The sequence below is a fragment of the Nicotiana sylvestris genome, chromosome 4 (assembly GCF_000393655.2).
Source record: "Nicotiana sylvestris chromosome 4, ASM39365v2, whole genome shotgun sequence".
Classification (NCBI taxonomy): domain Eukaryota; kingdom Viridiplantae; phylum Streptophyta; class Magnoliopsida; order Solanales; family Solanaceae; genus Nicotiana; species Nicotiana sylvestris.
In genome coordinates this window covers 114,982,830-115,049,748 of record NC_091060.1, presented here as the reverse complement: position 1 = coordinate 115,049,748, position 66,919 = coordinate 114,982,830, and the positions used below count along the sequence as shown (strand labels likewise).

General features: G+C 37.9%; 1 protein-coding gene and 1 non-coding gene across 3 annotated transcripts; one reads left to right on the top strand and one right to left on the bottom strand.

The window, feature by feature from the left end:
- Positions 1 to 7,485: 7,485 nt before the first annotated feature.
- On the bottom strand, positions 7,486 to 24,901 carry LOC104215382 (pyrophosphate-energized membrane proton pump 3). 2 transcript variants are annotated; one of them, XM_009765170.2, is made up of 15 exons: positions 24,614 to 24,901; positions 23,701 to 23,996; positions 19,757 to 19,960; positions 18,830 to 18,981; positions 18,597 to 18,744; positions 18,373 to 18,505; positions 18,092 to 18,264; positions 17,405 to 17,525; positions 10,550 to 10,737; positions 10,006 to 10,443; positions 9,740 to 9,904; positions 9,493 to 9,648; positions 9,289 to 9,400; positions 8,087 to 8,306; positions 7,486 to 7,747 (listed from the first exon to the last, which is right to left on the bottom strand). In XM_009765170.2, the coding sequence occupies exons 2-15, from the start codon at positions 23,791 to 23,793 to the stop codon at positions 7,648 to 7,650; spliced, it is 2,403 nt and encodes an 800-aa protein (XP_009763472.1). In that variant the 5' UTR covers positions 23,794 to 23,996; positions 24,614 to 24,901; the 3' UTR covers positions 7,486 to 7,647. The 2 variants fall into 2 exon arrangements, with proteins under 2 accessions (XP_009763472.1, XP_009763473.1); XM_009765171.2 differs by lacking the exons at positions 23,701 to 23,996; positions 24,614 to 24,901 and having other exon boundaries at positions 18,830 to 18,974; positions 19,757 to 19,847.
- A 5,198-nt stretch (positions 24,902 to 30,099) lies between these two features.
- Positions 30,100 to 30,218, top strand: LOC138890743 (5S ribosomal RNA). Its single transcript, XR_011407145.1, has one exon. It is a non-coding gene; the product is annotated as a 5S ribosomal RNA (ribosomal RNA).
- Positions 30,219 to 66,919: the final 36,701 nt, after the last annotated feature.

Here is a 66,919-nt window from a genome sequence, read left to right as displayed (position 1 = left end):
ATTACTACTCCACCGGTCTGTTACTGGGTTGTTACTGTTGCTGGCTTATTGTTGCTGTGTTGTACTGATTTTACTGCTGTTGCTGATTCTCATATTCATTTTCTTTGCTTCCAATATCAGGTACACAACTGAAAAGCTGTTTATTGTAATCCGAAATATGAAGCGTGAATACATATGAAGAATGAAAATTTGAAGTTTTAATTTCGTTTTTATTTCTTTGTTCCTTTTGTTGATTGTATTTAAGCTATTTCATGAATTACTAAATAATAACTGGAATAAGAAAATAATATCATAAGTTAGTCTGTAATAAATCAGTTCGGCAAAATAGGTTAATTCACTAGTTATGAAGGCTTCAAGATTATAGGTTGATCATGAACAAGTAGCTAAATTTAGCTAAGACACGAATTTAAATTAAACATCGTAAATTAGGCATTAAGGCATGACTTGAGCTTAAGCAAGATTAAGAGAACGTTTAAGTCTAATAAACTTTCTAATAAGCTTTAGTAATTATGGTTAAATCTAGTTTCAAATGATTGTGAATAATTAATCTCAATAATTTTTTTTTTTAAAAAAAATAACAATGCTGAGTTTTAATCTAGCTATATTTGTTTATTTTGAATATTAGTTGTTGAATTTTTATTTTATTTATAATTTCGAAATTAAGAGTGAAATTTCTTTTTCATCAATATTTGTATTAATCAAGCAATTAGCATGTCATGTCTTCTTAAAATAATAAAAGCTAGTAATAAATTAGGATTTTCTTTCTTTATTTTAGAGACTCATTTTTATAGAAAAATGTAGTCGTTTTAAGATTTGTCCAAATAAATGAGATGAGCCTCGCTTAATGAAATGTATAGATTGCGGGGCCCTCAATAAATGTACATTTAATCGCTTAGAATTAGGGAGGAGCCGTTTTAGCAAATTTCACGGCCCTACCCAAAATAATGATACGCTAGACTCTTTAGGCGCGATTTAATTAATTTTACCTTCTTAAACTCGGATGCGCATTTCATGCGACCCAAATCTAAATCCTAAAACATTGAATAAAAATGTGTTCCGGATTGCGGGTGCATTTCATGTGACGTAATCCAAAGACATGTTTTAAACGATGTTCACAATTTTTTTTAAAAAAATAATAATAATAATAAAGTGGTAAAGAGTTAAAATTGGCACATCGGTTCATAATTGTATTAAAATCAGATAAATAAGCCAAATATGACAATTGAGCGACCGTGCTAGAACCACGGAACTCGGGAATGCCTAACACCTTCTCCCGGGTTAACAGAATTCCTTATCCGGATTTCTGGTTCGCGGACTGTAATATGGAGTCATTCTTTTCCTCGATTCGGGATTAAACTGGTGACTTGGGACACCCTAAATCTCCCAAGTGGCGACTCTGAAATAAATAAACAAATCCTGTTTCGACTGTCCTTTAATTGGAAAAAACTCCTTCGCCCTTCGCAGGGTCAGAAAAAGGAGGTGTGACACACACATTCTCAAATTATTTCCCTTTTTAGGCACTAACACTACGTTTGCTAACCAATCTGGGTATTTAACTTCCCGAATGGAGCATATTTTAAGAAGTTTGGATACCTCGTCTTTGATGAATGCATGCTTGATTTTGGACTGAGGCCTTCTCTTCTATTTAACCTAGTGAAACATCAGATCCAAGCTCAGCTTGGGAGTAGTTATTTCTAGCGGATCCGTGTCATGTCAAGATGGGACCAAGTGAAGCAATCTATGTTAGCTATAAGGAATTCAATGAGTTTTTTTCTTGAGCCCAGGAGTTAGTCGCGTGCCCAGGTATACCTTTCGATCGGGCGGGTGCTCGATCAACTTGACTTGCTCCAGCTCCCCAACCATTTATTTGGTCGCGTCGGAATTATCAGGGGCTATGAAAGACCTAGGGACTCCGTAGTTGTTCATTTTCGCCTATCTCCCGCTTTTCTGATTCTGTTGGGCCGGCATCGGTGATTGCTATTTGGATTCTCCCTTGGTAACTCAACTCAGGTACTTCGATATCGAAAGTGAGGATATCGTGACCACCTCGTCGACCACGAACATTTCTTTTGCAGTCGGTTGCTCCCCGTAAACTATTTTGATCCCTCCCAGTGTAGAAAATTTCAACACATGATGTAGTGTCGAGGGTACCTCCCTCATGTTATGAATCCATATTCTCCTGAATAAAGCATTGTACCTCATATCTCCTTCGATCACGTAGAACTTTGTATCCTGAATGGTCCTAGCGGTATTTACCGATAGGGTTATCTCCCCTTTAGTGGTCTCACATTCCATGTTGAATCCGTTTGAGATTCGGACTGCAGGCACTATTTGGTCTTGCAGACCCAGCTGTTCCACGACCCTCGATCTGATGATATTGGTCGAGCTACCTGGATCAAACATATGCTTAACTCGAGATTTATTTATGAGTATAGATATTACCGGTGCATCATCGTGTGGTTGCACGATGCCTTCAGTGTCCTCGTCATTGAAATATACGGTTCCTTCCGGTACATAGTCTCGAGTCCATTTTTCCCTTGTAATGGATACTTTAGTGCGTTTCAACATCGGCCCATAGAAGATGTCAACTCCACCAATGATCATGTTAATGACGTGCTGGGGTTCCTTTTCCTCGATCTATTTGTTGGTGTCCCTATTCGTGAAGTGATTTTTGGCTCGATCACTCAGAAATTCTCGGAGGTGCCCGTTGTTGAATAATCGGGCAACTTCTTCTCTCAGTTGTCGGCAGTCTTCGGTTTTGTGGCCGTAGGTGACATGATATTTACACATTAGAATAGGGTCCCTTTGGGCAGTATCGGACTGCAATGACCGAGGCCACTTAGTATTTTTGATGCATTCGATAGCTTATACGATACCGGTAGCGTTGACATTTAAGTTGTACTCCGATAATGTTGGTGCTTCCTTCAACCCGATGGGCCTATCAAAACTATTTCTGCTCATGAGTCCTTGATTATTATGACCTCGATCACTCCTTCTTTCACTCCTCGCGAGGTTACATTCGGACCCACTTCTCATTCGATCTCCATTGTATGATTGATATTGATCTCTATTCGATCTTGGTTCGTAGTCGATGGCTCTTTTGGATCTGTCACTAGTCATGACAGGGTAAATGGACCCGGAAGGGGTCCCGAGCTGATCATCTTCGACTCTGATTTTTTATTGGTACATGTTATGGACGTCGGTCCAAGTTAACACCGGGTATTCTATCAAATTTTGCCTCAACTACTGTGAAGCCAACGAGCTTTGGGGATTGAGTCCCTGGATGAATGCCTAAACGGCCCAGTGGTCTGCCACAGGAGGCAGATCCATCCGTTCCATTTGAAACCTCGACACGAATTCCCTGAGCATCTCGTTATCTCTTTGCTTTACCTTGAAAAGGTCTGACTTCCTGGTCTCGACCTTGATGGCATTGCTGTGTGCTTTTACAAAGGCATCTACAAGCATAGCAAACGAGTCAATAGAATTAGGGGGTAAGTTGTGATACCATATCATAGCTCCTTTTGACAAGGTCTCTCCGAACTTTTTCAGCAGAACAGATTCGATTTCATCGTCCTCCAAGTCATTCCCCTTGATGGAGCATATGTAAGAGCTCACATGTTCATTTGGATTTGTCGTTCCATTATACTTCGCGATTTCGGGCTTATAGAACTTCTTAGGGATCGGCTTCGGAGCTGCGCTCGGAGGGAAAGGTTTTTGGATAAACTTCTTGGAATCCAGTCCTTTCAATATCAGTGGTGCACCTGGATTTGATCGACCCTAGAGATATAGGTCTCCACCTTTTTGTTGTTAGCTTCGATTTTCTTTTCTCCCAATTCTACCCGTTTTGACAATTCCTCGAGCATCTTTATTATCTCGGGGTTGGTCCCGGATTCAGCTTCATCGGTCTTTCTGTGACTGGTTCATTTCTGTGAGTGTTTTTTCGGGATGGTTCGGGCTCAACTCTATTGGGGGTGTGGCTTTGGTTCTGCAACTGGACTATCACTGCCTGTTGAGCCTGTAACATTTCGAAAATCACCCGCAAGTTGATCTCATCGCCTTCACCGTCGTGTGTATCCCTGGCTACCGATCTGCCTCCCCCACGAATGTTGTTTTCTGGATCGATGGGCAAGTTAGCGTCGATGGCCGCATGGGAGTTGGAATCGATTGGATTTACGACTAGGACTCCGTTGGGGTCAGCAGGGTGAACCTCGTTGTTGGGCACTATATTGTTGTTCTCGCCGTGGTCGTCAGATTCAGCATCAACGTTTAGGTGAGCAGATTGAGAGTTTGACATCCTTAAGTTTTCCTGAAATTAAGATATCAAAGAACAAGAGTAAAGCAGATTGTGTTGTGGAAATTTAGATCAAATAGCCACTATTATCCTTATCCCCACGGTGTACGCCAAACTGATTACCCTCAAAAGAGTATAATAATTGAATTTATATGTGATTTTAAGGATATGTGAATTAATTCAATATAAATAGTAGATTGTGTTAGGTTAAACAAATAAAAGACGTAATAAAGTATCAAACCAATTATGGGGGGTGAAATCGAACTCGATAACAGCCTTGATGAAATGCATACCTTCGATCCCGGACTCACTACAACGAAGCACTTGGTGAACAAAAATAAGAACTTTCAATAACAGAGAAAAAGTAAAGTAGATTGTCTTGATGCGCGTGTTACAATGTATCTAATGAATAATTAGACCCTCCCCCTCCCTCCTTATATAGTAAGGGAATTTTACCCTAAGTACAATTCCATAAAAGGTAAAAATCTTTCATTTAAATAATCACTGGTTCTATGTCGATACGTGTCGTGATATCCGGCTTGTTGTGGATATTACGGTCTTTTGTTGGTCGTGCTCGGTTACCTGATAATGCTCTCCGGGGCCTTTGGGGTTCGAAACGGACATGGGGCCATGACCGCAATACTCTCGAGGGCAAGTGTTTTGCCCGGATCCCGGATCGAGGAGCTCCTTGCCTCGATTCGGGTTCCTTGCCTTCACGTCACTTGCTCTATTTACTTCATCGGAAATCAAGGCAGCCCATAGGCTCGGTTTTATCCGTACACAATGATTCTTACCGGTTAATGTTTTTACATGTTTGGAACATTCAAAGTATAATATAACATCACAAACAATTCTCCTTCGCCACAATAAAGTTTTTAAGCCAATTTACATGTATTTACTATTCCTTCGGATATTCGTTAAGATTCCACTAGTACATGTACGAAATAACTCACATTCTTCGTATTAATTACCCATAATTCTTCAAGTATTGCTATAACACATATTCTTCAGATTAATTACCCAACCAATTATTAGCCTAAGTAAATTTTTGAACGGGTTAAATCATGATTCGTGTATTGACTTAATTATCTGTTTTTAGTCGTTTAGAAATTCCAATTTCCTCATTGGCTTTACGTGTATCATGCCTTAGGGTTCAAGCGTGTTAGGTCGAGGCGATGAAATAACAGTGTACAAACATTCGTGTATATCTGTTTCTTTCAAAAGAGTTAAATTTTGGTAAAATTGCTATTTATGTTGTCTGTAGAATTTTCCGACCTTCTCTGCTCCCACTAATTAAACAACTCACCTAGTTTCCTAGTGCACGCAATTTTCTATTTTCCTATTATTGGCTTTTCTCCTTTCTTGTCCTAGCGATGTTCGACATACCAGGTCAAACAGACATGATGAAATGCATTATTCTTAATTAGCCTCCTAAATTGTAAAGTATCTCTTCTGTAGCTTTTTCTTTTTAAAAACAAAGAAAATGAAAAAGAAACAAAGACAAAATAACATAGCAAAATAATTTCAATAACACATGATCACTACATGTACACATAGGCGTACCCAAGATTTTTTGTAAGCTGTGATATTTATAAAAGATGGAGAATAAATAATACAGTATTAATCATACATTACGTTAGCTTTGTTTCACACTTTGTTTCCCTTTAATTAAAGATAACTCTAATTTGTTTGACTTGCTTTTTTAAGCAATCAAATAAAAAGAATTGTTTGATTGTGGGGATGTTTTCATTAACAGTTTAATAGTACTTTTGAAACGATAGTATTTATTCATGTAAATTTTATTCCAAAAGTATATTTATCACTATCTAAATACCAATAACAATGATAACACTTCAGTTACAAGTTGATGAAGTTATGAATCCAAGTATTATTAGTTATTATTTCTCTAAGATTAAGAAATTACAAAATAACGTAGTTATTTTACTTTGTCTTTAGTATCGTGCCGATCTATTTTTCGAACAACTTGCCTATTTGTCTAGATAAAAATTTAGGCCGCCCACGTGCAGTCCAGGATTGACAGTAAAAATATATACAATGAATGAGGCCAACCACCCCATAGTTTTTCCTCACCTAATCCCATATTCATATGCCACTTTTGTTACTTTTATAACTTTTTTTTGTTTATAAAACACTAATATGATTCCTTCAAATAGTTATTTTAGTGCATCCATAACTTTATTAATTATGAGCTCCACATTTAAATATGTTATTTAGTCATCATTAGACCCAAGTCTCTTTTAACTTTTGTAGTCATGTGAATCTTTCAAAAGGATATCTCCGCGTACTCCTTTATAATCTTGACGCATTTATGTTAAGGTTTTGTAATTTTACCATAGAATTTCTTATGATTATCACCATATTATATTTGGTTTAAATAATGATGGTTCCTCGCATGGGAAAGTGGGGCCTTAATTTAACCTTCGTTATTGGAAATACCTGCAAAGTTTTATGCTTCCCCAGAAACTTGAGGGTATAACCTAATAGTCCTATCGTATTCAAACTTAGCTCTTATTGCCATCACTTCTTGGAGATTCAAGTTTTTGGTTGAATAACACTTCTCTTTCTACTTTTTGTATATCTAAGCTAACAAAGCTCCTGAATTTCTTTTTTTTTTTTTTTTTTTTGTGGTACTCTCCACGATAAAAATTCACCTATACACTTATCAAAGTAGTATGTTGGAGGACCGCCCAGCGGTGATGTAAATTTTTTTATTTACAGGTATTGTGTAAAGTTCAATCTACTAGCGGTACTGCCAGATTAGCCTAAGACCTGCGCGGTGTTAAAACGTATCAATCTACTTTGTTGTCCGCCCAACATTTCTTGTATTTTGCCAATGGAAAATCTGCTTTAGAGCGTAACACTTGGCATCACAACAGAGAGACTTTTTTCTTTGAGACAACATGTAATACTACTATCCTGTTTGAACTATCAGTAATTTAAACTGCCCAAGTGAAGGCAGGGCCGGAAAACTAAGACGGAGTGCTTTCTAAACTGTGAATAATTAGCAATTAAATTAGCGATCAATATACTTAGATATGAACCTTGTTTAGTTTCATGTCTCGGAACAACATTATTAATGAAAAAGGAACTAAAAACAAACCATGAAAGGAAACAGCAACCAAGCAAACATTTGGGAAGCGAAAGAAACAGCTTTAACCGAGAATTCAGAGATCTAAAACTAAAAAAGAGTTGCCTATAGTTGGAATTCATGTGCCAAAAAATGTGGTATTCTCGTTTTATAACTAGGAAATTACATCTCTCGTCAATATCCAATGAACATAGAAAAGCTCCTAGAAATTCATGCCGTATAATTAAAAATCTATTAACTTTAACTCTCATAGAAAGATAGGTGCCATCACAAGGGTTATTGTCGCAAGCATTTTGATTAGTACATGCAGAGAAGGCCCGGCTGTATCTTTGAATGGGTCTCCTACCCTACAAACACAAAAGAAATTGTAAGTACTGTGCAGCACGGCCCGTATAATTTTGTTAACTTAAGAGAAGATCTATTGTCATGACTCATGAGAATTTAGAACAATAATGCAAGCAAAAGAACAAAATGAATGCATATAACAGAGCTGCATCAATGACCTGTGAGTAATACGACTCTACAAACACTTGAAACTACGTTGCTCGGATCCTTCAAAAATATTATCACACCCGTGTCGGATCTTCCAGAAATATTTGGAAGATCCGACATGGGCGCGGCCCGTCATTCTCGAAGAATCGAAACAACATAGCTTGAGAACATATGAATCATCTAACAACACTTACGTGTCTCCTGTAACTGCTGCTTTGTGGGTGTCGCTCCCCTTGCCTCCAAGAGCGCCAGTTTCTATGTACTTCTTTGCATTATCCCAGGCTCCGCCAGCAGTGTTGAGGAAAAGAGCCATAAGAATACCAGAAACCGTGGCAAACATCAACATGGACGCTACAACTTTAGCCCCAAGAAGAGGATGTCCTGTGTAGTAGCCCAAAATGCGGAAAAGAAAACCTGTACAGAGCCCAAGATGAACACAATAGGCTCAAAATTCTATACTGAGATCAAAGAAGATTATGAAAACACAAACTTGAAAGCACAATTAAGAATTAGAATTTGCAGGTATGTGTGCACAAAAGGAGAATAAACAGATTGCAAAGAATTCTCCCTCGGATTCTACTTATAATGTGGTGGAGGCACCAAAGATAAACTACAGAGTGCAGAGACAATAGACGTAACCTAACAGGAACGATGAGAAAATAATTGACATGTACTATATTCAGGTAACATATAGTACGGTCACTGCTGAGGAAAATAATCAACAGAGAATCACGCGATGTGGTGAACGCATAGAATTTGGACAAGTGTAGATGTTTCAGCAGAAAGACATGCAAGGTAAGATTTGTACAGATGTAGATGCTCACTGATATCACTTAATGATTAGCAAAACTCCCATTTCTCAGTGATACCTCACCTCACAACACCCCTTTTGCAATTCTAAGCTAGTTGTTACTTTGCAATATCAAGTGGCTAAGCTTCCACAAAATGAACAGGCGGGAATAATTGAAAACACAAACAAGTAATAAAAGGGAAAAAAAAAAGATAAAAACGACCTGATGATGTGATTCAAAGAGAGTTAAAGTAGCAGATAATTTACCCAGACACTCCACAGAAATTGCAAGCAGATGCATCTAAGAGCACATACATGAGAAGATTAACGAACTGATTGAATAAATCCATGACAGAGATTATATCAGAAGGCAAATTTAGACAAGACTTAAAAGTTTAAACAAAGAGTTCTAAAGGACCAAACACAGTTGACTAATAGCGATACATTTTATCAAAAAACAGTGATAACTACAAATCTAAAAGCTTGCAATAATTCTTAAGAAACCTTTGCTCAATTGGCTAGACAGAGATATGCAGTTTATGGGTTTTAGCAGGAAAACAGTTATCGTAAAGCATGAAGAAAATGATTAACGAGTGCAAGACTCACCAACAACCGTGGGGGATATGATAGCTAGGGCTCCAGGTTTAATCATCTCCCTCAAAGATGCAGATGCAACAATGGACACACATCGACCATAATCTGGCTTCTCCTTGTAGTCCTGCCACCAGTAAAAGTAACATCAATTAACTTCAGTCTCTCCATGAGTATTCTGCAATGCAAGTAAACCTTCTGAACGGTAACACTACTAACCATGATCCCTGGCCTCTCAATAAACTGTCTTCTTACTTCATTGACTACTTCTTGAGCAGTTCGACCAACAGCCGAACAGGCCCATGCACTGAACAGAAAGATGAGCATAGATCCCAGTAATCCCCCAACAAATACCTCAGGTATCGCTATGTCAACCTGCATATTAATTGAATATTATTAGTCCTGCACCAGAAAGTTAATGTAATTAAAGAAAAAGGCCAAAAAGAAAGTCAAAGCAATTTGGTACCTGCTTGAAGGGTTCCTGAGCAAATGCAGCTACCTCATCCATATAGGCACTGAACAGAAGAAAGGATGCAAGTGCTGCAGATCCAATTGCAAATCCCTTGGTTGTAGCTTTCGTAGTGTTCCCAACAGCATCAAGAACATCAGTGATCTCGCGAACACTCTCAGGCTGTACACAAAAAGGCTTAGTGAACTAACCAAGCCAATAAAAGATTAAGAGGGAAAAAAAAGTCATGACCTAATGCTTTAGCTCAGAAGCATTAAAATCACCTGTTGGCTCATCTCAACAATTCCACCAGCATTATCAGCTATTGGACCAAACATATCCATGGTGAGAACATATGCTGCTGTACTAAGCATTCCCATAGTTGCTACAGCAGTACCAAACAACCCCCCAGTTGGGTTTCCAGCCTCGTCTGTCAATCCCGAAGTGCGACCAAGCCAGAAAGCAGAAACGATAGCCAAGCTTATGACAAGGACAGGTAGAGCTGTGGATTCCAGACCTAAACTAATACCCGCAATTATGTTCGTTCCATGACCAGTGGAGCTAGCGAGGGCTAAGGTACGCACAGGCTCGTATTTGTAGTCAGTGTAGTACTTTGATATCCAAACAAAGGCATAAGCAGTTACAATTCCAACCAGACCGCATAAAGCAAAATTCAACCAAGCAGAAGGTGCCTGTTCAGTGTAAAGTAACCACCGTGTGGACTGCAAATGCAATGAAAACTATTAGCAGAGAAAACAGACACAGAAAGTCATATAACTAATAGGAGAATAAATGGTGGATAATGTTCCAAGGAAAATAAAACTTTACCAAACCAAATGTCAGAACAGCTAACAATATTGTCACTGAGTACCCTTTTTCAAGAGTTTTCATGGGGTCCTCTACAGTGCCAATTACTCCAGATTCCCTTTTGTTCCGGATAGAGAATATGCCAACAGATGATACAACCAGGTCGAAAGAATGAACAACTAGAGGAAACAGAATAAAGCCAGATGGATCTGCAGAAGAAATCAACATATATTAGATAAAACAGAAAACTGCAAGGAAACAGCAGATCACATAGGAGGCATCACATATAATGAGATCATTTCTAGGAACAGAAGTATTCAGCTACATCAAGAGGAAATATAGTCATCAATCATTTTATATACATATATTTCTACTAGTCGTTCCTGAAGCTCACAAAAGCTCAAGAGGGCACTTCATGTCGCTTAAGCTGCGCTTCGATGTAGGCAAGGCACTAAGGGCAGGCATCTCATTGTTCATGAGTTCTATCTTGAATCAAGCAGTACTAACAATAAATATAATTGGCAAAGAGATGCAGTAATTGTTGAGGAAAACATTAAGAATGAGTTTGTTACTTTTTCCTGCATTACAGATACATTTTAATTTTTTTTTCTTCATAATGCTTTTTTTTACTAAAGCCCATACTTTAACTGCACTTTGTGCTTAAAGCCCCAGTAGATATGGAGCGTTTTAAAGCTTTTCGCCTTTGAAACACTGCTAGTGAAACAAACATATAACAAGCATAACTAAGAATCAGGTTCTGGGTGAAGTTCTCTACTTTTTGTACACAAGTTGTATGCGGAGATTTTTCCTACCACGTCAATAAATCACCATCGAAAAAATTCTAAAAAATAAGCCTTTACGGGTGGGAAACTGTTATGGATGCATTTGTTGGCAGACAATTTACTAGACGCAAGAATTAATAGGATAGATAATGATTGATATTTTCTGAATTATTTTGTCAGCTTTGAATAAAACTTCTCTAAGTGATTTAGAACTCTTGTTATGTCTTTTAGTTAAGACTCTTTTCTGAGTTAGGATTCTTGCTATTTCTTATTTGTTAGGATTCTTGCTTTGTAACCTCTATTTAAGAGAGTTGACGCTTATGAATAAAAGTAGGTTGAATTTCTTCAAGTCACAGAGATTTGAAACTTTTGCAATTCCCTGATTGAATTGCAAATCCGGCAATCATAGGCAAGTCTAGGAACAAGAACAAGGGCTTAGACCTTCGTGTTGGGCCTGACTTTCCTGTTAATCGCCCAGCGACTCGAGCCAAAATTAGGGACCATAACAATTTGGTATCAGAGCTTGTCACGATGGACGAAAAATCTGTAGAAGCAAAGTTGCGAAATCTTTTCCGGGAAGCCCAAGCTGAAGCAAAAGTAGCAGCTTCAGAAGCGAGGACAGACGCCAAATTCCAGCAACTATCGCAATAGATTGAAGCCTTAATCCGCACCGCGACGTGTATGAAGGGAGTTGAAGTTGGAGATAATAGTGTTGTTGCTGCCCATCGAACCAGTAATGCAGGTGAACATTCAGATCTTCATCTAGGGAGAAGAAACAACATCAATTCTGGTATTGATGACAGCATCGGAGGAAGAGGTATAGTACCCAGATACACTAAATTAGACTTTCCTACTTATGATGGAACTGAAGATCTTATTTGGCTTCACCGTTGTGAGAAATTCTTTGCTAACCAGCGTACTGCCAACCAAGAAAAAGTAGGGTTAGCTTCTTTTCACATGGTTGGGGAGGCCCAATTATGGGTTTATCAACTAGAACTAGAGGAACCCAATTTGACGTGAGGTGTGTTCAAAGAATATTGTACCCTTCGGTTTGGCCCACCAATGAAAAGTAACCCATTAGGAGAGTTGATCAACTTGAAACAAACTAGTTATGTGAAAGAATATCAGAGAAACTTCCAAAACCGGTTGGCTCGTGCTTCATCTGTGCGTATAGACCAACAAGTTGATATGTTTACAGCAGGGTTAGTTGATTCAATTCGTCTTGATGTTGAAATGCATAATCCATCTAACTTAGTGCAAGCAATGAGTTTGGCAAGAGCATTTGAGAAGAAAATACAGATTTCTTCTGCAACACAAAGGGGCTATGGTTCAACCTCAAACGGCAGTGTTAAAGTTGCGGTACAGCAATGACCCCAACTGCTAAGACTACTGCTTCTTCTTATCCTTTTGTGAAAAGGTTGACTCGCACCGAGATGGCTGCCCGGCGTGCAAAAGGATTGTGCTACAACTGCGATGATCCTTATGTTGCAGGCGATCAATGCAAAAAGTTATTTTGGCTGGAAATAGAGGATGGAGAATCTGAGGATATAACAACGGAAAACAAAGAGCCTGCCATCTTACTGCATGCTATCACAAGCAAACATGCAAATACTATGCAATTGCAAGTTGTAGTTGATATGAAGTTGTTGCTTAGCTTAGTGGATTCAGGCAGCACACACAATTTTATTAGCTCTACTGCTACCCAGCGTTTAGGCTTGCCTATCCATCATCAGGCAAATCTCAATGTATCAGTAGAAAATGGCGAGAAAATCTCCAGTTTGGGCATTTGCAAGGGAGTGCAATTTTCTGTAATTACCCATTCTTTCATTGCTGATTTTTATGTGATTCCTTTGGATGGTTTTGATATTGTCCTAGGTGTCAAGTGGCTGCAAACACTCGGGCCTATCTTGTGGGATTTTACATCATTGACAATGATCTTTGAAGTAAATGGAAGGCAGATCACCTTACAGGGACAACAACAACTATTCCAGCCGCACCTACATCTTTCGATGGATTCCAAGCAAGGTGACCTCGAGAAGATATTGGCCGAATTTGATGACATATTCCAAGAACCTACAGATCTGCCTCCTATGCGGTCCTGTGACCATCGCATTTGTTTACTACCAGGAACTGATCCGGTGGTAGTTCGACCCTATCGCTACCCTCACTTCCAGAAAGATGAGATTGAGAAACAGTGTGATCAAATGCTTCATCAAGGTATCATCCGACCCAGTCGTTCTCCATTCTCATCACATGTACTGCTAGTTCGGAAACATGATGGAACATGGCGCTTTTGCGTGAACTATAGGGAGCTTAATTGCAAAACAATAAAAGACAAATTCCCTATTCCAGTAGTGGATGAATTACTTGAAGAATTGCACGGAGCACAATTTTCACCAAGCTTGATCTTCGCTCTGGTTACCATCAAGTCCGCATGGACTCTATGGATGTTGAGAAAACGGCTTTCAGAACGCACCATGGCCATTTTGAGTTCCTTGTCATGCCATTTGGATTGACCAATGCTCCCTCTACCTTTCAAGCACTGATGAATGAGGTATTCCGGAAATACCTACGTCAATTTGTACTTGTATTTTTTGATGACATCCTTGTGTATAGCAAGACTTGGAAGGATCATTTGTCGCACATGCGAATCATCTTTGAGTTGCTGCAAGCTCATCGCCTTTGTTTAAAAAAATCCAAATGTTCGTTTGGCGAAAAACAAGTAGCTTATCTGGGCCACATAGTTTCAAACACATGTGTTTTAGCTGATGCCAACAAGATCAAAGCCGTGGTGGACTGGCCTCAACCGGAATCAACAACAGCGTTGCGTGGATTCTTAGGCTTGGCAGGATATTACCGTAAATTCATCCAGAATTTTGGTCTAATTGTTGCTCCCTTAACAAGTATGCTTAAGCGACTTTCTTTCAAGTGGAATGATGATGCACTTGCTTCTTTTGAAGCTCTTAAAAAGGCATTAGTTGTTGCCCCAGTATTACAGTTGCCAAATTTTAAAGAAGAATTTGTTATTGAGTGTGATGCGTCAGGTGATGGAATAGGAGCAGTTCTTCAACAGCAGGGACATCCAATTGTTTTTTTTAGTCGTAAACTAGCTGATCGAAACCTAAAACTTCCGGCTTATGAACGTGAATTGATTGGCTTGACAAAGGCAGTTCAACATTGGAGACCTTATCTTTTGGGTCGAGCATTTCTAATTCGAACTGATCATTACAGTCTTAAATACTTGTTAGATCAGCGTCTTACTACTTCTCCTCAACAACATTGGCTTAGCAAGTTGATTGGTATGATTTTCGAGTGGAATACAAGGTCGAGCGCTTGAATACTGTTGCAGATGCATTGTCACGACGAGAAGGAACTGAAGATATGTTATTTGCTATTTCCCAGCCTCAGGTTTTGATATTTGATGAAGTCCGGGCAGAAGTCGAGCAGTCACCAATACTTCAAGAACTTCAAGCTAAAATTGAACAGGGAGAGATGGATGTGGATTGGGTATTTCGAGATGGATTGTTGTTCTTTAGAGACAAGGTTTATCTCTTGCCAAATTCACCATTGGTAGCTTCTGTCTTGTCTAGGTTTCATGATAGCACACATGAAGGTGTTCAGAAGACCATGCAACGTATTCGCAAGGATTTTTATTGGCCAACTATGAAGACAGCTATCAAGGATTATATTGCTGCTTGTTCAGTTTGCCAATGTAATAAGGCTGTTAACTTGAGTCCAGCAGGACTGTTACAACCTTTACAACTACCTAATCAAATCTGGTCGGATATCTCCATGGATTTTATTGCTGGGCTGCCAAAATCATTAGGTAAAACAGTGTTATTGGTGGTTTGTGGACAGGTTCTCTAAATATGCACATTTTATTCCTCTTGCTCATCCATATAATGCGTCTTCTGTAGCAAGAATTTTCTTTGAGAATATTGTTCGTTTGCATGGTATCCCAGAATCAATTGTTAGTGATCGAGATCCCCTCTTCACTAGTACGTTCGGGAAAGAATTATTTCATTTATGTGGGACTAAATTAAAATTTTCATCTGCTTATCATCCACAATCGGACGGCCAAACTGAGGTTGTTAATCGCACAATCGAGATTTATTTGCGATGCTTGGTGGATGATCATCCTACAAAATGGGTAGAATGGATTCCATGGGCTGAATTTTGCTATAACACTTCTTTCCATTCAGCACTTCACACATCTCCATTTCAAGTTGTTTATGGCCGCGAACCTCCCAGATTGCAATCCTACATGGTTGGTTCTTCTCGAGTTGATGTTGTTGACCGAGCATTAATAGACCGAGATGTTGTCTTACAGGATATTCGAGCCAAGCTCCAACAAGCGCAGCATAAGATTAAGACTGTTTATGATAAAGGACATCATGATGTGGAATTCTGTTCGGGATCGTATGTTTGGTTACGTTTACATCCATATCGCCAAAAAACTCGGGCTAGCCATGTCTATCATAAACTTGCACCAAAATTTTATGGCCCTTTTGCAGTTTTGAGGCGCATAGGATCTGTAGCTTATCAACTTGATCTACCTGCACGTTGCAAGCTTCATGATGTGTTTCATGTGTCACTTCTTAAGCCATTCAAGGGTGAGCTACCTGCAACTCTACCTACTCTTCCACCAATTGAAGCAGGACGCATTGTTCCTACCCCTTGCTCTGTGCTTCGCTCCCATCTGAATCGTGGTAATTGGGAACTTTTGGTTCAGTGGTGTGGTTTCTCTGTTGAGGATTCCACTTGGGAGATTGTAGATCATTTTGAATCTGCCTTTCCAGACTTCAAGCTTGAGGACAAGCTTTTTCTCCAGGAAGGGAGTAATGTTATGGATGCATTTGTTGGCAGACAATTTACTAGACGCAAGAATTAATAGGATAGATAATGATTGATATTTTCTGAATTATTTTGTCAGCTTTGAATAAAACTTCCCTTAGTGATTTAGAACTCTTGTTATCTCTTTTAGTTAGAACTCTTTTCTGAGTTAGGATTCTTGCTATTTCTTATTTGTTAGGACTCTTGCTTTGTTACCTCTATTTAAGAGAGTTGACGCTTATGAATAAAAGTAGATTGAATTTCTTCAAGTCACAGAGATTTGGAACTTTTCTCAAACAAGTTCCCAGGTGTGCAATTCCCTGATTGAATTGCAAATCCGGCAATCATAGGCAAGTCTAGGAACAAGAACAAGGGCTTAGACCTTCGTGTTGGGCCTGACTTTCCTGTTAATCGTCCAGCGACTCGATCCAAAATTAGGGACCATAACAGAAACTGATGCACTTTCATTATGTCTAGTGACTACCATACAACTACAACAACTATGCCTCAACCCCAAGCTGGTTCATGTCAGCTTCATGAATACTCACCCTCCTTCCCAACTCCATTTGGATGCAAAATCCTCACTCTCTACTCTCTACTATAGGTAAAAAAAAATACTAAGAGCTCATTTATGGTACCTGGAGTCCGCAGTTTCAATCGACAACACAGTGGGGTAATAATAGCCAATTAAGCTAAGTTGGAGTTGTCATCCAATTTAAGATGAAAAAACTTAACCGTGGGAGAAACAACACAGTAAGACAATTATTGTTACAAGTTCTTTTCTCCCCCGTGCTATAATTGGCAGCATCTCCAACAGTTTTATCAAAGGCACATTTTCGTGCAGCATAGCAGTGCTTCGGTGAAGGCACTAAGTTGATGACATGTGCATCTTACCCAAAACAACCAACCAACAGCTTTGTGCTCTCACTAAATCACGTGTTTTAATTGCATTTGCTCTCAAACACCTATAACTTCACTGACTTCAGCGCTTTTGGGGCTTTTTGGGTTGTACAGCACTGATCTACAAACACTTGATGTCTCTCATTTGCAAACATAAGCAGTTTCATCCTCACAGTACCCACGCCTATGTTACAAAATTCCCTGTTTCATAATATTTGGATTCAAGTGCAAGGGTCGGCATATTACATTCGTCTTTTTGATACATTCCCACCAAGATTACCACTCACCTTCAGAACCAAATTTCTGTAGCAACTTAAGTTAAATTAAATCAACTCAAGTGTGAGTGTGAGTGTCAAGCTACCTTCAATTTTGCAGTGTTTAGCCATGGTTCCTCCAAGTATCATTGCACTAATAATCTCCGCGGCAATACTTTCGAAAAGATCTGCACCTCGAGCAGCACAGTCACCAACATTGTCTCCTACCTTACAATCGGAAATTTATAAGGTTAGCATTAGACAAATCAATTTGAAACCAAAAAAACAACATTATAGGTAGCGACAATCTCCAGTTAATGAATTGACGGAGCAGATACCAATACTCCATAATTCCTTTTATATGTTTAATATTTCGCAATAGCAAACTTTTCTCTTTTTCGTATATTTCTTTTTATTTGGTGCTACCATAGCAAGCACAAAGCTAGGATGTGAAACAATTGATAATAGGGGCCTCAAAGAAGACAAAGACATTCTTCTTTAAACTCCAAGAAATTTCTCTAAGAGATAACTTTCATGTAGAAAAATGATAATCACTTGTTCTACTCAAGCACCAAGAGATGTTTGTATCTCACAGTTTAAGTGCTGTTTAAACTTAAACTTGGGATTCCACTGCATTAACTAGGTGCATGGTGCGTAAAGTAGAACTTAATGAGATCGTTCATACAACTTCCAGCTAGAATACATGACAGAAATGCCTAATGGTAATGCATGATAAACATAGAAGTTCATAGAAGAAAATGAAAAAAGACATTAAAAAGAGAGCAGATTAATACCAGATCTGCAATTACAGCAGGATTGCGTGGGTCATCTTCCGGTATACCCTGCTCTACTTTTCCGACAAGATCAGCTCCAACATCAGCAGCCTTTGTGAATATTCCACCACCCAACTGAGCAAAAAGGGCAACAAATGAAGCTCCAAAACCATACCCAACAAGTAGTAGAGGCACTGCATAAAGATGAGAAGTCATAATGTGAACTAGAAAACAGACATTCAAAGTCAAATGTACATCTTAGTGAAACAAAACAATGTGAAATGTTAGCAGATTTTACTCACAATCAGTTGACTTCATTGCGCCAGGTGAATCCACCCCCAACCACACATACAAAATTGCATAAAGAATAGCAACACCCATTACAGCCATTCCAACAACCACCAATGCTGAAAATCCACCAGCACGTACAGCTATCTACATCAGAAAGATCTGAAGTCAATTTCTACAACAGAGGACCTTAGTGTTGCTCCTGTTGAGCATTATATTGAAAAGTGAAAAAAAGAACCTGTAGAGCCTCGCGAGCCGACCGTCTTGCTGCACTAGATACTCGGACATTAGCACGTACTGATACCCACATGCCAACATACCCAGCAACACCAGAACATAGAGCCCCGAAAAGAAAAGCAGCAACAGTAATATAAGCAGATGTTGCCCTACATCAGTGTGGGAAGTATCATAAAGTGAACTCAAACTTTTCCTGAAAGAAGAGAAATTATCCAACTCAAAATCTGCCATTACCTGCCTAAGCCAGACGATTCTTGCTGAGGAGTTGTATTACGGAATAAATATATGGCAAATATAACCAGTCCAAGCAATAATGCCATTTTGGAGATAGTCCCATACTGAGTCCTGAAGAAACCTTCAGCTCCATCACGTATTGCATCTGATATCTAGCAAGTTACATAATGAGCTTAAGACTTTAAGACTATACTTAACATATTGCAATGAAATAGGAGCAAAATCATGACTGTGAATCCAAGCTTCTGCATGTTGGGTGCTGATATCAATATCGTCAAGCTTTTACCAATTTATTTACGTTAAAGTTCCCATATCAATGGAATAAGAAAATTTTGCCTTCAAATCCACTTCTCTCGGAAAATCTTATGGCTATGAAGGATTCCAAGTTCAGGTGGTGTGTAATCTAGGAGCATGGAGAAGGGAAATGAAAATGGCGGGAATAGATCATTTCTTTGGTTGGCAGGTGAAGGTGACAGAAGCAAAAGCAGACTAGTCACCATACTGACCTCCATGGTATTCTGCAGTACTCTAGCACACAACTTTAACGCTTGAAACGACCACTCGTACATGATGATCATGGGCTAGCCCAAACAATGGAGCTCCTTAACCACGATTAAGGTTTTGGATACAAAACCATTCCTGGCTCCCTCATGGCATTCCCAACAACTCTATCCACCTCTATCTTCCACCCAAAAATTAACAAATGAATAAAATGAAAGATGAAAAAGGAAAAGAACTAAAGAATAACAAGAACTAGACTCATTTAGAGTACTGCATAAGTCTAGAGACCCATACCAAAAGAAAAATATGATCTAGTATGATATGAAAAAACATTGTCCAAACTTTCTGATCTACATATTAGAAGCAGAAAAAACAAAACAGGAAAGTTTTGAAAGAGAACTTAGAAACTGATCAAGAAGATTGTACCTCGGACATCTCAGGAGGTCCCTCATCCTTTGCCAGCACCCACTTAGTAAGATAAATCGACACAAAAAAGCTGATGATACAAACTGAAAACACAAACACAATGATCGGCGAGGTACTTGCACCAATGTAAAAGATAGCTCCAAAACAAACAAGCAGGAGCACCAAAAGAACGCGAACATTTATCCTCATGAGAACACGAAAAATCTGCATGAAACAGCAATGACAATATTAAAGCAAATACTTAGAAAATAGAAGAGCAAGCTGTGAAAAGAGAAGGAAATTGAATTATGCTGTTATCCGCTGAAAGAAGCTTCTTATTAAACAATCTTATTTAAGCAAGAGTGAACAACTAGAACAGCTAAACTTAAACAAGCAAAAGTTATGAATAACTGGTTTCTACAGATAGAGGAGGCACTGCTGGTTAAAAGTTTCAAGTTTTTGTATACTTTTAGGATGCTGGTCCTCCTCATTTATTTTGCATTACAAAATTGTAACAAGCTCCCCTGACTGAAAGCTAGTATCATCTTTAATTTTCAAAATATTCATTCCGATGTGGCACAACTATTTGTGCTAGATTCAAAGATCAGAGATGTTTACTATTAGACAAACAGGTCGAAAAGGGGCACATCATTTACGTTTATCTACTAATTTAGAAATGTAGACATGAGCAAATGAACGGTGAATAACACTTTAGGTAGAATGACTATAACCGTGACACAGATTGAGAACAGAGGTACTTATCATCTGCTTGTCAAAAAAGATCATTTAATTCTTCGGCAGACAACCTTTAATGAAACATAGTTCTCTTCAAGAGAGGCCAGGGTATATAGCATGTATATCATTGTGAGGCAAACGCCTACCGATAATTGATTCTTTTAAGGAAATATGTAATACAAGCTTTCAGTAAAGTAAAAAAACAAATAAAATGCATTTAAATAGCCAAAATGAAACGGCTCAACTGATTCTTCACCAAAAAGCATGAGAAGGTGAACATATCTAGTCAGAATCACCCGTAAGTTGGAGAACGAGAGGCTTAGATGCTAAATAAGGTGATTTGGAAGACAAACCTTCTTTAGTTTTTTGGTGAATATGAAAAGAAGAAAATATAGTTTATTTAAAGAGTTGATAAACCATCGGATTAAGTCGTGGTTTCTCTCTTATTTTATTTTATTTTTGGACTTTAGTGTAAAGAGAGTACCATTTTGTAGTTATAGTTGGTTAGAATTTTAGGGAGGCTATGGACCAATCGTACACATTATGCCACTAATGTAAATTAAAACACCGTCTTGGAGTGACATCAATAAGATATTGACCGCTAAAAAAGACATGAAAAGAATAAGAAAGAACTATTAAATCGTAAATAAATGATTACTATTTTTCAGAAAGCCTAGTTTAGCACTAAACTACAAGTTCATATTTAAGGTTAAGCCCTTCATATATTTCTATTTTCTAATAGTCTAAAATCAGCTTATTTTGAAAAGTGTTTTTCGAAAAAGTACTTTTGAGATAAGTAGTTTGTGTTTGGTTAATTTATCTGAAAAGTACGTTTGAGCAATAATTTGTGTTTGGCCAAGCTTTTCAAACAGTGCTTTTAAATATCAACTTACGAATAAAGACACGACGAGATTTACTTAATAGTTAATATTATATGAGTTCATAAATAATCTCAAAATTTTATTATTAAAGACAATAATTAACGTTTTCCATTTTATTTAAGTAAAATACGAAAATAAAATTGAAAAACACTTTAATTCTTTTTAAGATAATTTAAATATATCAAAAATTATTCAATAAATATAAAAGCATTTACCCAAAAGTCACTATATATTAGAAAGCTATCCTAAAAATAAGAAAAAATACTTATACATTAATATCCTAAGTATTAGGTTTAAAATAAGTAACGTTATTTTGGTATATACTATATTTTGCTAAGGGTATTGTTGGTAAGAAGAAAAGTCAAAACTGCTTCGGCTTCTGGGGAGAAGCTACTTCTTTCTGCTTCTCAAAAACTATTTCTACTTCTTTCCAAAAGCATTTTTTTCTCCCAAAAAGCTTCGCCAAACACCTCACGTTGAGGGAAAAAGTACTTCTTGGGGAAAAAAGCACTTTTGGCTCTTGAAGAAGCTTGGCCAAAAGGCTATAAGTGGGTAATGGTGCACACACTAATCTCTGCAAACTATCAGGTTAGGAAATAAGCCTCATATAATTTCCATTTTAAATTGCTATACCCTGCTCAGAGTGCTCTTATGAGTGAATTTGTGCTTCTAAAGAAGAGTAAAACTATCTGGAGCTTCAACTTCTATATAGTATCAATGAGACCTCAATGGTTAATCTCAAAACTCTATGCTTGTTTCGACTTTCAACCTTGTTAACTTAGTGAATCTGGAATGCCTTGAGCTCTTCTAATTCTAAGTGCATATTTTACTATTTTGAGGTCCACGTGAGCGGAAGTCAAGACCAAAAGCTTCAAATTTTAGAATGTAGCAACCTCTTAGATTTCTGAGTGCATGATTACTTTTTTATAGTGCAAGTGGGTGGAAAACAATACTAGAAACCTTAAGATCAATCTATGCCTACTGATTCTTTTTAGATTCAGAAATTTACTTTGAATTCTGATTACCTTCGGTCCACGGAGTTCAATGTTGGCAGGAGAAGTATCTACCTGAACCCAACCTAAAGTGGGTTGCTAGATTTAGGAGGAGATGGGTAAACAGTCAATCAGTCAAGGGTGGAGTAGAAGGTGAGTTGGAGATGGTATCAAATAGAGAACTGACAGCACCTAGCCCGGTCTAATTATTAGGTAAAGAAACTATGCCACACACGCATGCAAGGGTGTGGCCTAATGGTCAATGAAGTGGGTGCAAAGACCCAGTTAAAATCCAAGCAAAGACAAAAAAAATACTTAGTGATTTATTCCGATCTACCTAAGCCTTGTTAGCTGGCCCGGACACTGCTGTCATAAAAAGATCTATCAACACACTCTACCTGTGTGCATATCTTTATTTTTAATAAGGATGTGCATGTCATTTTTTTGAAGTTCATAGTTAAAAATTACCTAGCAGAAGTTTTCAGAGAACTCTTAAAAAGTGGAAGAACCCATTTGACGCTATTGTGAGTCACAATATATTAGGAACACGGCACTAATTCGAGTTTCACTAGAAACAGATGATAGAGGTAGTTTTCTTTTTTATAAGTAACAGATAATCAAGGTCCTGATAAAAAAGTATCAGATGATAAAGTAGTTAAGAGAGACCAAGGGAATATTCAATAAAGTTGGAACTTAATTAATGTATACATTTTGTTCACTCGATTTCAAACATATATAGTCTTACTTTTACTCATGCATATGTATCCACTAATTTCTACTGATTCCTTTGAATTTAAACAGTAGCTCTTCTTTCTATAATTTTAGATGTATTTAAAATTATTAGGAAACATTGTTATATTTGTACAATTAGTTGGTTGGTGGAAGGCCTACAGAGGGTGGCTAGATTGCAGATGTCGCTAGATCACCCGCAACACAGCAGACTACCTTCTGTAACAGCATAGTGGTTACCGGTTTTCATGCAGAGTTTGTTTAACTATTGTACCACCTTTCCTGCAAAGATATGCTTCTTTCACCAGTAATGTTTTCTTCTCCTCGAAAAGTATATTTAGCAGGATTTAGAATATTAAAAAATGATAGAAGACTATATACTTAAAAAAAATTATAGAAGACTATAAAATATGACACATTTGGCAATTGATGATCCACATTAAAGAGCGAGAACATATGTAAAGGCAAAACTAAGGTGCTTAAAAGATTTAATAAAAATAAACAACAAAAATGAGCATGCCATTCTCTCCTAAAGGCTTGATCAAAGTAAATGTTCCTCCATGAATGAATCAAAAGGCATGATTTTAAGACAACCGAAAAGCATGTGCTCCCAAATAATGTAACTTACCCATGGTATATAAGCTTTACTCTTCATGCTAGGAAATGTCCTTGGCCTATCTTGGTAAGGGCCCAAGTTCCCTCCTTCCATGTCATCATCCATTGCAACGGTTTGGAAAGAATTTACCCTCCGTGCTACTGGGAAAGGGCTGAACTCACTGATTTGGGGCAAATCGCCCCCTGAACCTGGTCGCTGTATTTTGAATTTCTTTTGTTAATCAATTCCACTAATTCCTTAGCTCGTGTTCAGGCAGCTGTGATGTTTCCTTCTCAACTGTTAAATCATCTCAAAAAATTCTTCAGGTCCTAGGGGAAAAAAACAAAAACATTCTATCAGACATTACATATTCAAAAACCAATACAACAACAACAACCCAATAAAATCCCACAAGTGGGGTCTGGTGAAGTAGTGTGTACGCAGACTCAATATTCAAAAATCAATGAACTTGCAAAACAAATTCATTGGAAATTAATCACAGCTTTAGTATGAAACACAATTTCACGCTAAAAATACCAGTAGAGCAGTTACAACTTACAGCTTATTCACAAACCCAGAAATTGTAAAACAGATGGAATGTCCAAACACAATGCTAGTCTAACAGAAACAAGAATAATCAAACTACCATTATCAAACAAACGAGTTAAAAAGCAGTCAATTTGAACAGCAGAAGACACAATGAACGGAACGTATTAAAACCCTCGAAAAGGAACAATTTCAAACTATAAACCTACCAACGAAATCAACGAATTTGCAAAGAAACACATTTGAGGCTGTAATGCTGTAGCAATTAGATATTAAAAAATCGTGAAACACAAGCTCATCCTAAAATACCAGTGCAGCAGTTACAACTACTTTAAATCAAATCAAACTGATAATTAAAGTGTGAAAAAACAAATAGATCAATGAACGCAGAAATTCTTACGAGCACGCATACGCAGATCCGGATGCGAAACACTGACGAGGCGAAAACAAAACTCCTCGCCGGAAAAAGGATATATTCAACTCCGCGGTCTGATCGGCCTCGAAAACTTTCTAGAACCTTCAGATCTCAATTGAGAGACGCGAAGAGGAAGCTTAGAAGCGAATGTTGAAACGGAATTTGGGGCAGCGAAGCCGGCGAGAGAGTGAAACTGTGTAACTCTGAAAGTGTCTGTATTCTGTGTGTGTGTGTGTATTTTTTCTCTCTCAATGCGTTTCGATTAGGTGAAATAGCATATGTTGACTTATGTGCACAATCCAATTAGTGAATGCCACATGCGCAGTCCAACGTGTTTTTGCTGCCGTGTCCTGTTGTGGGCCTTCTACTCAACTGACAGAATTTTCGGATATGCTGCTACTTTCTGATAAATATAAGATTTTGCAGTTTTATTTTTGTTGCTTCTCTTGGTAAAACAGGTGCCCTAATTGGAAAACAAGTCTAACTAATCACTGAGATCTTTTTATTATCAAATTCCAAGTTTTTATTTTTCGGTTAATAGATTAGATAATTTACATCTGAATGCTTGTTTGTTGAAAGTTGAAACAGAAAGATCCAAATGCTTTGCTATGCTTAAAAACAAAGGAAATAAAAAGAAATGAAGGAAAAAGTAAAAGAAAAGGAACTAAAAATTGTTCGTTTTTCATTTGGAGAAAGCAAAAATAAAAATAAAAAAGGGTACTTTTACATCAACTAGTTTATTTTTTCGTTATGTTAGTTCGAATAATATTCAAGACGTGTACTAACTTTAATATCGCATATAACAGAACTTTGAAGATTCGCTCCAAAAAACAAAATAGCCAAAGAAAAATTCAAATAAGGTATCTTAAGGAGCGTGACGTCCAAATAAGAAATGCGAAAACGCTTTTCAAACATTTGCGATGACAAATGTAAATTATTATATACACGAACTTGACTCTACAATTCCTATGAACACAAATATCTCCCTAAGCTAATACATAACTCATAAGATGGTTCGGTTTTGGTTAACTACAAAATTTTGCTTGTAATAACACATGCTTCATTCTTCGTTCTTAGATTATGTGGTTTGCCTACGCTATTGGATACGTGCACAAATTTAAGCCATTTTTGCAACCATCTCCAACATATGCATATTCAACATCTATAGTTGCCAAACCTTAGCATGATTGATGACCCAAAACAATTCATGTGCTAGTAGAATAATAATATGACTTAACAAAAAAAAGGATTTTGTGATAGACGATCTTGATGAACTAGTAAAGGTGACATATGGCATAGCTTGAAACAAACGTGACTTAAATAACCTGTGTGCTAATTTATTCTTTCATAAGGAAAAAAAAAATATAAAGTTGCCATTACAATAATTGCGTCCACATAACCATTGTGCAAGCCGGATGCATTATGATTATTCACGTAATCACATTTAGTCGGTCATTTGGTAGGGCCATTTGTATTTATACTCATTTTTTGGGTCACGTTTTAACTTGTGTTTGCTTTGCAAAAAAATTACAAGTGTACCCACTTTTTCGCGGTACTTCAGCATACGGGGCTGAAGTAGCAAAGGCAATCACGCAAAACTTCAGCATTCTAGTAGCCGGGCCCGAAGTAGACCAAGTGTGCTGAAGTTTTTATTTGTAATTGTTGAACTTAAGCATTCTAGTGCTGAAGTTTTGTTCTCTATTTGATGAACTTGTTTTTGTTTGTAATTGTTGAACTTAAGCATTCTAGTGCTGAAGTTTTGTTCTCTATTTACTGAACTTAAGCATTCTAGTAGCTAAGTTTTGTGATACTGAAGTTATTTAGTTCATTTGTAAAGTTCTTTAGCACTAAAAACGCTGAAGTTTTTTGGGTCCTGGATAAGCTTTTTCAAAAACTTCAGCAGAAGATGCTGAAATTATTTAGTTCATTTGTAAAAACTTTAGCACTATATAAGCTGAAGTTTTTAAAATAAAATTTGACTTGAAACTAAATGGCAGTAGAAGGGGAACATCAACTTCAGATTAACGGACATGCAAAGCAAGCTAAAGAATCAGCCAACTCCATACAATCCAAAGAGCTGAGCAAAAAAAAACGCAGGAAATTCTTAATTTTTGTTGCACTCTTTGCTCTGTTTCAAATTGCAATCACTCTCTTCCTTTCATTGTATATAATGAAAATCAGAACTCCCAAGTTTCACGTCCAGTCCGTACCTTTGATGTGTTGTCCAAAAATGCAGAAAACTCTTAATTCAACATTACAATGAATGCTGAATTTGGTGTCAAGAACACCAATTTTGGACCTTACAAGTACATAGACAGCACTGTTTATTTTTTCTATAATGGTGCGAGTATTGGAGAAGCCTTTGTTTCCCATGGCAAAGCTGGTTTTCTATAATGGTGCGAGTATTGGAGAAGGAAGAGGAGAAAGAGGGTTGAAATTGTTTAAAAAGTGGGTACAAGTTAAAACTTTAAAAAAAAAATGGATATAGATTAAATGGGGGCGACCAAATAGAGCGCCCCGTGCAATTTTTACCATTTGACACTATCTAATGCTTCTTTTTAAATAATGTCAAGGTGATTAGTGTAATTAAGGTTGCACAATTATTATGTGACTAGCACAAATATTGTGTGATTATACGTAAAAATACAATTTTAAATCAAAATGTGAGTCATGCCAGATCTCGAACATAACACATCATTTTCATTTTCTTTTCATGTTTTTTGTGATTTCAATAAGAATTTTGGCTAAAATTTATCATTTCTATTTTTAGAAATTCAAAACTCACATTAGTTGACCTTTTTTCTAGTGAATCCTATAGCGCATCAAGATAGTGCAAAAGGTATTTTGTTAGATTTTCGGTTCTTTTCATCAAAACTACTTACTTGTAAAATTCGAGTTTATTCATGAATCTGAGTTATATAAAAAGTTGCATTAAGCATTTGTAACCAAAGCTCACTGATCTGACTAATTAAGACTATGTCCTAGGGAGGTCCATTAAAAGGAACAAAGCGTTCCCTCCCAAAATATTGTTCATACCAAAATTTAAACCCGAGACATCTAAGTAGAGAACGAAAAATTTCTACCATCCCATCCTATTACATATCTCGAGGTGAGATGTAAATGATGTGATTAGATGACACACGATACTGAAAGTGTGAAAAGTACTAAAGCGTAATTATATTTGTAAATCCGACAACATAAAATGTGATAGGATGTTAAATTTTTTTAAAAATAATTATTAAATGTATTGAATTAACTGAAATTATGTTGTGATGAATTTGATGAATTATATTATAAGTTACATAGTAACTGATTTAATGATTTGTTTTTAGAATGCTTTTAGGATATTAATTTACTTTGACTAAAAGTTGATAAATTTATAATTGGAATTATATCAGTATATGTTATAGCTATACAATTATAATTGAACCGACAGTAAATAACATTTTACTTTAATTAGCTTGCTATATTAGAAGCCAAAGCTCAACAACAAAATTATCTGATCTTGATTCAACAATGAAGTATTAGGGTGAAAAGTTAAAAAATGTTTGAGTTTTCGGTAAAATAAAATTAAACCTTATAGTAGCAAGAAAAGTTTTCTAAAAGAATTTTCTTATGTGTTTGTGGTTGGATTTTGCATCTGTTTTAGAATCATTAGTTGCTTAGCTATATGAGAACTATAATATGTTTGATTAAATTATTAATTTCTTAGTTATAGTAAAAGTGCAGAACTTTACTAGTAGGATGAGTCTACTTCTTTATTTATAATTATGTGGCTATTTAAAACCCTATAATTAATGATTTTTTAGAAACATATTTCAATCATACTTTTAATCCTTTTGATTGTAGATATATTTCGTAAAAATCCACAACAAGTGGTATCGGAGCCAGTGGTTCAGCAAAGTTGAAGACATGTTCAAGACGGGTTCAAATTAAGTTGCGACCAATTTGACGATAATTAAAATTTTGTAAAAGCAAAATCTAGAGTACTACACGTAAAGATAATTTTTTAACCATACTTTCAACATTCCTATTGCTGTATTTTTAAAAAATAAAAAATATTTTTAATCGGCACTTACTTTAATGCATGAGCTCTATTTTTAATTCTACTTACTTTTAATGCAAGACTTTAATATTTTTAAATCGTGCTTACTTTTAGAGTATATGATTCTAGTTTTTAACTCATAAATACTTTTAATTATGATAAAGAGCACTGCCGATGATTATGTAAAGAAGAAGGATCAAATTTATTTTGTCAGAAAATTCATATCAAAGGAAAAATTATAAGGGTTCGCCCTTTTTTTTTTACCGTGTGTTTATTTTTCTCTTACTTGAAGAAGTGGTAGAATATTTTCCATAAGTGCTTTTATTGTTTCATAAAGGAAAATATAAATCTTTTTCAAACTTCATAATTGATAGATCACTTTCTTATAGAAAAACGTTGTAGACCTCTATAAAATTAGGATTTCACAGAAAGATAATTATAGCATCCACAATATGCCAACATCATCGTGATAAAAGTAATTTTTTTACTTGTTTGTTCTATATTAAGGCATAAAAATAACACTAATTTTCGTAAGATAATCTTACAAAACTTAAGTACTTTCATTGAGTTGGATTTGGGATCAACATAAATATATATTTAGAAAGTTATACATTTTATTTTTATTATAAATCAAAGATATTATTTAATATAATATATATGTGAGTTTTTAAAATTATTTACTTATTGACACGGGGAACACGCGCAACACGCGTATCCTAAAACTAGTACTATATTAAAAACACGAAGGCCTTTAGCGAAATATTATTCGCCTTTTTACCCTTTCAAAATAGAGTTCACACTAGATAAAATTGTAATTACAATATAATATTTTTTTAATATTTAGGACTTTAAAATTAACTAAATTTTATTTATTAAATGCTTCCTTATTTGAAATAGGTAAGAACTCCTAATACTTTGTAATCTAAAATTGAATAAGATTTTCCTAATTAAGATTCTGTAACCATTTTTCTTAAATCTGACTTTCATTAAACTTCATTAAATCTGACATTTATAACATTAAATTTCATAAAGTTAGTGTCGTTTATCATAGCACTACATTTAAAAGGAGAAAAAAAAAAAGTTTTTGGGACGTTAGGAATTATAATGTGTTGAAAACTATTTTCCAAGTTTTTGTCTTCATTTTAATTTTGTAGAATTAAACACCTAAGATCATTAAGAATGTTTTCAAATTCAATTTTTTTTGCATATTTATTTTCTGGACCATGTGAGTATTACAAATTCTAATTTTTCACATATGCACGAAAAGCTTACTGTGGTCAATTTATTTGCTATTTTTAATATAAAACATTTAATCATTAATTATGGATAACACGTTCATCATGTGTTACGTTAGATATAATCATCATTAAATAATTTTTTAATATTTAAACTTTAAAATTAATATTTTTTATTTAAACTATTCGTAAGAATCGATCATACCAGCACTAACGCACCGGATCCCATCAGAATTCCGAAGTTAAGCGTGCTTGGGCGAGAGTAGTACTAGGATGGGTGACCTCCTGGGAAGTCCTCGTGTTGCATCCCTCTCCCCACTAGTGGGATTATTACTGGGATGTTGTTGTGGAATTATTATTGGGTTGTTGTTGTTATTATTCGTAGGAACTCCTAATATTTATATTAAAAATTGAAACAATTTTTACTTATATGAATTAATTCCTTATTTGAATTACATAAAATAACTAAAACTTCTTAATCTAATTCTTATCCAAAGAAGAAAAAGTTAAAAATTTAAATTTATTTCTTTATTTATCAAGATGTAACGACAATCATGATCATTGAATATAAATGAACTAAGTTGCACCCAGTTCAATAATTTTGCTTTGAATAAAAAATATCGAAAATAAAATTAAGGTTTATTGTCTTTTGCTTTGGCTAATAAATTCAGTCAAAATTATTGTATCACTAATTCGAATGAGAAAAATGACTTTGGATATAACAATGAACGGGAAAACCAAAACGGCAAAGTCCACAACGAATAAGTAAGAACTAATACATGCTAAAATCGATAATATCAATCGACACTCCTTCTATATTCAAGGATATTTTAGGTTCTCAAACACTTTTGCTTTGTAAATATATACGATATTTAAATCTCATTTTAGATAATACTATCATTAGTACTAGCATTGTAAAATTCATTGTAATAGTAGTTAATAGCCAAAAACACAAAAGAGGATCTGCTTTTTTGAAAGAAAAAAGAACACTTTTTTCTGGAATTATTACATGAAAGGATACTTGAGGAAAACATTAATTGTTTCAGAAAAAAATGCTATATAGAAAGATAAGTATGGTCAAAGGCCAGATATTTGAATATGAAAATTCGTCCATTTTTTAAAGTTTGGTTAAGGTAACAAACTCAAAGACAAACTAAAGTTAAAGCCTTTTTGTGAATGACGATAATAGTTCATTAATCACAATTAATAAAATGGTGTATTTAAGATGCTCGATATAATTATTAGACAAGAAAAATAACTAAGACATCTTATTTTATTGTACTAATATTTATGTTTTAGCTTATAGTGCTTTTCAAATTCAACTACAATTGTTCTCTTGATATTCAAATTGATTATCAATTTGATAAACTTGGTATTCTTGTGAGACGCAAATGAAGAAGCTAGATCAAAGTATGAGTTAAATATATGTGTTATTTGGATTTATTTTTATATTAATATTTTATTTTATTTCGCATTATATGTCTGAGGATTTTTATATGGCACAATTTCTTCTTCTACGATCTATCAAAATACAATCAACATTAATCATTTTCAGGAACTCACACCTTTTAATTTTATTTTGAAACTAAAATATATTATTTAATAATATTATTTCAATTGTATACTCATTGATATACATATACGCGCAACGCATATTGCTAAATGTCGTTTGCCTTTTTAAATTCAAAGAAGTTAAATTAAATTCTTATATAATTTTAAAAAATTATAGTTATTGAGATAAAGTACATGCGCAACGTGCGTATCCTAAGACTAGTAAAAATTTAAATATAGATTTTCAATCATACTTTCATTCCTTTTGCTGCTTGTATCTTTTCGACAAATTCATAATATTTGTTTGGAACTGTTTCGTAAAATAAAACAAAAATAAGTTCATTTTAGCCTTTCAGAACATACCCTGACGCACTTTTCTTTAAAAAAATTGCGATTCAAAAAAAAATGTCTCAGAAGGACGACTAACTAACTTAAACATTTCGACAAAACTTCTTAATAACTTTTCTCAGGAATGGTCTAACGGGTATAAGATTTTTCTCAAAGTTTTATTGCAATAAATTTTCGTAGGAACAATCTAAATGGGTATAAGGTTTCTCTCAAACTTCTTAATAATTTTTATTTTGTCGCAAATGCTTTTCACATTCTTGAATTTCTCAAACGTTCAAACAAATAATTGCTTAATCATCATATTATATGATAAGTATGAAGCTCAAAGACTAAATTACAAAATTATCCTTTAAAAGATTAGATGACCATTTTGTCCTCGAAGAAAAAATATCTTCTTTAAGTGAAACTTTTTTATTCCATTGAACCGACTACTTTAGAGAATCGTTTCATTTGGGTGGAGTTATATGACTATTCAATGGTTTGGAACTTTTTATCCAAAAAGAAAAAAATGCTTTGGAACTTTGGTTTCGTCTTCCTATGACTATTCAATGTTTTGCAATTTTTTTTTTAATTTTCACCATTTATTAAAGATTTTTAACTACTTTTTCTTATAATTTATTTTTGGTTGAATGAAGTCAGTTGAGATATTTTGCTTTCTGACAAAGCATTGTGAAATAAAAGACAATTATTTTTTCAAAAAAAAGTTTTTAAATTCAATTTGGGATATCTACTCACCATTTGCAACATACATAATCTACAAAAGTCAAATCAGGTAATTTGTTTTTTTCCTGTTACTTTTTTTCTATAGTTAATTATAATACTTTACCTTACTATGATTTTGTGTAGAAATCTATATCTATATATAAATATAATTGAGGGGAAAAAAAAAAGATGACTTGGAACCTCTCTTTGGTCAAAGATTATATTTATCTTTTTTCTCCTTTTTTTGACTTTTTCCCCTCATTTTTTTATTTATTTTATTTTTAATAGTCTAATATGTCATTAATTTCTTTCGTCTTAATTACCATTTATACTCTTTCCAGAAACGTTTGTTCTATCCTAACGCCTCCTCTCCTTCTTATTAGTTTCATTCTCCTTCCTCGTTTAAACATATGCATTTATTTTCTTCCTTCACTCACATTATAATGTGGTTGTCTTTTAATTGGTAATTAATCATCTTTATATATTTCTCTCCAGCACCCACTTCTCCCTCTATACTTTTTATTTTCACTCACTTTCTTTCTACTCATTTCCATGATTGCATATGTCTTAAAAAATTGTTATAGTTTTATAGGATAGCACTCTTAGTTGCACAGATTTTCAAAAATATATCTTAACATACTTGATTTTTTCAGGTCCTGAAGACATAATTATAGTCTGAAGTTTTGGCGCATGTTGGTTATGTGTAATTCTTCCTTTTTAATTGGTCAGTTTTAACGTCAATCTCTCTTTTGTGGCAATATCCTAACATATTTTGTTATTTTGATTCAGGAGAGATATTTACAGCCTGAAATGTTGGCGGATGTTGGTCATGTATAATCTTTCTTTTTCAATTGGTTATGTTTAATGATAATCTCACCTTTCTAAAAACTATGCATGGGCATTTATATGGAATAGTGTAGTTTGCAGATTTATATATTCAGATATTTGTTACAAAGGCAAATTAGGAGAACAAAAAATGAGTTTATCTTACTGATGGCAGAAAACGTAAGTTAGAGGGAGAAAAAGAAGAAAATAAGGAAGAGAAACACAAGGGAAAAAAGAAAAGAAAAAAACCGTACATTTCTTTCTTTTTTTACCTAATTTGTCAAAAAAATTGGATTTGTGTCTTCCTTCTGCTTTTTCATGCTTTTAATTTCCTCCCTCTTTCTTATTTTTTTTTGGTTTATCATAAATACAAGAAATTTTGAAAAATACCAATATAGAAACTGTGATGGAGGGAAACATAACTTAGAGGGAGAAAAAGAAGAAAAGAAGGAAAAAGAAATAAAAGGGAAAAATGAAAGAAAAGAATCGTACATTTCTTTCTTCTTTTTACGTAGTGTGTCAAAAAAATTGGATTTGTAACTTTTTCTCCGTTTTCATGTTTTTAATTTCCTCCCTTTATCTTATCTTATTTTTTTTTTTTGGTTTATCATAAACTACAAAAAACTTTATAAAGTACTGATATAGTGGGTGTGTGTGTATATATATATATATAGAGAGAGAGGGTCAGGTAATGTGACATAGTTATCGCTAAGAAACACATTTATAATTATCATCCCTTTTTTCCCTTCAAATTATTTTTTGGAAATAATTATATGAAAATCTTGGAGCTCATCGAAAAATATATGTATGTACTGTAATTTTCTCAAATTATAGAATTAAAATTATAAAGGACTTTTTTATATTCATTAATTTATTTTGTAACCTTACTATGATTCTGTGTAGAAATTATGTCTAAAGAAGACGAATCCCCTTTTTGATTATAATGCAGCTGCCTTTGATTTTTCCTAATTTGTTATTGTTATAAATAGAATTCTATTTAAGATGAATGTCTATATTTAGAGAGATTCTAGGGTTTATTGTTTGGTGACTAAGCCAATCTCTCCCTATAAATAAAAGGTTCTATTCCATTGTAATTCATCCCATATCAATAAGAATTCTCTTCTCTCTACTTTTCTCTGCAATACTCTTCTTCTTCTTTTATTGTTTCATAACACGTTATCAGCACGAGACTCTAACCAATTGAGTAGAAGCTTTGGGATTGAGCATAATGATTGTCAATTGTTCTATGAACTTCCTTCATGATTAAATTCTGGATTTAAGGTAAGTATTTTACTTTTCTCTTTCAAATTCTTGACATTCTATAATTTGATTTTAAATACAAGCAAAAACGATAAATTTTGATTGCAACTCTAATGGAGTTTGAAAGAAATTATAACCACCTAAAGTGGTAAAATTTCTATGTCTTGCCATGATCAAATTCATGTATGATTGTGGGCAAAGAATTGAAAACTCGTCCAATTGAATTTGCTCCATTCTCATTCCCTTTAGAGAATGTGATAGCAATATGTGATAAGTCTGAAAGAAGACAAAATTACTACTATGAATGTATCAATGGATGCGGACGTGATAATAGACGAAATTATAATCGTCATTATTGTGATATTGAGAATAATAAGGATTCTTGAAATAATCCTTCACTCTGTGAAAGTAATATTTGTCATCGATTTGACATGAGATTTTATAAAGCACATATAGATGATTATGGTTCATTCATGATGTGAATGTGGCAACATCTAATTTATGAATACATATTCATTCTTGGAAGAATATGAACGTGCTAGTGGTGGTGAATATACCACACTCACCTCTAGATGGAGGTTTGAGATGAAATAAGAAAATAATGTCATTATTATGGCATGAATGATCACTGGTCATGTACTTATTATACGCCAAAATATTATGGCAATGTGATTATTAAAAGACAATGGTAATGCAAGAAACAGATCTTGCATATAATTTGACCATGACCACAATGATATAACTTTTTCTTTAAAAGAGATATTCATCACATGGATGTTGATGAATATGTGGTAGTACAAAATTAATTGAGAGCTCTGGAAGAGCCAATTATTACTATTTTGGAGGAATACAATTGATTATCATGTCAATTTATTGTGTTCTAGTAAGTCTCAAAGAAACTTATTTAGTTTCCAAAGTACACGCGAAAGCGGTTGATTATATTGAGACTATAAATAAAGAAAAGATTTAATATCTTTTATTACTACAACTTGTAGCGGGATAATATATATGTGAAAAGCTACCCGTTTTATTCTCCAGTTTGTACTACACAAATAAAAGAACACCACACTAAAGTGGATATTTATTGATATAAAAACCCGTATCATAATAAACTTAGAGTTTATTGATAATTGCACATGTCATGGTGTAAACCTGAACTTATCAATATTGATAATTTATTCAGTTGGCATAATCAGTTTAGCGATATCAATTTAAGTATGATGTGCAATAATAATAGAGAATTTACATGGGTAAATATTAAAGAATTAGAAAGTTCTTTACGAATTCTCTTATATTGCTTGTTCTCATTAATTAATTGACCAACTAAAGTTGGGATTGAATCCCATGAATTCTGAAAATATCAAAGGTGAATATGGGCTCATTCATCTGCCATGTATACCACATAAGATGCATCTATGAGATGGTTACATGTGCGATTATTATATATGATGTTTTGCGAGGTAACTTGCTCAATAATTTAATTTCGAGCATAATTTCCAGATTTTCTACCCAAGAAAGTTTATCTTGATAAGTTGGTTTACATCACCGTTGGTTTAGCAAAATAATTTATTGAGTGTCTCCACTTAATAGCTAAATTATTGCTTATAAGAACAAAGTTACCTATATCAGTTTGTATATTACATTCTCCCCTCACAAGTGGTTCGGGGTCAGGAACCAAATAATTCCATCTTATTATTATTGATATGCGGTGTATATTTTGATTAGCACCATGACACACAAAGATGTGCTCTCAAAGTTGAGGAAACAAGTTAGTTTTTCTAACATGAGGGGCAGATATGATAAACACTTGAGAAAAAGTTACGTGGAACGGATTATCATTTGTATATATAGATCCTCGAATATTATAATATGAACTTGAAGTTCATAAAAAGATAATTCATTTGCAATATATTTCAAAGCATGCCATACGCATTTGCTGACCTAAGGAAAATAACTATATTCTCATTGCAAATGCTCATATTAAGTCCTAGAAGGACAAAGTCTATGGTACGCTTAAAGCGTATAGACAAATCGGTTTCAAATAAAACTTCTTGATAAAGAAGATGAGCAAATGATCAAACTGATCATAATAAGGAGGCAAGTGATCTAGAAGATCACATGACATAACACTTCATAAAATCTCATGAGAGATTCAGGTACCTGAATATATGAATGAAGAGATCTCTATGTTATGTCTTTATACAAAATTATTGGAACCGATATAAAATGTTCGTCGACGACATCTATCATAGCGCTAAGTATAGATGGGGATCTTAAGGCTGTCGAGACAGATACAAAAATATTGGCCAAATAGACGATACACAATTCAAATAGAATTGGTTTAATATGAAAGACATGTAGTTTTGAACATGTAGTTCAAATACTTGAAAGTATAAAGTCAATGGTATGTGCAATCAGTTTCCGATATCTTATATGTCTAGCATGACATAAAAACTTGATATGCATCTAAAGTCTATTATATGGCTTATATGACTTAACTTATATGACAATCCATGAAGGATTTAAGTCGCTTAAAGCATATACAATTCTTGGTCTTGAAGTACTGTGAGCACGTGATTTTTGCTTCACGAGACAATCGCTCCAAAAGAATTAAAAAAAATAACAACAATTGATCCTGTTGTACAATTTTTGGATTTTTACATGGCACTTTGTTAATTATTTATGACTTTGGCCCATTTTTACTTTATTAAAACAAAATACAAAAAATGTACGTGTCATGCATAATCTGAACCGTAACATGGTTGTTAAATAGAAAAGCATAAACATGCATCTTTGTCCGTGATTTTGTTTTGTTTAATTTTTACCTGTTTTGAATTATTTAATGTGTGTGCAAATAATTGTATTAAGTGTTTATTTTAATTTGATTTTACTTAGTTTTGTATTTTAATAATAAAAAAAAGAAAAAAAAAGGGCCCTTCCTTTTCCGGACTTGGGCCAATTTGTTAAAATTGGCCCAAACAAACAATGCACAAAACCAGGCCTGCCCGGTCCAGTCCAAGCTGACACCAAGGACGTCCAAACGACGTCGTAATGGTTGAGTTTGATCTGAGCCGTTGATCTCCGAATGATCAACGGCCAAGATCACCTCCCCATAACCCACTAATGCACCCGACCCGTTTCCACCCGGATCGACCCAAACCCTCTAAAAGATGAAACGACACCGTTTCCTTCAAGCTGAAGGATCCTGGCCCTTCATCGCATCTCATCCAACGGCCAGGATCCACCTACCCACTAACTATATAAGCCTGTAACCTTACCCTGCCCCCTATCCAATACCCCAGCTTCCGTCTTCACCTTCTTCCCCATCAAACACTAGAGCCGCCCCTGTATCCTTCACCATGAAAACCGGCGGCATGAACGCCGGTGACCTTCACCTTAACACCCTAGAATCCCCTTGCCATCCTAAACATGGATCTGTTAACTACTTAACTCGAATCCCATCCCACCTTCTCGAATCTTCATTTGAAGATTCGAGTCAAAACTCGATCTACACCGTTTAACCCCAGCTTCACACCAAACACTCCCCAGACCCCCCTCGTGACCAAACCATACTTGGTTTGGTCCGAATCTGACCAGGGAAGCATGAATCCCAGATCTGACATACAGAGATTAGAAATACATACAAATAGATACATACAGACATACAGAGATTAGAGGAGAGAGGGCACATAGAGAGACACAAATAGAGAAGATAGGAGAAAAAGAAAAGGGACACCACCTGATATTAAAAAAGTGAACACAGAGGGAAAGGGGATTAGGCATAGTCACAGACTTCCATCAGTTCTGAGAAGGAGGAGACATCTGATATATACAGGGGAGGAAAGACACATAGAGGGATAGACACAGACTTCCTTCAGTTGGAAAGAGAGAGAACACCTGATATTAGAGGAGATAGAGAGCATACAGAGAAAGGATAGACTTGAGAAGAGAGAGCTGAATACATCCTTATTAACACACACAGGCAGATACAAGGGAGAAAGGATAGGAAAATCAGGAACTGTTTTCTTCATATTGTCATCTGGATTTCATCTGTTCCTCTGCTCATTCTGTTCCTTTCAAGTTTAAACTGAGCTCACTGGTTGTTAGTTTGCATTGGGTCACTTCTTGAAGTTTGGCCTATCTGGGGTTTTCTATTTCCACTGCCCTGTTTGTTGCCTGCTGTTATCGCTGCTGCACCTGTTGCCATTGTTACTCTGCTGATTTCCCCTTTCTTCAATTGTCAAATATTTCCAGGTACACAACTCCTGAAACCATGTGTTGTTGAAAGTTTGAAATTGAAGCAGAAATAAAGAAATGAACATCTGTTTATGTTATAATACTGGTGTTCAAAATAGGTTGAATGTTAGTTTAGCCTGTATTTGTTTAACTGCAAACTGCAAACATTCTGTATAAATTAACATATATTCTAAGTTGAGATGAACAATTAGATAGCATTGGCTTGATAGATCAGATGTGTTTTAAAGCATGCAACTGTTAGTTTTGTTTCAGTTATGATATCATAACATAGAATCATAGCAAGCATATGTATGTATTTTTGCCTAGATCTCTGAACCATCGAATCTGCTACATTCGTTTCTATTTGAATTCAAGATAAGTGAACCCCGAACTAATTCTCATGCAGCATTACGTTAACAGGGTAATAATGTATGCTGACCCTTTTATTGGACTACTTGTTTCTACATAGTTTCGATATGGGCTTCAATATAGATTCATCGTTTCGAAATAACGCGACTATTTTTTGAGTTCAATTAACAGTGGTTTTCCTAATAAACAACTGATTTCATTTATCAAGCCCAAATGAGCTAGTTTTGCAATTCGAACTGGAAGATCGTTTTTTTAATGCAAATTTAGTGTACGTTATTAGCAACCCCCTTAGCAAATTAACAAAACTTATTCACTCTTTAAAGACGAGGCATGAGATAATTCTTACCTCATAAACAACCAATTAGGCAATCAAGCAAAAAAAAATTGGATTCATCATATATAGTAGGGATTTAGTATGTTAGTTGCTTAAACAAGTAAGTTTAGTATTTTTCTCTTTTTTATTTTCCTAGAGACAAATGTATTAGAAATGTAGCCACTTTAGGATATCCTTTTCTAAAATAGAGGCGAGCCTCGCCAAATAAAAATGCAAAATTGCGGGGCCCTCAATAAATAACCATAATAATTATTTAGAGTCCAGGATAGGCCGTTTAGCGAATTTCATGGCCTTCTACAAAAATAATAACGCGTTAGACTCTTTAGGCACGGCTTAATTAAATTACGTTCTTAAACTCGAGTGCACATTGATGTGACCCGAATCCAAATCTCAACGGAGTCGAAATGTGTTAACAACTACGGGTGCATTGATTGTGACGTGGTTCGAGATGCATTTTCACGACGTTGCAATTCTATAAAATAAATGATAATAATAAAAGCGGTTTAAACTTAATAAAAGCACATAAGTCACAACATGTATTTAAATCAGATATTTAGCCATTATAACAATTTAAGCGACCGTGCTAGAACCACGGGATTCGAGGGTGCCTAACACCTTCCCTCGGGTCAACAGAATTCCTTACTTAGAATTTCTGGTTCGCAGACTTCATTTGGAAAAGTCGAAAATTTCCTCGATTCGGGATTCAAGATAAACCGGTGACTTGGGACACCAAAAGCCAAACTTTTCCCAAGTGGCGACTCTGAATTAAATAAATAATCCCATTTCGAATATTGTCACTTAAATTGGAAAAACTCCACCCGCGCATCTTACCCTTCGGGGCCGGGCGCGCAAAAAGGAGGTGTGACAGCTCTGGCGACTCTGCTGGGGAGGTAACCCAGAACCACTGGTTCAGGGTTCAAGAATTCGAGCTTAGAATAATTGTTATATTTGGCTTTATTATCTGATCTTTATTACATGTTTTTGCATAACGTGCTAAATGTTGTCTTTTACCGCTTTGATATTATCTGAACTGTATATAAACTGTGCCGAAACCTTTCTCTTCTTACCTCCGGGGAGAAGCTCGCTGGTCGAGACTCCCTATTCTGTTAGTGTCAATACCTGAAATAAGAAAGAGGTCGGACAAGTTACAAAGCCGGACGATCTCGCGGGTCCCCGGTACGTAGCCCCCTCCTCGACTCGAGTTGTCCGCTCGGGTACACAGTCTAGAACAAATACCCAGGTTACAAACCTAGAATAACTTGACTTCATGTCGGATCCCTAGTAGGAACGCTTATTTGCATCATGTTGCATTTGATTTAGGGGACTCAACACAGGGGTTGGGTCCGTCTAGGACAGGCAACCTGAAATGAAAAGACCATCATGCTGCATTCCTATCTGTGTTGTGCATTTATTTGCTTCGGTTCCGCATGTCGACCGGTTCCTAAAAAGGGGAAAAATAGCAGCGTAGGGGAGATAATTACTTATTTTGGAAAGATAAAACCAATGTCCAAGTAATGTCAAAACCTCGCCGGAATTTTTCTAAAAAAAAATGAAAACAAAATTTGTCTTCTTAGTGAGAGTTATTAAAAAATAATATAAAAATTTTCTTTTTATTACTTTCAAAATCAAAAAAAAATCAAAAAAAAATGTTGTTTCTTTCGTGGTACCCCTTTTATAAATTCAGACTAATAGTCCAAATATTTCCTAAAAAAAAAATAATAATAAATATTTTCTTTAGTCCTTATCTCTTTTCAAAAAAAAAATAATAAATATATATTCTTGTTTTCTAGGTTTATTTGATTTTCTCCATTTACGGTATGCCCGAACTACGCCGGTTTGATTCTCACCGGATGTGAGATACGTAGGCAACCCTCGTCGGGTTCAACCCCATTTTGCTAAAATAGCCAAAATCAATAAATAAATAAAAAAAGAGATGTGTCAAATTTTTAAAGAGTCATAAATAAGTCAAGTGACGTTGTTTTGTCATAAATAGCCGAATGTTCCCGAAAGGGACGCCGGAAGACTGACTTTGCCTAAACAGCCACCTTTGGGTCTTGTTTAGCATTTTTGTCCAGTTGACCCACATAGCCTTAAAATCTTCGTCCCCGAAGTGTTTAAAGGCCGTGTTCAAAACTTGATCCCCTCTGTAAAATATTTTGAGTCAAGTCATTTTGTTAAAATCACCTTAATAAATGTGCAGGATGAGCACGATGCAAAATGAATATTTTTCAATAATGACCAAAATCCCTGTCAAGTTACGGCTATGGTGGAATGATCTAGGTGTTGAAGGACAAAACGAGGTTAAGAAATATCTGAAAGGTCTTGTGGGTTTGTTGGAAATCCAGCCTCGGGGAGATATCATAAGAGCTTTGGTTACCTATTGGGACCCGGCGCACAATGTTTTCCATTTCTCTGATTTTGAACTCACCCCGACTTTGGAAGAAATGGCCGGATATATCGGGAATACTGAACTTCCCTTGAGGGAAAAATACTTGGTCGCCCCAAGAGTCGTCACGGTACATCGGTTCTTAGATTCATTGAAGATACCTAGAACAGTCCACAACCCGGATCTGGCAGCCGGATTTTGTACTCCATGCTTCATATATGATAGGTACGGTCATGAGGGGGGATTCAATAATCCAATCAACAAACTGTGCAGCAAAGGAGTTCGTCAGAAGTGGGACGAGCACAGACGGGTAGCGTTCATGATAATGTTCCTGGGCCTTCTGGTATTTCCAAGGAAAGATGGAAACATTGATTTGAAGATATCTGGGGTCGTCAGCACTTTACTCACGCAAAGTGACAGTACTCTCGCGCCAATGGTGGTATCTGACATCTTTCGTGCTCTTACAGTTTGTAAAGCTGGGGGAAATTTCTTCGAAGGTTGTAACTTGCTCCTACAGGTATGGATGACCGAGTACCTATGCCATCATTCCGAGATTTTGAGCCATGGTTCCCCGACAAAGACCTGCATAGAAGAATCTTACACGAGAACCAAAGAGATCATTTTGCCCAAAGGAGTCCTGGCATGGACCTCGTTCTTTCAAGATCTTACTGCCAGCCAAATACAATGGACGTTGGGGTGGTTGCCCGTTGATGAGATCCTATATATGTCTGCAGCTAAAACTCATTTCTTACTAATGGGGCTTAAGAGCATTCAACCTTACGCACCCTGCCGAGTTTTGAGACAGCTCGGAAGATGCCAGACAGTACCTCATGAGGAAGATCTTAGCACTCAAGCAGTTGAAATAAGTCCTAACGGACAATTCCCAGAAGCAAAGATTCGCCAAATCTGGAGTGAGTGTCAATATTTGAAATCAGATACTTGCGTGCGGGATCGAGCCAAAGGAGAGACGGCGCTAGGTTACCTTGCATGGTATAGAAGGGAATTCGAGCATGAAAGGCCAGCTAAGAGACCCCACATCCGGAATTTCACCGAATCATCGCAAAGACAATGGGATTGGTTAGCGAAGGAAAGAGGCTATTGCGCCGAAATCAGCAGGTTAAAGTAACAAGTAGAAAGCTTGAAATATGAGCACAATGTGCAAACTGCTACCAATTTGGGAGAACGGAACAGGTTAGTTCGGGAGAATGAAATGCTCAGGGCCCAGATCAAACAGATAAGGGTGGAGGCGGATAAACAGCCAAGGCGTCGATCAGACGAACACCTGATAAAAAGGCTAAAAAGTGAAATCAGGGAATGGCAAGATGGTTTGGAGAAATCTGAAAACGTCAAAGCAGAGCTCAGGGCACAGTGGGATGCAAGAGCAGATGAGCATCGCCGATACCTGAATCAATTGGAAGGCAACCACGAGAAGACTGTTGCTAAAATAAAGAGAGAGATGGCTGCACTTGAGATCAAAGCAGCTAATCAGGCCAAGGATTTCCAAATGGAGAACAGATACTGGTACGACTCAATAGCCCAGATGAAGTTGGAAGTACGGCGGCTGAAGCATCAACATGTACAAGATGCTCAAGTTTTCAAGATATGTAGCGATCAGATAAAACGCCTACTCGTAGAGAAGAAGCAAACCAGAGATAGGATCAAGGCCATTGCCCATGCCATCACCAGACGATGTCTACGATGTGAGAACATGTCCAGCATTACCGTCCTCTCGGCAGTAATGGGTTATGTCAAGCAGACTATGCATGAGCTGGAGCAACTTGAGAGGGATCTCACGCCTAGGACCGCGGTGAGGCCGAACGATGCCCCGCGGACACCAATTTTCAAAACCATAATGCATTCATAGGTCAAATCTGTATCTTAGCATCTTCTGCTTGTTTTTCCCATCAGGGTGATTTTTAGACTATTTTGAATCTAGGTTTATTTTCAAAGTTCGCTTTTTCTTTTGCAAAATGTAGTTTGTAATAGACCATTTCAACAATAAAGAGGTTGCTTCTTTTACGCTCATTTGTGTTTTTTGAACTACGTAATGATCTGATTCACGTAGGCATCGTGATACGTAGGCAATCCTCATCGGATCCGGTCGCATTTCTTTTACTGCAAAATAAAAAAAAACATAAAAGAAAAACAAAAGAGAAAAAGAAAAAGAAAAGAAAACTAATAAAAATGCCGGAATGACGCATGCTCTCGTAGCAAACATATAGTAATCCACTTAACTATATAGGTGCATCATGCCCAACGTGAGATTAACTATCTGTTACTTGCTACAAATTAACCGTGCGTTTGTCGTTGAGTATTCCAGGGTTTTTGGAAGACGGTTGGTTTGGTGAAAGTCTGGCCTCGCACTCATACTTCACGAGGTCAAGGAGAAGTGTTCAACTACCTGTTGTTAGGGCCAGAAGCAGTACTCACACTTACTTCACCAGGTCAAAAGGAAGTGTGGAAATGTCTTCAGAAATTCCATTGCAAACGATCCCTGTTTCTGAGGAGAGCTCAATCTCAGCCGTCCTCACACCTGAATCCGCAACTGCGGAGGAAAATAGAATCCTACGGCTCCGCATGTTGGAAATGCTGGACGACTGGAATAATGGGAAAGAGCCGCCAAGTGTCGTCCCCGGATTCCCTGAATTATTCTCCAGGTCAAGTGGGACTTCTAATGTTCCCATAAATTATCCTGCTACCCCATTCGGGTACCCAGCCACCTCAGCCTTCTCTGCTGGATCGCCTTCTGAGCCTCATCCCCGAATGTCGGCCACTGATGCAAGCATGAACATCTTTACTGCATCGCCTTGCCCGGTTACGGCACAACCTACCACGTACAAGCCAAGCTTTGACTCATCCTCTTTTACATTCCAAGCACCATCGTTCTCAATGGAACCAACTAGGTTCGCTACCAGTACCAATCCTCTACCGCCTCAGTGCGAGCTTGCACCTGGGCAGGATCAGAACCCCAGAATTGCAGAACAAAATGAGATTGCCAAGAGAATGAAGAGCCTTGAACAAAGTTTGAAGAATATGCAAGGGTTGAGCGGACAAAAGAGTGTCTCTTACGCCGACCTGTGCATGTTCCCTCACGTGCACCTGCCAACGGGTTTCAAGACCCCGAAGTTCGAGAAATACGATGGGCACGGTGACCCCATTGCACATCTTAAGAAATACTGCAACCAATTGCGGGGAGCCGGCGGAAAAGAAGAACTGCTAATGGCATATTTTGGGGAAAGTCTAGTAGGGATAGCTTCGGAATGGTATATGGATCAGGAAATGTCCCGATGGCATATATGGGATGATCTCGCCAGAGATTTTGTAAAACAATTCCAGTATAACATCGACATTGCGCCAGACCGAAACTCTCTGTCGAATTTGAAGAAGAAGCCTTCGGAAAGCTTTAGAGAGTATGCTATTAAGTGGCGTGAACAGGCGTCGAGAGTGAAGCCTCCCATGGATGAAGTGGAAATGGTCACTACCTTTCTCCAGGCTCAAGAGTCTGACTATTTCCAAAACATGATGTCAGCCATGGGTAAGCCATTCGCGGAAGCGATCAAGATTGGAGAGATGGTGGAAAATGGCTTGAAAACAGGTAGGATTCTGAGTCAAGCAGCCATAAGGGCAACCTCCCAGGCCGTCCAAAGCGGGTCCGGAGGAACGACAAGGGGGAAGAAGAAGGAAGAAATGACTATGGCAGCCTCTGAAGCAAGGGAGTATCGTCATCCCAGGCCCCATTTTCCGGAAAGAGCCCCACAACACTACTACCCCCACTCAAATTTGGCATATGCTCATCAACCTTATATGGTCATGAATGCCCAACCTTATAACCATCCACCACAACAAGCCAACCGAGGCCCAGCTCCACCTCCCAGAAATCAGCCTCCTTACCGCAACCACTATAACCCACAACCCCCGCAGAATAACTTCCGCCCTCAAGAGCCACCCAGAAGGCGGACCTTCACGCCCATCGGTGAGCCATACTCAACTTTGTTCCCAAAGCTGGTCCAGTTGGGTTTCTTGCAACCAATCCCTCAAACAAGGCAAAACCCAACATCGCCTTCTTACAAAGCCGGAGTCAGATGCGCCTATCATTCAGGGGCCGAGGGACATGATACAAACGACTGCTGGTCTTTGAAAAGAGTGGTCGAAAATTTGATAGAGCAAGGGAAAATAGTGCTAAGGGACGAGGAGATCCCGAATGTAACTAACAATCCATTACCGGCTCACAATAATGGGCCGCTGATCGGAATGATTTGCGAAGACAAAGAATTCGACCCTGCTCTGAAAGCCATAATCGCCATTGTCGACACGGAGAAGAGGCCTGAAATAGACCAGAAACCAGAAAAGGGGGAGGAGGCCAAGGCTATAAAGAGCAAGCCTGAAAAGAAGGTAGAGAAGAAAGTGGTACCTGTAAAAGATGGAGTTCTTTACATACCACGAAGTCGAGCTGAGAAGACGCAGAACTCCGGGATCAAAAAGACAAAACCTATGTATGTGCCAAAAGGGGCTTATGTGGTCCGGGGGACGATTCAACCACCTCGGCTGAGTGAGCCAGTGGTTATCGAACGCGTTCCACAAAAGCCAATGACCAACCCGTCCACAGTGCCGTGGAATTATCAAAAGACTTTGGTAATGTACAAAGGTAAAGAGGTCATGGGAGAACTTCCAGAAGATACTTTCATTGGAAGGTATTCAAATACCCAAGAACTAACCAACGCCACACAAAGGCGCTTCCCGCCAAAGAAGCCCGTGAGTGTTGAAGAAGCGGAAGTGTTCTTCCAACAAATGAAAATGCCGGATTACGAAGTGATAGATCAGCTGCGCAAGTACCCTGAGCAAGTATCCATGCTGTCATTATTGATGAGGTCGACTGAGCATCAAAAGATCCTGCTGAAAACCCTGAATGAAGCATATGTACCAGTTGAAACCTCGGTGGAGCAACTAGAGCGGATGACAGAAAGATTCTTCGCCGTCAACCAAATCTCTTTCAGCAAGAATGATTTACCCCCGGAAGGAGCGGCACACAACAAGGCTTTGCATTTAACAATTAAATGCGAAGACTATTATGTCAAGCGGGTAATGTTGGATGGAGGCTCACGCGTTGACATTTGCCCGCTCTCCACGCTACAAAGAATGGAAATTGGGACCGGAAGAATCCGACCCAACAATGTCTGCGTAAGAGCTTTCGACGGCATCAAGAGAGATACCATGGGAGAAATAGACCTGTTGTTGGTCATAGGACCAGTCGAATTTCGAGTAACCTTCCAGGTGATCGACATGGACACATCCTACAATTTTCTCCTTGGCAGACCTTGGATCCATGCGGCAGGAGCCGTGCCTTCCACTCTTCACCAGATGGTGAAGTTCGAGTACGAAGACCGAGAGATCGTGGTCCATGGGGAAGATGAGCATGCCATTTATCGGGACCCATCCATCCCGTATCTTGAACCGAGAGAAGGGAGCGAACATACGGTCTATCAAGCTTTTGAGATTGTACTGGCAGAGCAGCACGAAGAGGGAATACCCTGCCCCCAGCCTTTCTTGTCTAACGCCTCGGTTATGGTGGCCAAAGAGATGATCCGGCATGGATTTAGGCCAGGGAAGGGGCTTGGACGAACCCTTCAGGGAATAATAGAACCCATTACCTTGCCAGTCATCAAGAAACCTTTTGGACTAGGTTTCAAACCTACTCCAGCAGACGAAGAATGGGCAAAGAAAAGGAGAAATGAGGGTTGGAAGTTACCTCAACCACTGCCGGATTTATATGCAACTTTCATCAGGCCAAGGTACGTTGAAGAAGAAGATGATGAGATCTTCACAGCTGAGGAAATCGAGGAGATATATGGGGCGATGAGAAAGATGCTCTACGAGGTCCACATGGTTCAACCATGTGAAGGCACAAGCACTGCTGAGATGCTGTACATAGGGCCGAACGCCCAACTTCAAAATTGGGAGGCCACGCCATTCCCGACTAGACGGAAGTCCGGGTAGACCTGTCCTGCCACCTTTCCTGTGTCACAAGTTATCTCCAGGACATAACTTGAGCGTTTTCTTCCTTTCAATTGTTGTTTTGAATTCCTAAGTTGTAAACATTGTTGTCTTCCAACTTTCCAAAGAAAAATAAAAAAAAATCATCATTGCTTTCCCATTCTTTCTTTTGTTCTAATTTTTGTTATTTTTCCTTTTTATCTTTCTTTTCAGTCCTAATAATGCGGCTTTAAATATGACATGCTTGCGGACTTCACGCCCAGATCACAATGAGTTATTTAACTGCGAATTAATGAACCCAGAACCAGAATATGATGCGGAAGAGGCTTTTAGGGAGATAAACCGAGAGTTGGAATATTTCGAGAATAAACCTAAGCCAAATCTGAATGACACTGAACCGGTAAATTTAGGAACCCCGGAAGAAATCCGGGAGACCAAGATAAGCATTCACACGGACAAGAAAACGCGAGAGGCGATAATTCAACTTCTTTTTGAATTCAAAGACGTGTTTGCTTGGTCATATGATGACATGCCAGGACTAGGTGTTGATCTAGTGGTTCATAAATTGCCGATTCATCCTGATTGTCCTCCAGTTCAACAAAAGCAACGAAAGTTCAAAACTGAGGTAAGTGACAAGATTAAAGAGGAGATCACCAAACAACTGAAAACGGGAGTGATTCGGGTAGTCCAATATACAACATGGTTGGCAAATGTGGTTCCAGTACCAAAAAAGGACGGAAAAACTCGAGTATGTGTAGATTACCGAGATTTGAACAGAGCAAGTCCTAAAGATAATTTCCCGCTGCCCAACATCCACATCCTCGTTGATAATTGTGCCAAACACGAGATACAGTCTTTTGTGGATTGTTACGCTGGGTATCACCAGGTACTGATGGATGAAGAGGACGCCGGAAAAACTGCCTTCACCACGCCTTGGGGCACCTACTGCTACCGGGTCATGCCATTTGGTCTGAAGAATGCTGGGGCTACTTACATGAGGGCCATGACTGCCATTTTCCATGACATGATGCATCAGGAAATAGAGGTGTACGTGGATGATGTGATAGTCAAGTCCAGGACGCAGGATAATCACATTCAAGACTTGAGGAAATTCTTCGAGATATTAAGGAAGTATGACTTGAAGCAAAACCCAGCCAAATGCGCTTTCGGAGTTCCGTCGGGTAAACTTTTGGGCTTCATCGTAAGCAGGAGAGGAATCGAGCTAGATCCAACTAAGATAAAATTCATCAGAGATCTACCTCCCCCGAGAACAAAGAAAGACGTGATGAGTCTGTTGGGCAGGTTGAATTACATCAGTCGGTTTATTGCCCAGCTGACAAGCACGTGTGAGCCCATATTCAAGCTGTTAAGGAAAGATGCGGCGATCAAATGGACAACTGAGTGTCAAGAAGCCTTTGATAAAGTCAAAGAATACCTTTCGAATCCCCCAGTCTTGGTCCCTCCAGAACCAGGGAGGCCACTTTTCTTGTATCTGACAGTCTTGGAGAACTCTTTCGGTTGCGTCCTCGGGCAACACGACGTAACCGGAAAGAAGGAGCAAGCAATCTACTACTTGAGCAAGAAATTCACCGGCTACGAGGCCAAATACACTCTGCTGGAAAGGACATGCTGCGCTCTCACATGGGTCGCTCAAAAGCTGAGACATTATCTCCAAGCCCACACTACGTTCCTCATAAGCAGGTTGGATCCTTTGAAGTATATATTTCAGAAACCAATGCCTACTGGGAGACTGGCTAAATGGCAAATCTTGCTTACGGAATTCGACATAGTTTATGTCACTCGCACGGCAATGAAAGCCCAGGCGTTAGCAGATCATTTGGCCGAAAATCCGGTCGATGAGGAATACCAGCCATTGGATACCTACTTTCCAGATGAAGAAGTAAACACCGTAGAAGTGATCTCGGAGGAAGCTCATGTTTGGAAGATGTTCTTTGATGGAGCCGTGAACGCCAAGGGTGTAGGGATTGGGGCAATTTTGATCTCGCCTTCTGGTCAGCATTATCCCGCCACAGCTAGACTTCGTTTCTTTTGCACAAATAATACAGCTGAGTATGAAGCCTGCATCATGGGCATGCATATGGCAATCGATCAGGATGTCGAAGACTTACTGATTATGGGAGATTCTGACCTGATTATCCGGCAAGCTCAAGGCGAATGGGAAACTCGGGATGTCAAACTTATCCCTTACCGACAGCATGTGGAGGACCTCAGCAAGCGCTTTACATCAATAGAGTTCAGGTATATCCCGAGGTGTCACAATGAATTGGCAGATGCACTTGCTACTTTGGCTTCAATGCTACCATACCCAGGTAACGCCCACGTCGATCCTTTGGAGATCCAAATCAAGGAAAGACACGGTTACTGCAATGTAATCGAGGTGGGATCAGATACGCAGCCTTGGTACCATGACATCAAGAGATTCCTGAAGACACAAGAATACCCCGAGCACGCTACTGGAGATCAAAAGAGGACCATTAGGCGACATGCGAGTGGTTTCTTTCTGAGCGGTGAATTGTTGTATAAGAGGACCCCAGACCTCAATCTTCTAAGATGTGTCGATATCGAGGAGGCAAGAAAGATCATGCACGAAGTACACGCAGGTGTGTGCGGACCCCACATGAACGGGTATGTCTTAGCAAAGAAAATCCTTCGAGCGGGTTATTACTGGATGACCATGGAAAAGGATTGCTTTAGTTTCGTTCGGAAGTGTCATCAGTGTCAGGTGCACGGTGATTTGATTCATGCACCTCCCACGGAGCTGCATCCCATGTCCGCACCTTGGCCATTTGTCGCCTGGGGCATGGACGTCATTGGACCAATTGAACCAAAGGCTTCGAATGGACACAGGTTTATACTGGTTGCCATCGATTACTTCACAAAATGGGTAGAAGCTGTCACTCTCAAGTCGGTCACTAAAAAAGCTGTAGTGGATTTTGTACACTCAAATCTTATCTGTCGTTTCGGTATTCCTGCGACTATCATTACAGATAATGCAGCAAACTTGAACAGTCACTTGATGGGAGATGTATGCGAGCAGTTCAAGATAACGCATAGGAATTCTACTCCTTATCGGCCAAAAGCCAATGGTGCTGTGGAAGCGGCAAACAAAAACATCAAGAAGATTTTGAGGAAAACGATCCAAAGTTCCCGACAGTGGCATGAGCAGTTACCTTTTGCATTATTGGGGTATCGCACTATGGTACGCACATCAGTAGGAGCGACTCCTTACCTTTTGGTTTATGGGACCGAGGCTGTAATACCGGCAGAGGTAGAAATTCCTTCGCTTCGAACCATTGTCGAAGCGGAAATTGAAGACAGCGAGTGGGTCAAGACTCAGCTAGAGCAATTGACTTTGATTGATGAAAAGCGAATGGCCGCAGTTTGTCACGGACAGTTATACCAACGAAGAATGGCCCGTGCTTACAACAAGAAAGTCCGGCCCAGGAATTTCGAAGTAGGTCAGCTGGTACTGAGACGTATTCTGCCGCATCATGAAGAAGCAAAAGGAAAGTTTGCCCCAAATTGGAAAGGCCCATACATCATAAGGAAGATATTGCCGAGAGGAGCATTGTATTTAGGTGATATCGAAGGAAATGACCCCGACACAGCAGTAAATGCAGATGCAGTCAAGAGATACTACGTCTAAATCATACTCCAGTGGTCCTGACACATTTGAAAACGGCGAAGGTTTTATTCCCCACTACTCCCCAAACACTACCCAATTCTCTCTACAAACCTTTGAGCCGCTTACAAAAAAAAAAAAAAAAAACAAAAAAAAAAAACAAAAAAAAATTGATTGAGGCCTGAACTACGTTTGACTTGATTCCGAAAGGATACGTAGGCAGCCTCTCCCTGAGGTTCAGTCACACCAACAATAAAATCCCATTCACCCTGAAATTGAAACCGGGGCACGTCGAGCAATGGAGAAGTTAGTATCATCTACCTCTCTTTACCAAGCACAAGCCTTCAAATCAATTACCAAATATGGTGGGGAACCAATAAGCGTCACAAATGGAGACCAGCACACTCTGAATTGAGAGAGATAAAATGAGAGAGTCTCGGCGGTGAAAACCTTCGGGCACCACGAGGCGACGGGAGTAGAGAAACCAAAATGAGAGAGCTTGTTTAGTAAAAACTCGCAAAGAGTGCTATCAAGCGATGACAGGAAGAGAAATGAGAGAGGTCAGCCAGCGAAAACCCGCAAAGGGCGCTGTTGGCCGAAAAGGAATGACGCCACCCCAAGAAGGTCTCGGCAAAGTTCCACCGGTTTTGGAATCACAGATCTGTTCTGGTTCAGGAAAACGCAAGTTCTTAGAAGGTCAGACTTCCAGTCCAAAGAGCATGTCATGTCATTTAAAGCCAGCGTTATCTTCCTCAGATAAGTCTTTCTCGTCCTGAAAAGGACACTCCTTTTCTGATTTGTTTTCTCCTTTCTTTGTTTCTTTTTCGAATCTCTTTTATGTTTCAACCCCAAGTTCAGGATACACCGGAAAGGGCAGGTGGCAGGTTTGTTTGCACGGAATCCCGTTTCATGAAGGAAAACGCCTCATTTCATTATTACTATTGCCCGAGCCTGATGAATCATGACGTGTGATGGTGTTTAAAGTAAAGAGGAAAAGAGAAATTTCCCCCCAGCAAGTCCACTTTCAGATAAATCCCCACAGAGTCTCCCTCTGTACAAATCCCCACAGAGTCTCTCCTTTTGTACAATCTCCCACAGAGTCTCCCCAATATGAAAAAAAAATATCCCCGTTGGAATTTCCTCAGCACATCCCCAGCGAGTCCCTTTGTAAATATTCCCCAACAAGCTTACCCCAACAAACCCTGGGAAACTCGTTTTGAAACAAATACCCAACATGCCCCATTGTACAAAATTCGCACAAAGAATCCACTTCGTAAATATTCCCCCCACAGAGCTTCCTTTTGTATAAATTCCCACAGATTACCTCCAATAAAATCCCCGTTGAGAACCTCCAAGCAAAACGGGACACAAAAAAAAAGAGGAAAGAAAAGAGCCTTACGAGGCAAATCATCACAGAATCTGGAAATGCAAGCCTGAGCAGTCTAAAAGGTTCCGACATATGAATCAAATCAATGACGGGACTTCGCAACAGAAATGAAGACGCAACAAGGCAACCGGGAACGATCAAGGTCACCAAACCGACCGTCATTTCCGAACTAACAATTGTTCTTTGTCTGAAAAGTTCAAACAGGTTTAATCCAAGACAACCGTGCAAGAAGCAGGTGTCGCCCAAAGAAGAAGGTACATGGGTACAAGAAACATTTTGGCAATAAGGAATTCACTCGAAAGGTAAGTTTCCACGAAACTCCCTTTTATTTCTTTTACTAAAGTAAGAAAATTCAAAAGAAAAAAAAAAGAAGTCAGTTGTTGTTCTCGAATTTTGTCCCCAGCCATCAGCATTAGGGTTTTAAACCCTAAACTGAATTTTCCTTTTAGTCAGCATTAGGGTTTTAAACCCTAAACTGAACTTTTTCCATTCAGCCAGCATTAGGGTTTTAAACCCTAAACTGAGCTTTTCCATGCAATCAGCATTAGGGTTTTAAACCCTAAACTGAATTTTCCTTTTAGTCAGCATTAGGGTTTTAAACCCTAAACTGAACTTTTTCCATTCAGCCAGCATTAGGGTTTTAAACCCTAAACTGAGCTTTTCCATGCAATCAGCATTAGGGTTTTAAACCCTAAACTGAATTTTCCTTTTAGTCAGCATTAGGGTTTTAAACCCTAAACTGAACTTTTTTTCCATTCAGCCAGCATTAGGGTTTTAAACTCTAAACTGAGCTTTTCCATGCAATCAACATTAGGGTTTTAAACCCTAAACTGAATTTTCCTTTTAGTCAGCATTAGGGTTTTAAACCCTAAACTGAACTTTTTTCATTCAGCCAGCATTAGGGTTTTAAACCCTAAACTAAGCTTTTCCATGCAATCAGCATTAGGGTTTTAAACCCTAAACTGAATTTTCCTGTTAGTCAGCATTAGGGTTTTAAACCCTAAACTGAACTTTTTTCATTCAGCCAGCATTAGGGTTTTAAACCCTAAACTGAGCTTTTCCATGCAATCAGCATTAGGGTTTTAAACCCTAAACTGAATTTTCCTGTTAGTCAGCATTAGGGTTTTAAACCCTAAACTGAACTTTTTTCATTCAGCCAGCATTAGGGTTTTAAACCCTAAACTGAATTTTTCCTTTAATCAGCATTAGGGTTTTAAACCCTAAACTAAATTTTCCTTTAGTCAGCATTAGGGTTTTAAACCCTAAACTGAACTTTTTCCATTCAGCCAGCATTAGGGTTTTAAACCCTAAACTGAATTCTTCCTTTGTTCGGCGTTAGGGTTTTAAACCCTAAACTGAACCTTTCCCCAGCTAGTCGGTATTAGGGCTCCAACCCTGAACTGAGCATGCATATCCTCTTTCATCAATTTTATGAACTTCCTGGCGAATAATTAACGAAATTTTCCTAGTGAAACTGGGGCAGAAAATTTCGTTCGTTTGTTTTCTCCCGCAGGTCTAACCTCGAGCCACATGGATCGAAATGACCCACGAGATGAGTCCCAGTTCGGAATCAAAAAAAAAAAAAAAGAAGATGTCCCGAGATATCGGAGTAAAAGGAAGGCAGATTGACTCCAACATTTGGTTAAGGTTCTGAACCCTGCCAATCGCGTCTCACTCAGTATCTCAGAGATTAAACAAGTCGCCGCAACTCGCAAGCATCAAGATTCAGATCGGAGTCTACAAGCAGAATCAGCTAAGACCCAAGATCAAGTCATAAAAGAATCATGGATAGGAATCTTGTAACTAGCAGTTGACATGCATATAAGTAGTTAGTTCAGTTTCCAATTTTCGTTTGGTTGTAATAAGGCGGTCAGTGACGCAGCAGTGACAACAACAACAGCAGTAGCAACAAGCATTGCAATCTCATGGTAGTCCCAGCTACCAAAACTTCCCGAACTACATTGACCTGATTCCTGTTTAGCCCAGGATATGTAGGAAATCTTTAAAGCAAGATTCGGTCAGATCTTTCAAAAAATGTGTTTCACACGGAGTAGTCCATAGGCAAAAAATCGCTCATACACGCTCACTTTATCTTTGCACGAAAACTCTTCGTGTTTCCGAACAAAGAGGGGCAGCTGTGAGCACATGATTTTTGCTTCACGAGACAATCGCTCCAAAAGAATTAAAAAAAAATAACAACAATTGATCCCGTTGTACAATTTTGGGATTTTTACATGGCACTTCGTTAATTGTTTATGACTTTGGCCCATTTTTACTTTATTAAAACAAAATACAAAAAATGTACGTGTCATGCATAATCTGAACCGTAACATGGTTGTTAAATAGAAAAGCATAAACAGGCATCTTTGTCCGTGATTTTGTTTTGTTTGATTTTTACCTGTTTTGAATTATTTAATGTGTGTGCAAATAATTGTATTAAGTGTTTATTTTAATTTGATTTTACTTAGTTTTGTATTTTAATAATAAAAAAAAGAAAAAAAAAGGGCCCTTCCTTTTCCGGACTTGGGCCAATTTGTTAAAATTGGCCCAAACAAACAATGCACAAAACCAGGCCTGCCCGGTCCAGTCCAAGCTGACACCAAGTACGTCCAAACGACGTCGTAATGGTTGAGTTTGATCTGAGCCGTTGATCTCCGAATGATCAACGGCCAAGATCACCTCCCCATAACCCACTAATGCCCCGACCCGTTTCCACCCGGATCGACCCAAACCCTCTAAAAGATGAAACGACACCGTTTCCTTCAAGCTGAAGGATCCTGGCCCTTCATCGCATCTCATCCAACGGCCAGGATCCACCTACCCACTAACTATATAAGCCTGTAACCTTACCCTGCCCCCTATCCAATACCCCAGCTTCCGTCTTCACCTTCTTCCCCATCAAACCCTAGAGCCGCCCCTGTATCCTTCACCATGAAAACCGGCGGCATGAACGCCGGTGACCTTCACCTTAACACCCTAGAATCCCCTTGCCATCCTAAACATGGATCTGTTAACTACTTAACTCGAATCCCATCCCACCTTCTCGAATCTTTATTTGAAGATTCGAGTCAAAACTCGATCTACACCGTTTAACCCCAGCTTCACACCAGACACTCCCCAGACCCCCCTCGTGACCAAACCATACTTTGTTTGGTCCGAATCTGACCAGGGAAGCATGAATCCCAGATCTGATTTTTGAAACCATAAGGTTCCTCGTCACTGGTCCATACCCGTTCGAGCCAAAGAAATTAAGGTCTAATGGACCTTAATCGAAGTGTTTCTCATCTGAGAAACACTTCGATTAAAGTCCGTTCAGCCTTAAGAAAGGCCTGACCGAGTCCGAGTTAAGGTTTTGATTTTTCGGGATTTGAGGTGAGTTCTGTTCTCTTTTCTTTGTTCTATTAGTCCATGTTTGTTTGAAAGGCTGTTATTGTCGTTGTTGTCCTCGAATTTTATCAACTATGCCCTGTCCACTTTGCCTGAACCTTTGTTGTTTGATTGAGTATCTTCTTCTACTTGTTTTGATAGTGTGTATGTATGTATTTGTTGTGCAATTAGTTGAATTCCAAATTTGTACTGATTAACTGATTCCTCGAAGCACAATTCTGTTTAGTCAGTACAATTCGAATCATGTGTCCTATACTTTTGAATGTCTGATTTTGGTGTCGATTGTACGTGTTATAACTAATATAGTCGAGTCGACATGTGTCGTCAATTAGTTTCAACTGTCTGAACAAAAAATAAATCGATTTGCTTCTGTTGAACATTGCCTGAATCAATTAAGAACTAAGTTCAGTTACTTATAGTTGTTAATGTGGTTTCAGAAACCTAAGGCTTGGTCTGTAACTGTAATCTGAATTGATGTCATGTGCATTTGTGCACAACATGTGCATAAAGGTCCTTTTTAATTAAAATAGTTTGACAGCATATGCTGTCAGACTACATTCTGCTGCCCATACTCTACTTTAACCTCAGAATAATCAACATTACTTAAAGTGAGTCTGCCAGGGAATATCATGGGTTTTGTTCATACTTAATTAGCCAATTGGAATCTGAAAATGGAAGGCACATGGGAGGGGTGTTGTGATATTCTAAACAGGCTGTTAAAAGGGGTAATGTTAAGGCTTATAAAGGGGGAAGACATCTGATAGATAGAGGGGGGAATAGACAGAGGCACACTGTGAGGAATATTTTTTGAAAGAGAGAGCTGAAATACATACAAATAGATACATACAGACATACAGAGATTAGAGGAGAGAGGGCACATAGAGAGACACAGATAGAGAAGATAGGAGAAAAATAAAAGGGACACCACCTGATATTAAAAAAGTGAACACAGAGGAAAAGGGATTAGGCATAGTCACAGACTTCCATCAGTTCTGAGAAGGAGGAGACATCTGATATATACAGGGGAGGAAAGACACATAGAGGGATAGACACACACTTCCTTCAGTTGGAAAGAGAGAGAACACCTGATATTAGAGGAGATAGAGAGCATACAGATAAAGGATAGACTTGAGAAGAGAGAGCTGAATACATCCTTATTAACACACACAGGCAGATACAAGGGAGAAAGGATAGGAAAATCAGGAACTGTTTTCTTCATATTGTCATCTGGATTTCATCTGTTCCTCTGCTCATTCTGTTCCTTTCAAGTTTAAACTGAGCTCACTGGTTGTTAGTTTGCATTGGGTCACTTCTTGAAGTTTGGCCTATCTGGGGTTTTCTATTTCCACTGCCCTGTTTGTTGCCTGCTGTTATCGCTGCTGCACTTGTTGCCATTGTTACTCTGCTGATTTCCCCTTTCTTCAATTGTCAAATATTTCCAGGTACACAACTCCTGAAACCATGTGTTGTTGAAAGTTTGAAGTTGAAGCAGAAATAAAGAAATGAACATCTGTTTATGTTATAATACTGGTGTTCAAAATAGGTTGAATGTTAGTTTAGCCTGTATTTGTTTAACTGCAAACTGCAAACATTCTGTATAAATTAACATATATTCTAAGTTGAGATGAACAATTAGATAGCATTGGCTTGATAGATCAGATGTGTTTTAAAGCATGCAACTGTTAGTTTTGTTTCAGTTATGATATCATAACATAGAATCATAGCAAGCATATGTATGTATTTTTGCCTAGATCTCTGAACCATCGAATCTGCTACATTCGTTTCTATTTGAATTCAAGATAAGTGAACCCCGAACTAATTCTCATGCAGCATTACGTTAACAGGGTAATAATGTATGCTGACCCTTTTATTGGACTACTTGTTTCTACATAGTTTCGATATGGGCTTCAATATAGATTCATCGTTTCGAAATAACGCGACTATTTTTTGAGTTCAATTAACAGTGGTTTTCCTAATAAACAACTGATTTCATTTATCAAGCCCAAATGAGCTAGTTTTGCAATTCGAACTGGAAGATCGTTTTTTTAATGCAAATTTAGTGTACGTTATTAGCAACCCCCTTAGCAAATTAACAAAACTTATTCACTCTTTAAAGACGAGGCATGAGATAATTCTTACCTCATAAACAACCAATTAGGCAATCAAGCAAAAAAAAATTGGATTCATCATATATAGTAGGGATTTAGTATGTTAGTTGCTTAAACAAGTAAGTTTAGTATTTTTCTCTTTTTTTTCCCTAGAGACAAATGTATTAGAAATGTAGCCACTTTAGGATACCCTTCTAAAATAATGAGACGAGCCTCGCCGAATAAAAAGGCAAATTGCGGGGCCCTCAATAATTGGTCATAATAAATACTTAGAATTTGGGATGGACTGTTTAGTGAATTCCACTGCCTTCCCCAAAGATAATAACGCGTTAGACTTTTTAGGCGCGACTTAATTAAATTACATTCTTAAATTCGGGTGCGCATTTATGTGACCCAAATTCAAATCTCAACGGAGTCGAAATGTGTTAACAACTACGGGTGCATTGATTGTGACGTGGTTCGAGATGCATTTTCACGACGTTGCAATTCTATAAAATAAATGATAATAATAAAAGCGGTTTAAACTTAATAAAAGCACATAAGTCACAACATGTATTTAAATCAGATATTTAGCCATTATAACAATTTAAGCGACCGTGCTAGAACCACGGGATTCGAGGGTGCCTAACATCTTCCCTCGGGTCAACAGAATTCCTTACTTAGAATTTCTGGTTCGCAGACTTCATTTGGAAAAGTCGAAAATTTCCTCGATTCGGGATTCAAGATAAACCGGTGACTTGGGACACCAAAAGCCAAACTTTTCCCAAGTGGCGACTCTGAATTAAATAAATAATCCCATTTCGAATATTGTCACTTAAATTGGAAAAACTCCACCCGCGCATCTTACCCTTCGGGGCCGGGCGCGCAAAAAGGAGGTGTGACAAGTACCACATCTTAAGTGCAATTTGTGCACATATGTATCTTGATATAACTATTAGCATGATAATGTGATAGCGAGAATACCTCTATGGAGATATTGAAAAGGCCATTCTACGGAAGTTTATGAAGACATTACATCTCTATTAAGAATGATGATTTCAAGATGCAATATATCCATTCAAGTTAATATGGTTGATTTGTTTATCAAGTCTCTACCAAAGATCGTTTTGAAGATGGTGCACCAGATTGGAATGCAAATATTTAAAGATGTGAACTGATACTCTCATTAGGGGTAGTTAATGCGCGTAACACTCTTTTTCCCTTTCAAGGTTTTTTCCCATTGGATTTTTCTTGCAAGGTTTTTAACGAGGCAACCAAATGTGTACTCTTTTTCCTTTTCTACAATTTTTTTTCCATTGGGTTTTATTTAGTTAAGGTTTTAACGATGCACATTATCTGTTGAATAGATATTCAAGGGGGAGTGTTATAAATAGAATTCTATTTAAGGTGAATGTCTATATTTAGAGAGATTCTAGAGTTTATTGCTTGGTGGCTAAGCCAATCTCTCCCTATAAATAGAGGGTTCTATTCCATTGTAATTCATCCCATATCAATAAGAATTCTCTTCTCTCTACTTTTCTCTGCAATACTCTTCTTCTTTTTTTATTGTTTCATAACAATTATGCTTTACTATTCTTTATTTAAGAACGTTATTCTTTTCTTCCATTTTAAGGTAACCTTTATAAATCGACCGTAGACAAAATGAAGAAAAAATTTATTTCTTGAGCAGAATTTGATTAATCAATATTCAAGTACTTATATTATTTTTGTGGTTGAACAATCTCTCTCTCTTTGCTATTTGTAGAATGAATAAAAATGCTTTAAACTTTATTTAATCAAATTCTTATCTTTATTGCTGAAATAGTGCCATCTTTGTTTCCTTTTTTTTTTTGGCAGCCATGAAACCCATAATTATATATATATATATATATATATATATATATATATTTGGTGTTTGGCAGTTTATTTTTAATATTTGGTGAGAGAAATTTTTTTGATGATAAGATAATGAAACATCTATTATAAAGGTGTCTTGTCTTGTATATTGTTCGCATTCGTCATAGGTAGTGGCTATGTTCTATACTAAAAATACGAATAACAATTAAATTTGTTTGTGATTTTAAAGATACGTGACTTAATTCAATACTAATTAATAACTAAGAAACCTGATGAATAAATAAAAGAAGGAAGTAAAATCAAACCAGTATGCAAGCCACTCTCGACCTCGAGCTAAGGTGGTCTCGAGGCAGGCCAAGAACAATAAAACAAGAACAATAAAGTTAAAGGACAATTCTGATGGAATATGAGCAAGAAAGTAAGAGAGTATATTCTTGTCAATCATTCATCGTGGTTACAAATGATTGAGGTCCCCACTATATAATAGGGGAACCCTAAATAAGATACATTTCTATTTACGATAAGGAATCTTATTGGGACAACTGTCTAACCGCCTAGTACGGATTAGTAACAATTCGTACAAATCTATTCCGGAATTTACGCCATGATCTTGGAGACGTGGCAGAAATCTTGCTCATTCTGTTACAAACTCATAACGGCTCTGTAACGACCCGACCGGTCGTTTTGAGCTCTAGCGCGTCGTTCAGCAGTTTGAGGCCACGAGCAGCTTCACTTCAGGTATTATGACATGTGCGCATGGACGGAATTGAATTCCGGGAAGTTCAAAGTTGATTTGGAAAGAGAATTCTCATTTCGGAAGCTTTAAGTTGAAAGAATTGACTAAGGTTGGATTTTTGAGTAAACGACCTCGGAATTGGGATTCGAAGGTTCCAGTAGGTTCGTATGATGATTTTGGACTTGGGCGTATGTCCAGACCGTTTTGGAAGACCCGAGAACGTTTTGGTGCTTATTGTGGAAGTCAGCATTTTTGGAAGAATCTCATAAGTTTGGATTAAAGTGCATTTCAGGGTTATCAATGTCCGTTTGAGATTCTGAGTCTCGTAATAGCTCCGTTTGGTGATTCTGGTATTGGGAGCGTGATCGGAAGTGAATTCGGAGGTCCGTAGGTCATTTTGGAGTCATTTGGTTAAAGATGGAAATTTGAAGGTTTTTGAGAAGTTTGACCGGAAGTGGACTTTTTGATATCGGGGTCGGATTCCGATTCCAGAAGTTGGAGTAGGTCTGTAATGGCAAATATGACTTGTGTGCAAAATTTGAGGTCAATCAGATGTGATTTGGTAGGTTTAAACACCGAAAGTAGAAGTTTAAAATTTTAGAGTTCATTAAGCTTGAATTGGAGTGCGATTCATGATTTCGATGTTGTTTGATGTGATTTGAGGCCTCAAGAAGGTTCGTGTTAAGTTATGGGACTGGTTTGCGTGATTGGACGGGGTCCCGGGGGCCTCAGGTGGATTCCGGATGGTTAACGGATCAAAAATGGAATTTGGAGAAGGTTTGATGCTGCAGGTACTGGTATGACCGCATTTGCGGTGTTTGGGTCGCAAATGTGACAACGCATTTGTGAGAGGGAGCTCGCATTTGCGAACCTGGGGAGCTGCTGAGGGGAGATTGCATTTGCGAGGGGGCCATCACTTTTATGATGTTGTCCTCTTCGCATTTGCGAAGAATTTTGTCGCAAATGCGACCATGGCAGGGAAAGCTGGCATCGTATTTGCGATGCCTTTGTTGCAAATGCGACCATCACAATTGCAAGCTGGGAGTCGCAAATGCGACTTCTGCGTCTGGTGCAATGACTTTTTATTCCAAGACTTAGCCTATTTCCCTTATTTCCACTTGGTCTTAGGCGATTTTTGAGGGCATTTGAGGAGGGGTTCCATCATCATCAAAGAGGTAAGTAATTTCTACACATCATAAGTTAAATACATGGATTATGGATAGATTAACATGTGAAAATTAGGGAAAATCGAGGGATTTAGATGAAAAACCTAGAATTTGGTAAAAATAAGATTTAACCACGAAATTTGTTAGGGAATGGAGTAAAAATCATATATTCTTGATCCTTAGGTTATGGGTAACAATTTTCTTCAAAAATTTCCGGAATTCGGGCAAGTGGGTCCGGGGATGTATTTTAGGAACCTTGCATTTAGGGTTGGGAAATTGGTTTAATAACTAGAATATGAACTTTTGAGCATGTATTGACTAGTTCTTGCCCTATTTGAATAGTTTTAGATTGTTCGGCTCCAAATTGGAGGTTTGAGCGTGTTCTTGAATCGGAATATAGGCTTCGGAGCGAGGTGAGTCTCCTTTCTAACCTTGTAAGAGGGAATTGTCCCCATAGGTGAGTTAATTGGTTATGTGCTACGTATGCACTAGGTGACGAGAGTCCGTACGTAGCAACTATTATGCTATTGTCCGGGTAGTTTAGGACCCAAAAACATGTTGTACTTGGAAATATTTGTAGTCCTATTGACGGTTTGAATTGCTTAAATCATATCGGATTAGTAAGTGAATTTCTAAAAGATTGAGCTTCATTTTCTTGAATTGTAAAAAGAGAATTGGATATTCCTTGGATAGTTGTTCCCTGATGAAGTCTTGATTAACTGTTTGAATATGTGATTCTATGTGTACTTGCATCGCATGTATGGTTCGCGAGCAAGGTGTTTGCTTATTTTATGTTGACCGCGTCTCATGGATGATTCGCGAGCGGGGTAATAGATGCATCTATGGTTCACGCCGTTCGACCCTCGGGAGTGCACATTTTACATTTATGTTAGATCGGGTCGTACAACCTCGGCATGATATGCGCATGTTTGTATTATTGCTTGAGATTTATAAATGTTTACATTTGCCTTTCCTGTCCGGAGATAAATTGATAAAGATAATGAAAAGTTAATCTTTGGAAATCCATTATTATTTGGGAAGTTGTTTACCTGCTATCTGGCTTGATGAATTATAATTGTTGTTTTAATAAAATTCCCTGATCTCCTCACATTTTTACTATATTATCATTGGACCACTAGTAAGTGTCGAAGTCGATCTCGTGTCTCTACTTCTTCGAGATTAGACAGGATACACATTGGGTACACATTGTTTTCGTACTCATACTATACTTGCTATGCATTTTTGTTGCACAGGTTCATATGTGGCTAGTGGCTTAGTGGCATAGCGCCATGGTTGATACGGAGACTTAGGTGAGCTGCATTTATCGAGACGACCCGCAGCCAGCAGAGTCCCCTTCAGAGTATTTTACGATGTTTTCATTTCTGTCCACCTTGTATTCCGGACAGTTACTGATTTTATTTCACTCCCTAGTAAATGCTCATGCACTTGTGACACCGAGTTCTGGGACGATTATGTGATATCTTGTATTAACTTCTTAACATTTGTATTTGATTTGAAATGATAATCTTTTACTAGTGAAATTGAAGGAAAATCATGGTTTTCAAAATTATTTAAACGAAAATTTAATTAAGTATTTTGGCTAGCTTGCCTGACAGTGGTGTCCGGCGCCATCACGACCCTTAGTGGAATTTGGGTCATGACAACATGGTATCATAGCACTAGGTTCCCTTAGGTCTCACGAGTCATGAGCGAGTCTAGTAGAGTCTTGCGGATCGGTAGAAGACGTCTGTACTTATCTTCGAGAGGCTACAAGACTGTTAGGGGCACATCCCTTATTGATTCCTCATCGTGCGATTTGATTCCTTGAGACTTATGCTTTTGTTTCTTTCCTACTCAATCTTATGCGACGTGAAGCGCTTATTATAAATCGAGAATTGAGGAATTGTAATGGTACTACGAACGTGGTGCGAGATGTTTCTCCCAGTATAGCTGATTGGGCTATTGTCATTACCTTGTGAAAGGATTTTTCTATCGTTTCGGCTCGATAGTTGTGCTTTTAAGAGCTTAGACGCTATGCACAGGTTGCTATGATGCTCATGATTAGTTATCGCACCGTATTGACTTGACGGTAGGGTACTTGCCTTGTATTTGGGCGGTGAATGATTTGAAAGGAAGTCTGCTCAATGCACGATTCAGAGATATGATATTTTATTTCTGGCGGAGGAAAAGCAATTAGCCTATGAATGTCCAGATTTGGGTGGAGGAAGTAACGAGACTTGGTATTTTCGAGTGTGGTGGAACTTTCATCTGTGACGTGGTATCGTCGTCCTCGATTGAATATGTTGAGTTCGCCGGTGTTATGGTCTTATGCAATTCGCCCTTGAGGTAGGATATTGTGAAATAATATTGGAGAAACGACGGTTGGATATCGCGAGGTGCGGTGTTTCAAGATTGAATCGGTGTTTCTAATGTCGATGACTTGAGAAGATGATCTCCGAAAAGGTTTAAAGTTAGTAGCGATTTGTGGGTTCAAGTGCTATGAAAATAGATTTTAAGGCAACAACTGAGCAACAAAGGATGAGGAAGGACATGTGGGGAGTGTCAGGTGATGGTTAAAATTTCTAGAAGGTCAGGTATAAGAAGCAAAGATCGAGTAATCGATTAAAGGGGCGAGTTCCGCCAAAGTGGGAAAGTGGAAAAGTTGCATATGGGCTTTGTGTTAGGATAAATACGCACCTTAAGGAGAGTTTGGAACGACTTGGGAATTTTAGTGATTGATGATTGGGGTCTACGGATCTAATTTGAAGTATGAGCTATTATACGGCAGGAGATTTGATATAATGGAAAGGAGCTACTTGAAATGAAGAAGTATACAACGTAACTTTGAATTGGAAGGATGTTGCCACACATTTAATTGATGTCCACGAGGGGTGAATGGGCTTGTGCAGCTAGAGAGTGAGCTTGGACTCAGGATAGGTTATTGATGTCATAGTGATTGTACCCCGTGCAGTAGCCTTGGAAGATGTCGGCACATAAATTCTATAGATGGGTTATCTCCAGTGAGCAGCTCGGCGGTCACATGGTTGGCGAAGCTTCTGCAAAGAAATTCTATTGGTTATACAACAAAGAGATCGGGCGTGCGAATGTGGTTGATGACTCAAAGTATAAAAAGGGGGTTTACAGAAAGATTCCGAGAATTTTGGCGATTGATTGCGCAAGGTTATGTCGATAAGAGATAAGGAATCCTGGTGAATTCCAGAGTTGTATAATGGTGGTTTCAAGCTAAGTGGGAGAGTCCCACCGCCTATGATAGGGTTGCATGGTTAACTACTTGTGAGGTTTCTGGTTAGTAGCATATTGATAGGTTGCTACGGGAAAAGAACATAAGTAGTAATTTGAGCAAAGGGATTGTTAAAGGTATGCTATGGTTGGCCTTATTGGCTCATGTTCAGACTTGGGGAAGGATTCAAGATTTATGCCTTGTGTATATGCGGGTTCCAAGGGAAGTGCTTTTGCCGGATGCTTCATCGAGAGGGTATTCATGTGCTAGAAGATTCATCGAGTTGATTATATTCGGGGCCAAGTCAGAGCGGGTGGCTCTCAACAACGGTCCTAGTGGATTCAAAGGGGTAAAGTTTGGTGCCTAATGATTTCGAGCGTATATGTACGATTAAGAATCACGCTTTTGTAGCAGCTTATGAGAAGAGGCCTAGAATAATCTATGATGTTTTGACTTGCGGTGTAGCATTTGGGAAATATAAAATGGTTCGTGGGATTGGAGACACCGTGGTCTCGTGATTCAAGGTCACTCGGGATGAGTGCGGATGGGGTGTTTTATGTGTTGAATGGAGTTATTATTATTTCTAAGGCAATCAAGGATAAATTGGAAGAAGATAGATTGATTAGCCATAGTTGAATTGGCATATTGGTGGTTGTGATCAGTTCCTGCAGCGGGACCAAGTTATGCAAGTGATTTGTGATGGTACGTGTGAGGCCGGTCGGCCACCGTAATTGATGTTATTCAGAAGTATTCTACTGTTATGGCCTGTTATGTGTAGGCGGATCCCGGAAGGGCTATGGTGGCTTAGACCACTATTTAGAGATTTGCATATTCTACAGTTATGAGAATTCACGAGTGTGTTGATATGGTTCTCGCGAAGTGAGTTAAGCGAAAAGTTTTATATGATGAAGTGTTAATCTATTAGTGGCTCCGAAGTTATGATGAAAATCGTATTTTATCGTATATTGGCATGTTGGGTGCAGTGAGTGGTATGGAATTTGAAGTGAGGATCAAGGTTGCAGTTCGGTGTTGACAAGGATGTCACGAGCTCGGATGAGCAGTAAAGGAGTTTCGATGTTTGAAGTAAGTTGGTATTGTCTTCAGCGTCACCTGAGATCAGTGTTTTGTGAAAAAGGCTTTGCATCCTGGTTAAGGATTCTTGATCGCTTTTCAACATTAGTGCGGCCTGTGGTTTGGATGTACAGACCTGTCATTAGTTACAGAAGGTTGTGGGAGTGTGACCACGAGAAGGTTGTATAAGTGTGGCATGTATTAACTTGATTGATTGAAGAGTTAAGCCAAGTATGAATATTGTAGTGATGTCGTTAAATTGAGAATTGAAGCCTGGAGGGCACTCGATTTATTGGGTTGTTGAATGTGGAGGATTACTCCGGTTATGATGGTTGTTCTTGTGTGTTATGAGAAAAGGGGAGTTATTATGGACCATTGAAAGATTATTAGCTTAGTTCAGTGCGATCAGAATCAGCTTGAGGTCTGTGGGTGGA

What these genes read in the sequence shown, in the direction of transcription:
- LOC104215382 (XM_009765170.2), bottom strand. Translation starts at nt 23,793, where the DNA reads ATGGATGATGACATGGAAGGAGGGAACTTGGGCCCTTACCAAGATAGG. An exon ending in CTGCTGTAATTGCAGATCTG is followed by an intron (nt 17,526 to 18,091) that starts GTATTAATCTGC and finishes TCCGATTGTAAG; the next exon opens with GTAGGAGACAATGTTGGTGA. An exon ending in TTGTTGAGATGAGCCAACAG is followed by an intron (nt 9,905 to 10,005) that starts GTGATTTTAATG and finishes TTTTGTGTACAG; the next exon opens with CCTGAGAGTGTTCGCGAGAT.